The sequence below is a fragment of the Crocuta crocuta genome, unplaced genomic scaffold, assembly GCF_008692635.1.
Source record: "Crocuta crocuta isolate KB4526 unplaced genomic scaffold, BGI_CrCroc_1.0 scaffold1245, whole genome shotgun sequence".
In the NCBI taxonomy this organism is placed as follows: domain Eukaryota; kingdom Metazoa; phylum Chordata; class Mammalia; order Carnivora; family Hyaenidae; genus Crocuta; species Crocuta crocuta.
The window spans coordinates 143759-215847 of record NW_027530890.1 but is presented as its reverse complement, the minus strand read 5'-3'; positions in this window follow the sequence as shown (position 1 = coordinate 215847).

Genomic DNA, 72089 nt, shown 5'->3' with positions numbered 1-72089 from the left:
GTGTAAAAAAAAAAAAAGACTGAGAAACACATGTATTCATAAATCTATGCTCCTCACTCAATCAAATTAAATGTAAACTCAACAATCTACTGACAGCTTTCCCTAAATTCTTGAGGCCAGTTTTAACGTCACCCAACAGGAATGAAATTATGATGCAAGAAAATTCAGAATGGAAATTTTATAAAAACAAGTGACTACATGAACATGTTGTTAGGGCTGTTCACAGGGTCTTAGAAAGGAACCTTGAAAATTAGGAGGCTTGAAGAACAAACTTCATTAGATGAGCATCGTTAATTTATCCCTTGAGCATGTGAAGTATCTAACTAAAGTCTCTTTTTTAAAAAGTTGTTTTAATTGAATTTCTTTTTTTAAGTAGCCTTCATGCCCAGTGCAGAGCCCAACATGGGGCTTGAATTCACAACTCTGAAATCAAGACTTGAGCTGAGATCAAGAGTTGAATGAGCCACACAGGTACCCCTAACTAAAGCCTCTTTTAAATTTATTACATAGAATAAATTATTTATCACATAGAATATTTGTTCTTGTCTTTTACTACATTCTACATAGACTAAAAATGGAAGAAATAGGAATGTTAAGATAAAGATTGAATAACTAGAAAGTAAATATTAAAGCAAAAGGAATGTAATTTTAATGAATAATTACTTTATAACTCTAGAAATATTTAAAAATAATCATACAAGAGCAAAAATTATGAAATAACAGACAACATATTTGTGAAATAAATTGAACAATATTTGATAAATTAGTAGGATTGTGTTGGAGTGGAATTTAACAATAATGGAAACCAAACTCACTTCATACAGCAATGTCAACTATTAGTTCTCTTTCAAATTGACACATATTCTTCTTGAGCTCAGAACAACTTTCTGAACATAAGGATTATCAGTTGCTACAGTAGTTTGCTTTAAGAGAATGTGGAACAAACCCTTGATATTAACCTTTAAGGTGATATAAAACCAACTTCCTATGAAAGTTTAAATAAGTTCTGTCTGAGAGAGAAGTAAGGTGATTGACCCTGCAAGGCCTCCTCTAACCCCAGGAATTTATGTGATAAAGGAGGAAAACATCAGAGAATTGTGACTGCAAAATCAGGAGCTTCACTTCTGTATGATGTTATCATAGATCAAGTTGAAATTCAGAAACAAAATGTAGATGTTAAAGGTGACATCTAAAAAGAGACATCTTTTTAAAAGACATACAACATGTATAAAGCTGACATAGGTGTCTCCATGCATTTTTGCTGTCACTAGAAAATATGACATATCTGTCTGTAGTGGCTGCTTGGGATTGTCACCCTAATATATGCTAATCATTTTGTTGGTTATTATTTATAAATAATAATAATTCATTTTGAGATAGCTTCTGTTCTGAAATACCATAAAACACACTAGCTAAAGCAAATTAAATTTAACAACCTGTGTGGTTATTTGTTTATATAATCTAAAGCTTCTATTTCTATGAAGTAGTCTAATTCCACAAAATCTGAATAAGATCAAAGACCGAACGAGCTGAAGGAGACTGAAAGACCCATGCTATACTCAGTGTTTTTACTTTTTTCTTTATTTTATTGCCAGGGTAATATTTAAAACAATCTTTAATGTACTCAAAGCCACAGTGAAAAACAATTTGCCTAGGGACAAGGGATAAATAGAAGAGAGTGATATATTACTTCATCAAGCTCAGCAAATGCCATTTTGATGGATTAACAGACTCATTGAGTACATTAAATAATCAAAACACTAAAGTATTAAAACATAGGATTGTCAACATGTATAGATATTTGATAATCACAGAACACTAACCAAGCATTTTGAGTTCTACTCTGGTTAAGTTTAATTTATTTGGACATGCAGTTATTTTAGGCTCTTCCAGAATTAACTAAATGTCTTGGTCTAATTATAATGCGAAAGGTTAAGAAAATTTACAGTGGATTTTTCAATATAAAAGTAATGGTGATGGTAGATAAATTAATTGAGGGATATATAGAGATGCAGAGATGTATAGATAGCTCACATGCTGATATAGATGTAGATATATACATACTTACACACATACATAGAAGTTGTAAGTAGTTTCTGAATTAACTTAAATAGTTAATGCCAGTCCATTTTAATTTTATCTCTTCCATTCATATAGTTCAATTACACAAAGCAGTTATTCACGGTGGATACTTACAAATGGAAACAAACCCTATTCTCTTTTTCTAGGATAGAATCTCTTCAAATTTTATGCTGGCTTCATCAGAATAAATGTAGCTGGTGAGAAGTAAATAAATGACTCCTGCTGGCCTCAGAATCTATGAATCTACTCTTTATAGGCATTGTTTTCTCTTTCTCTTTTGATTATTACATGAGATGTGCAATAGGACCTTAAGTTGGGTCTCAAAACAGCACCTAAAAAAACATGGCAGCTGTGTACACTGCATTTCCATCAGCATTCTTAAGAGTGTCTCTCTCAGCTCCTACCCATTATACAAACACACATTCAAATGCACACACACACACACACACACACACACACCATCTCCATCCCCTCAAGCATTATTCCACTAAGTCATTTTATGAGATGCAGGGGATTGCTTTGTTTGTTTGTTTTGTTTGTTTTTTATTGTAGTTTATTGTCAAGTTGGTTTCCATATAATACCCAGTGCTCATCACAAGTGCCCTCCTCTCTGCCCATCACCCATTTTCTCCTCTCCTCCATCCCCCATCAACTCTCAGTTTGTTCTTAGTTTTTAAAAGTCTCTTATGGTTTGCCTCCCTCCTTCTCCTTAACTATTTTTTCCCCTTCTCTTCCCCTATGGTCCTCTGTTAAGTTTCTCCTGTGAACAGACATTTCTCCAAGGAGGATATCCAGATGGCCATCAGACACATGAAATAATGCTCAACATCACTCATAATCAGGGAAATACAAATCAAAACCACACTGAGATATTATCTCACGCCGGTCAGAGTGGCTAAAATGAACAAATCAGGAGATTTGTTCTGGAGAGATGCTGGCGAGGATGTGGAGAAAGGGGCACCCTCCTACACTGTTGGTGGGAATGTAAACTGGTGCAGCCCCTCTGGAAAACAGTGTGGAGGTTCCTCAGGAAACTAACAATAGAACTCCCCTATGACCCAGCAATAGCACTGCTAGGGATTTACCCAAGGGATATAAGGGTGCTAATGCATAGGGGCACATGTACCCCAATGTTCATAGCAGCACTTTCAACAATAGCCAAAGCAAGGAAACAGACTAAATGTCCATCAACTGACAAATGGATCAAGGAGATGTGGTTTATACATATAATGAGAGAGGGGATTGCTTCATTTTGATCATCTAAACTATCTTAACTTACCTGGGAAAGAAAATAAGCAATGCCAGAAAATACAGTACTTAAAATATGGAAAGATCATTCTGTCTAGTACAAGCTCATAACATTTTTTTTTGGTAATTTTACAACACTATATATTTACTTTCTGAACAGTGAACACTAGTATGCATATGCCTTCTATTTCAATGTAAGTGGAGAAAAGATGAAACAATATTCCACAAAGAAAATTTCCAGAACACAGGTTAAAACTACCTTTACCTTCAAGACCTGAACCATGGATATATAACCACAAGACACTTTTAACATACATCTTCTACAATAGTTAATCAGTTGTATCACTCTGGCAAAGAAGAGCTTGGGCAGGTAATGTATTGAGCAAAGCCGGGAACATCCTGCTAAAACTGAAAGAAATGTCCACAAAACAAAATAAATTGCTGTGAATGACTTCAAGTCAAACATACAAATGTTTCAATATTCAAGACTATTTAGAAAGTCTTTTAAGTATAAAAACTCTGAAATGCATATTTTGTTTTCATTGAAATATAGAAATGAAAGGAAGGAAGGAAGGAAGGAAGAGAGAGAGAGAGAGAGAGGAAGAAAGGCGAAGGGAGAAAGGGAGAGAGGGAGGAAGAGAGGGAGAGAAGAAGGAAGAAAAACAAGAAAGGAGCTTACTGGTATCTTAATATCTAAAGCAAAACATTTCATATGCCCAGTCTTTAAGTTTAAGGTAAATGCAGGGGCTCCTGTGTGGGCAACTTCAGCTCTGGTCATGATCCTACAGTCTGTGAATTCGAACCCTCCATCAAGGGGGGTTAGCACAGAGCCTGGTCCTTGCTTTGGATTCTGGGTCTCTTTCTCTGGCCCTCCCGTGCTCACACTTTGTCTCCTTCTCTTTCTCAAAAGTAAATAAACATTTAAAATATTATAAAAGATAAATGTTTATTTACATTAGATGGCAGATGGTAGCTGTTCTTTCTTAATATCTACTTAATATCTTTTCAATAGTCACTAAAATAATTAAGGCATAGCTATAGAGTAATAAATGGCTATGGTGACATATTATTGGTAGAATAACTGCATTTTCATGGAAGTGAAAGAGGTATACACAAGCCTACATGTGTGTATGAAGAATCTACAAAATTTAATAATAGTGTAAGTATAAATTAAATTATCATTTTATGCATAGATTTATATCTAGAAATAAATCTAATTGTGCATGGCCTTTAGAAAGGTAACTAGGACATAGCTAGCATTCAATACATGTTAGCTATGAATGATGTTATTGCTATTTCAGGTTTGAAATCTTGATTTTTCTCATTTTCAGTCTATTTTGAAAGAAAATTACTTTGTGGTATAAATCATTCTATGTATCTAAACCTATTACAATTTATTCATTTAAGCCAAAATATATAATTTACATGTCCTTTGTTTATTTGTTCATTCTTCCCTTTGCTGTTTTCATCTTTTATTCAAATTGTTACTGATTGCTTACTTTGTGAAAGGCACTTTTTTCTTAAGTTATGAGGATACAAAAATAAATATAAGTTTTCAGCTTTACATCAAGTAATTTAGAGTTAGAATGTGGAAATAATAGAAAGAGCAGCACAATGATATTGTTTTAGAATATGAGACAATTTATTAGCAATGCTTTATGTGATCATATTTTCCTCATAACAATAAATAACACATTCCTTCTTATAATAGGAAATGCTTCTTCAAATTCATCCTTCTCTGTTCTGCAAGCATACATGCATTTAACTGAAATAGATATGAAAAAAAGAAAAAAATTCTCAGTGGATAGCATTATATATTAGGTACTCTACATGACCATGTTAATAGTTTCTGTTTGGATAAATAATTACTGGGTTTTTGTTTCTCTTCCTTCTAGTGCTTTATCAAACTAATTTCAAAGCCAGCATCCTTTCAAATTAACTACACACAGTTAGATCAGCTTGACAACGTGTGGAAGCAAAATAGAAATAAGACTATAGTTGGAAACAATCATTCATTGAATCATGAACTTTCTATTATTACCCAGACAGCTTCTAATAATAGCTTGCTCTCAATTATTTGGTTATTCTCATTACTCAAATCCACATCATGTACTAGAAGAGTCTCTTAATTATGAAATACATGTATGACAGTAGTCTTTGTTTAATAACTGATAATTGAACTTCATGTATTAATCACTTCATATACAATTATATCACAGGATCAATAGAATTTAATGAAATCTATCCAGTCAGTAAAATAGCTATAAATTATTTATGTCTGAAAATGAACTGTAGTAAGTTAATCAAGTCATTAGGATCATTTTCTAAAATAAATTATGAGACAAAGACAACATATTTTTTTAAAAAATGAGTGATCTCTACAAAAAGATCTAGCATTAATATGTAATAAGGGCATTAGATCAAAAGGACATTTTCCAATGTATATTTTAAATGCTTTTGTAACTCTATCATACAAATATGTATTATTTTCTTACATATTTTATTAAAAGTATTGAACATTTTTATTCCAGGTCAATAATTCTTCAGAGTGATCTTGTAGAAGATAATCCATTTTATTTTTCACTTTATATCCTATATGCCTATTCAAAAGCATTAAGAAAATATTCAAGTTTGGTGAAATAATGATTTTTAGTTGGTGATTAAGTTAATTCATAATAAGATTGTCTTGTATTACCCAATTTTATATTTTCAATTTTTTCATCTTTATCTGCTGTAAATCCTCCAAATCTGTTTTTAGATCTATTTTCATTAGCTACATTTTAACTAATTATCTTTCAGTGGAGTACTATGTAGTTCTTCTAATTAGCTTGTCATTAAGTTTATTTTTATTGTTTAGAGGATATTTTTAAATACATTTTCTTAAATAGCCTTCAATTTACAGAAAAGTTGCAGTAGCAGCACAGTTTCTATCTATTTCCCTATCATTAATATTTTAAATTAGTGAGGTACATTTTTCACCAATGAATCAATTTTGATGAATTATTATTAACAGAAGACCATTGTTTTAGTCCTCTCTCCTTAGGTTTTATGTTACTCTAGTTTTCAGGGTGAGGACCCATTGGGGATACGATAGCGACGTAGTTAACTGTCATGTCTCCTAAAGCTGATTTGGTGTGGCAGTTTGTCCACGGAAGTTTTAATTTCAGTAAGTTTACCTTTCATTTATTATCGTATCAAATATTTCTCAAATATGTCTGTTCTATGTGTGCTTTATCAACACATGACCCATACGCTCCAATCCAGACCCCAAAACCAAAGACTTCAATAACTTCATAAGGTATGAAATATAGAGACTGATTAATTATGGTATAGTTTTAGCAGTAATGAACCATGCTAATTTACAACATACTGCCATTTAATCAATTACATTTTAAATTATAAAAATTAATTACATCACAATATATTTATATAAATATGGGAATTTCATAAATGGTTCTATGAAATATTCAGATTTGGAATTTGAGTATCTAAGCATACATTATTAGTTTATGAGTTTGCTAATGTATATTCAAGAAAACATGGTATTTCAAAATAGTTTAAACACTCATTGTATGTTGATATTTTTTGGAACATCAGTTATTTTAAGTACAGTCATTTTCAAAGATTTAATTCCATTATTTTTAAGAAACAATTTTGCATCAATAATTTTTTTAGTTATTTTTACAGAAAATACCAAATGATATTGTTAAATCAGCTTTTCTTCTTTACTGCAACAACAAAGATATTTTCTAAGCTCTGAAACATTTGCATTATTGCTTTTTATTATAATGAATTTCACTTCATACCTAATCTAAACTTCTTCATTACAAAATAAGTTTGAAAATATTTTTAGATCCAGTTTATTTCCCTTCAAAATAAAAGCACTATCATCAATGTTAGAAAAACTAAACTTTGTGATTACAGATAACTGTGAACAAGTTAATATGAATCTAATCAAGATAATCAAGATCATAATTATAATTTCAGAAGTAACTGTAAAACTATATGAAAAAGTAGTACTATTTTACCTCATTCCTGATTTTATATTATATAAAATTAAAGTAAATCTATTACTTCTTCCTGAAAAGATTACCAAAACCATCCACAAGATTAGATTAATCTGGATCTTTAGACTGACTGAAAGAGGGGGAATGTTCCCACAAAAGAAGGAAATAATTTTGAATTAACTGAAATTATTGAAAAAGCAACTAAAGTGTTTTGAAGACAAAACTAACAGGTAAGCCTTTTTTTGTTTTTTTTGCCTCTTTTCATGTCATGTCATTATTTTTTTGAAACTTTACCCAAAGGAAATTATTTTTGTTTCTCAAAATTTCTATTGGACATGTTTTAATTTTTGCTCTTGAGTTTCAAATTTTATATAGTTAACTATTTTATTCAGATTTCATTTATTTTAGTCTCATTTTTCAGATTAAACTTTTTATTTACATCATTTTTGCATAAGATTTTAATACCATTTTTATTTATGACTACTCATTAAATATTCTTTGTATGCTCTCAAATGTGTTTGTAGAAGTAAATCTGATTATACATTTACATAAATGAAATAATCTATCTCTTCGTGAATTTAAAATCAGATTGATTGCCATTTAAAATGAAGTTCATGTTTTGTTACTAATTTATTGGCTGGCACAATGCATAAACGTGTTAAATATTAGAAGTGTATACATTTCTTCTTTAACTGATAATCTATTTTAGTAATCAGAGTCTTCTCAACATTATCAAAGATCTCAGAACATTACATTTTATTAATAGTGATACACTGTGAAGTGAAGTGCTTTTCAGCATCTGATGGCCATATCAGCCAAGAACCGCAGAGGGGCTTCATCACCCACAGGTAATAGATCTCCTATGGCAATAAGCAACCTGAATCTCTCTCTTTTAAAATTCCAACAAAATATATGAAGCCAACATTCTAAAACACTTTGCAATCCAGATCTTTTTCTGCCATATAATTATTAGTTTTTAAAAACAATTTTCAAAAATTGTTTATTTTTGAATAAACACTTAAGATATTTATTGGGGCGCCTGGGTGGCTCAGTCCATTAAGCATCCGACTTCAGCTCAGGTCATGATCTCATGGTTCGTGGGTTCCAGCCCCGCATCTGACTCTGTGCTGACGTCTAGTTCAGAACCTGGAGCCTGCTTCAGATTCTGTAACTCTCTCTCTCTCTCTGACCCTCCCCTGCTCACGCTGTCTCTCTCTCTCAGAAATAAATAAAAACATTAAAAAAATGTTTAAGATATTTATGAAAACAACTCTCCCAGTAGTTCACTGCAGAAATAAATCAGGCTATGAAGAACAGAATTTTTAAACTATTTTTTTCGATAAAAAGAGTCTGTGTAGGCTTCACCAGGATTATGCGCTCAAGAGTTGGACTTTCTAGATTCAAATTCCGATCTAACACATATTAGCTGAATGAATTTGGATAAATGGCACAACTTGTGTCTCAGTTATTACAATTGGAATATTGACATATCGATCATAGGTATCCCACCAGATTCTGGTGAACATTGAAGTAAATAATGACGGTAAGGAGATGTGACTGGTGTTTGAGGTATGAAATATACTCAATAAATGTTAGTAATTACATTATGTTATTGTGATGAGTCACAAATACGTAAAACCACCACTGATTATTTAGTTATGGTGCGTTACCAAATATGTGTCTTTCTCCCATTCTAAAATAAACCTCAAAACTAAACACAGTTTCTTTGTCTCCCTCCCTCAAACAAGCTTTTTTTCTGTCTTGCCAGCATTATGTCAGTACATTTCAAACATCAGAGTCATATTTGTGTCTTCCTTTTTCCTTTACCACAAAGTCATATGAATTCTCTGATAAGCCCAGTGATCTTAAATAGTTCATGACACATTCGGATGATTAGGGAATGTTTACTGACCATACTGAGAAAAAATAAAGTTATCTTTTCCTCATTGTATCATAATGGCTGATTCCTTATATAAATCCTAAAAGGTAACACATTTAACAATATTAAGAATTTAACATTTAAAATAAATTGGTGACATAAAGAGCAAGTTGCCCGCATTTCCAAACAGAATGTAAAATACAAAGACATTTTCCAGACGTTCTGCTTTGGTAAGAGTTAAAACAAGAAGGGAGGAAAACAAAAGTGGTAACTTGCCTGCCCATCATTACCCCTGGAATTGCCTGGTTTACCATATGGATGACAAAGGAGTGGTCATCACACAGTACGTTGTGGTGATTACTTATGGACTATATGGACTATATGGACTAAAATGCCTAATACATGGACCAAGTCATGAGAATTCTGTAAAGAAGCTTTCTGGGTGGCTGGCAGTCAGGCAGAGATGTAAGCATTCACAGAAAATGAGTGTCATAAGGGAAGACCTGTCAGAATAGACAAGACATTTTTTTCTTCACCACTTACCCATAAAAAGTGGGTTTACCACTTTCTATCCAAAAGGTATACATCATGGATAATTATGTAATTAGCAAGTAAATGTAAGTGAACTTAAGGAAAATAGGGTTAATGAGATTGCCTTCTATAGAGGCAGTGCTTGATATGTATTTAGTTATAATGAGCTTTATTACCACAAAAATTATACTATTGATCGGCATAAGATCATAAGTGGTTCCAGGGGGATCAAAAACCATTGGAGGGTAGCAGAGACATTCTTCATCTCTAAGAATGTTTTTTTTCTGGGAGCGAGGAGTGGCTAAAAAAGAAATTACAACCAAAGAACTTTGTTGGGGTGCCTGCCTGGCTCAGTTAGTAGGGCATGCAACTCTTGACTTGGGGTCATAATTTCAAGCCCTCTTTGTGACATGGAGTTTACTTAAAATACAGTTAATCTCCCCCAAATTAAAAAAAGAAGCCTTTATTACAAGAAACTGAAGATTGAATACTACACACATAAACAGTAAGGTTTTTTTAAAGCTGATCCAGTTCTTTCACATATTTTAACAAAATCATACAATTTAACTAATCAAGTTAGTAGGTCTATAAATATCCTAGACTGAATATATTTGCAATTCCATGGTTACAGATATTTTCATTGAACTCACTGAAGAATTTAAAGAAGAATTAAGAAAAATATGATTTTTGAATTTTAAATACATTATAATAAAAACATTAAGGAGGAGCTTTTAATGTGCTGTACAATGTCTCATAGGTGACCTCAGGAAAGAACTTTATGGGAGTAGAAACCTATGCTCAAAGATGGCACTTTGTAGAAATTTCCGATATATTACAAAAGCAATGTAAAACTTTTAGTTGATTCTGAATTATATGATATGTAATACAAGGCACTGTGGTATATACAGCAATTTAAGGAAGAAAAATTATGTTGTATGTTTCCAAATTGCAAGAAATTAGACATGAGTATAAAATATAACTTGGTGACAAAAATGAAATGTTGTTTCAAAATGCTTATCAAGTATAATGTTTGATTTTAAAGGATTTGTTACTTTAACTGAAATAGGCAAGGAAATAGACTGACCACAGTCCTGACCACTTTTTAACTTTATTTCCAAAAAGGATTACATCCTTTAAAGGAAGCAAAGACCCAAACTAATATATTTTTCTTCAGATGCTTCAAATTTGCACCTCTTCACAACTTCAATAAATGCAAATTTTAAAATGAGTCCACACATTTAAATTCCTTCTAAAATGCACTGTGTAGGAGTTGATGTGCCCTAGTAAAGTAATCATCAATTTTATTCCTTTTTCTGCCTATGCACTATAGGCAATGTAGAGAAAATATAAAAATGGAGATGCATTTGTCATTGTTTAAAGCTGAAATCACCATTTTAGATTCTTACTCCAACTAAAAACTTAACACTTTTCCAAAGTAGAAAAGTTCAAAACATTCCTACGGAAGCTGGAAATTATTTAATTAAGGTCAAGCCAGAGTGAACAGACACAACAGTAACTTTAATAAGTAATTTAACTTGGCTCAGACATAGATTACCCTCCATACAACTAAGTAAAGGCAAAGTATATTCTCACAGCAGTTATATTTTTTACATATGTAATAGTGACAAAACTAAATTGTGACACAGATGCCAGTAAAACAGTAGATTCCTGAGAAAGTTTAACAAGAGAGTTGTAATTGATATATCATGCATTTTGCCATTTCATGTCAGTTTTTAGAACTCTCTTGTCTGAAACAGTTATTAAGGAGTAAAAATATTTTAATTTAATATCAGTATAAGTCTGGTGCTTCTAGCATACTTTGTAAATGATAATGATTGGAAGAATAATTAATAAGGCTTAACGGGGCACCTGGGTGGCTCAGTCAGTTAAGCATCCGACTTCAGCTCAGGTCATGATCTCATGGTTCGTGGGTTCCAGCCCCATGTCAGGCTCTGTGCTGACAGCTCGGAGCCTGGAGCCTGCTTCGGATTCTGTGTGTGTGTCTCTCTCTCTGCCCCTCCCCTACTCCAGCTCTGTCTCTCTCTGGTTCTCAAAAATAAATAAACATTAATTTTTTTTTAATTAATAAGGCTTACTTTCTATGAAAAGTACAATTTAATAATGAGAAGTTTGTTGACCATATGAGTATGTAATTTCCTAGTAGGAGGAAAAAGAAAGATAATTTAGTGACAATAATATATCATGAAATGGATACACCATCTTTTAGGGCTTTTTGTGGTTTTATTTTTTTAATGTTCATTTTTGAGAGAGAGAGATTGGCAGAGAGACAGAGAGACAGAGCTCAAGCAGGGGAGGGTCAGAGAAAGAGGTAGACACAGAAACCGAAGCTGGCTCCAGGCTCTGAGCTATCAGCAGAGAGCTTGATGCAGGACTCTAACTCATGAACCGTGAGATCATGACCTGAGCTGAAGTCAGACGCTTAACCGACTGAGCCACCCAGTCACCCATGTTATTGTTTTCTTGATGATGAGATTTTCTTTTCTTTGCATCAGAACATACACAATATGACCTAAAATAGTAGTTGGTATGCAAACTATTATAAGAAACGATTAACTATTTTTTTAAGGTTATTTGAAAGAGAGAACACATACATGCAAGTGGGGGAGAAGGGGAGAGAGAGAGAGAGGGAGAGAGAGAGAACCCCAAGCAGGATCCTTGCTCTCAGCATGTCATGAACCCTGAGATGACCTGAGCTGAAACCAAGAGTGGGACACTTAGCCAAGTGAGCGATCCAGGCACCCCATTAACTATTTTCAATACAGCTTTGATTAAAAGTAAATTCAGAAGAGGAGCTATAAGCTTCAGTAGCAAGAAACTTTAGAGTATAAAAGTGCATTTGAGAATGTAATACCGTAAATTAAAATCAAACTTATTTAGACATATAAAAAAGATTAGCAAATATTTCTATATTAATCATCATACATGAATCTAAATTTTCAGTTTCTTATCATCATAAAGTAAAATTTCTGTTTCTCTGTTTGCTGAGTCTATTCCTATAATATTGAAAGATCATTTTCAGTAATTCCAAAGTCTGTAAATGAGATAATAAACGTGGTTCTAATAAGAGTGTTTTATTAAACATGTGGTATGAACACGCTGTAATTTAACTATGTTTGCAAGCGATGGCTAAGTTAATCACTGACCTCACTGCAATTAACTGGTGTGCGTTCAACAGCATTCATAGATTAGAGCACCTTGTATGTGCCTAGCACCCTGTAAGCTCTGGTGAGAAAATAGATACAAATATGTAAGCACAGAGCTGACATTCTAGTAAGACAAAATCTGAATAAATGAATAACATACTAATGGTGAAATGTTATAAAGAAAAATAAAGCAGGGTAATTGGGAGAAAGAAAGAGAAAGAGAGAGTGAGAGGGTCTTATTGTATATGGGATAGTCAAAGAAGGCTTCTCAGAAGAGACAACAAAATGTTGGTAAACCTCCACTTCACGTTTTTAAAGTTCACCCATATGAATCAGTCAGTTAATTTATCCAACTCAGCCTTCTGTCCTTATATCTGGAAGTATATATTCAAATGCCTACTGGATATTTTATACGCTTGGCATTTAGTGACTCCACTTGTCTACTTTTTCCCTAGTATTTCATATCTCTGAAACTGGTGGTATCGTTCACCTAGTTGGTCAGACCCCAAACTTGGAAACCTCGTTGACTCATACCTTTCTCGCCTACTCAACATCTAATCCATTAGCATATAATCATTTCTGTTTCAATTCTGACTATTTTTCGCCATACCTACTGCATACTTCTATGAGACCTGGCCTGTATCAGGTTCCTTCGAGACTTCAGCAAAAGCTTCTCTACTGATGTCCTTTCTCTGATCTTCCTTACCCTCCTAGGCCCCTCACCTACCAATTTGTTTTTCAAATTTGAATATTTCATCCCATCCTGAAAAAAAGTATTTTCATGGCTTCTGTTCTCATTGGGAATATAATGGGAATTACCCGTCATGACCTCCCAGGCCCCATATGACCCTGCCTAAGCTTGCTCACTTGTCTGGCCTCAAACCCTACTACTGTCACTTTTTGTCTCAGCAACACCAGCCTCCTTTCCATTGCGGTAATGTGGCCAGCACACCCATGTCTTGGGCAGGAGCACCCCTCCAACAGATGTTACAGCACTTACAACTTCACTACATCCAGGCCTCTGCTCAAGTGTTATCCCTGGACGGCGGCCTCTCCTGATGGTCTCCCTAGAACACTCACGTGCCCCTTTAGGCAGATGAATTTTCCCCCTGGGATTTCGTCATTGTCTGCCGCATTGCTTTATGTGTCTATTTCTTCATTGTCACACCTGCCTCTGCTGCCCCTTCCCCTCCTAGCGACCCCCAGCTAAAATATAAGCTCCAGGAGGAAAGGGAAGTTATTTTGTCCCCTGCTGACTACTAAAATATGATATAAATAAAAAGTAGAAGAAAATAGTAAGCCTAATAAAATATAAGACATTCCAATTTGGAGTAAACTCATGCCTAAAACTGTCCAAAGGAAACTCATGAATCATTTTGTTTGTGTCCTTTAAAGGAAGTTGTATTTACTTTCAGAGATATTACACAGTGAGAGCACTACTTTCCTCCACACTGAAGAAGTCTATTTTTAACAGGTAAAACAGGAAACATTTTGCCTTCAAAAGAGTAAAAGAGGGGCACTGGGTGGCTCAGTAGGTTAAGCATCCGACTTCGGCTCAGGTTATGATCTCACAGTCCGTGGGTTCGAGCCCCGTGTTGGGCTCTGTGCTGACAGCTCAGAGCCTGGAGTCTGCTTCAGGTCCTGTGTCTCCCTCTCTCTCTGCCCCTCCCCTGCTAGCTCCCTGTCTCTGTCTCTCAAAATAAAATAAAGGCATAAAAATTTTTTTAAAAAAAAGAGTTAAAGATTAGATGTTGGTGTCTTTTGATAGTAGTGGGATGTTCTAAATTATAGGTTATATCTGAAATTCCTTGCAGTCAAAGGTGCTGAATGGAATAAATAAGGCCAATATGCTGTTTAAAGATCATGAATAATGGAAGATAATTGCTCTTTGGTTACTAATTTTATGTAACATAAAAACAGAAAAGTATTTTTTCAAGCATAAAAGAAACATGTAACCATTTTGGAAATTATAGAAAATAACAGTGTAGACACATAGAAAGGAATAGTATGCAATAGTGTACAAAGAATAGTATTATATATGATAATGAATATCACTTCCTTACTCACAGATGATCATTGATAGTAATTGGGTAAACATAATATTTAATAGTTTCATATCCATCTTATAAATGTATACAATTTCTTTAAATATATGCCCATGAGTTTATATTACAATTGTTTTAAATTTTCCATAATGTGAATAAAGGTTATTTTAATAACAGTAAATAGTTGTGTTAAAATGAAAATAGTTGTGTTATTATCAATTATTTTCCATCTCAGATGAATGTGTATAATTATTAAATAAAAAACATATCACAGTAGAAAATAAAGCTGAGTAAATAGCCAACTTCAAAAGTTAATATTTTTAAGTCATTATTTTGATGTAAAACAGAAATATATCACCTTACAGACTTTATTAAATGATTTCTTTTCAAGCGATAAGAAACAGAGAAAATCAGCTTTTAAAAGGCAGTACTATATCATTATAAACTCCTATTCCAGTATGTCAGCAAGCATAAATGAATACAAAATTAACAGATTTTAGATAGCACAAAAATACTAACGGTAGTATACATTTTGGTAAAACACAACAATTATGAGATCTCCTTTATTTTGAAATATATGAGGTTATGCATTTTGAATTAGGAACAATTCATATGTTTGCAGATAACAAAGGCCATCATTTAGAATCTTCTACCAATTCTGAAATATTACTTTTCATCATTTTTCTCATCTTTAATGGCTTGAGTTAAATGCTTATTGATTACTTCTTCAAAGTTAATTTAATGATTCTATTATGTTTTTTCTATGGCACATAAGCATAGTCAATACATTAAATATTCCTCAAAGCTTAATCTAATTCAAATTTTTATTAATGTCAAATTAAACATCTTAATGAAACGCTGAAGTAAATTCCCAGAGATCATTTCCTTGTAGGTGTATTTTCAATATGTATTTAAACAGCAGCATGTTTTTTTAGAGATAAAACTCTTTTTCAGTAAGTGTTTAAATTTGTATTTTCTGATTTATGTCTTGTTTATTTATTATAGACTTAGAGAGAAGCTCAAAATGAAACACACACAAACACACACATACACATATACCTATATCCAGAACAGAGTATTTTTCTATAATGTATTTTCATTTAATTTATTTCAAGTATGGGAAAAATTGCTTGAAGCTCTATTTTTGAAAATTTAATGGCTGTTAAAAGTCACAGAACTTTTTTCCTCATTTAATTTCAGTTCATATATTTTTAAATCTTATATCTGAATTTGTAGTAGCTATATTGAATGACCAATTGACTGGTCATTGATAGAATCAAAGTAAAGGTAAGATTGTTTTATATACCTAATCCAAATAATAGACCCCAACTAAAATTATGACTATATTTGTATTATTTAAATCATATACCTTGAGAGATTTTTTTCATATGTAGTTAAAATCGAGGTGTATTAAATGGTGATAGTATAGATTTTGGAATAATAACATTATGTTTTTACCTTTGCTTATTAACCTAATAATATTGGCTAAGTAAGTTAACATATTTTGGTAATTTGTATCTGCAAAATTATAAATTGAGGTTTACAACAAGAATAATATGCTAGTTGTTAGTAGTAATAGTTTTATTTATATTATCTATGTACTCCATATGATTTTTGTGTGATTTAAATGAAAGAACATAGAAAAATGCATTTTCTAAACTGCTTAGCCTTTTAGAATTATGTAGTTTAGCATTCATTATGGATTGATTTGTAGAATCAAAATGGTTCATATGACTTTGGTTACTAACCATCAGTCTTTAATGAAGCCTGGATATTCTAACCTTTTTCGTAGGCAAGGCAACATATTTAGGAGATGGCCTTTCCAATATTTAAATGCTTCAATAATATATACAGTAAACTCTTGTTTGCTGAGAAAATTTTCATTTTTGCAGTGTTTGGCATATGGCTTACATTTACAGGTTAGATTTGGAGTATTAAAACTTTTTCATAAGCAGTATCTTATATCATGCTCATAGAATATTTCCAAGATAAGTAGGGAAAAGCATTATGTGACAGTATAAGGAAGATTATAGCAAATTGCTTCCACAGAAGTTGAGCCATCTGTAGAACTAACCATTGTGAAAGACTCAAAGACACTAAGGAACTTGGAATTTCCAAAGAGTTCTCCCTTTCATATTGAATATGAGCAAAACTATTTCGATATAGTCAATTCAGTGAATTCCTAGCCATAGAAGAAAAATGCTAACAGAAGCCTGTAGCATGCTAGAAAAGCGAAACCATATCCCAAGTTTTTGAGAATGTTTTTCTATGACTTAAATAAGGGGAGAAAAAGACACTGAAGGAACCAATGTGGATATCCCATTCGCTAAACTGTTGACCCCATATGACAGTCATCCAAAAGCAATTTCAGAGTATCAATGAAATTATCTTTTAATTATATCTATAGGCTATCTATCTATCTATCTATCTATCATCTATCATCTATCTACCGAATCTATCTTTCTATCTACCTATTGTCTATCATCTATTTTCTATCATCTAGATTATCTATTATCTATTAATCTATTGATCTGTCTGCCTAAACTATTATCTATCTATCTATCTCTCTATCTATCTATCATCTATCATCATCATCATCATCTATCTATCATTTGCTCTAAATATGTTTGTTGAACAAGTTGCTGACTATCTTGCCTTTTAGATATCTTTAAATTATACACATTATTGTACAAGATGATTCCTTTAAATGTAGGTTCCCCAGGATATTTTCTAAGTTTGAAAAATATTGACAAAATTGAACGTGGGGACCTAAATCTCAGGGATAGTCTCCATTTACCTTTTTTTATATCCAGATTTTGCCAAGCTACATGTCACCAGCATTGACACCATGCACCTCTTCGATCGATCCATTTTATTTAAAATTGCAGAGCTAATATCCAAACCACAGGACCTATGCCTTTTCTTATCATACTCAGTCCCATAAATTTTACTGTATTTATTGATGTTTTTCATCACGTCCAAGTTTCTTATAACCTGTACTCATGGCACATAAACAACTACATATTGGAATGTTGCTTGCTGGACCAGAAATATATTGGACAGTGATACCTGGAATGCAAAAGGCTTTTAAATATGAATCTTTTTTATAAATGGTGATTCAAGTTTGCCATAAACCTTCAGTGCACTCCCTCTTTCCCTAATTCTAACTTAGTCTGTGTTTTAAAAGTGTTTTGCTTTCTCTTATTGTATTATTCAAACTGACAGGTCACGCACTTTTTTTATAGTTTTTTTTTTCCTCTTTTTTCAAGTTTTATCTTAACTCCAGTTGGTTAGTATACAGTGTAATATTAGTAACGGGTATAGAATTTAGTGATTCACCTCTTACATACAACACTCAGTGCTCATCACTGCTAGTGCCCTCCTTAACCCATCATCCACTTAACCCATCTTTCTGTCCACCTCCCCTCTGGTAACCCTTGGTTTGTTCTCTATAGTTAAGAGTATGTTTCTTGGTTTACCTCTCTCTCTTTTTTTCCATGTATTTATCTGTTTTTTTGTTTCTTAAATTCCACACATGAATGAAACCATATAGTATTTGTCTTTCTCTGACTGACTTATTTCCTTAGCATTATACTTTCTAGCTCCAACTGCATCTTTGCAAATGACAACATTTCATTCTTTTTGATGGCTGAGTAGTATTCCATTATATATATATACCACATCTCCTTTATTCATTCATCAGTTGATGGACATTTACCTCCTTTTCATAATCTGGCTATTGTTGATAATGTCGCTGTAAATATCAGGGTGCATGTATCTTTTCAAATCAGTGTTTTTGTATTTTTTAGGTAAATTTACCTAGTAGTGCAATTGCTGGATCATAGGGTAGTTCTATTTTTAACTTTTTGAGGAACTTCCATACTGTTTTTCAGAGTAGTTGTACCTGTTTGCATTCTCAACAACAATGCAAGAGGGTTCCCTTTTCTCCACATCCTCTCAAACATTTTTTGTTACCTGTGTTGTTAATAAATGACTCTCTATAGATATTCAACCTTATATGCTTATAGTAGTTACACCATTTTAAATATTGCTTTGAAGTAGATTTCTTTGAATGGAGTTTTTCAATCCAAATTGTATTGTTTTTCAAAATTAAATACTTCATATTTTAAATAATAAGAATACTGACAAGTAAAGGAGAGAATATTGCTAATTCAAATGAAAATAAAGCAGAAAAGGGGTGCGGGGTTGGCTCAATTGTTTGAGCATCCGACTCTTGATTTTGGCTCAGGTCATGACCTCACGGTTCATGGGATTAGGCCGCATGTGGAGATTCAAGCTGACAATGTAGAGCCTACTTGGTTTTTCTCTCTCTCCCTTTCCTCTACCCCAGTCCCCTCCCTCCCGGCTCATTCTCTGTCTTTCTCTCTCAAAAAGAAAATTAAAAATTAAAAAACTAAAAACAAAAATGAAAAAAAACAGAAGACATTAAAGTGTTACAGCTCCAACAAGATTGAGCATGTCATTCTACTTACGTTTCACAGAACACATAGACATACGTGTTTCATAGACTCACACATGAGTAATATAATTATATTTACTTATATGCAACTATTATTTATATTTGTAATATAAATTAATTTTATTCCATAAAAGAAGACAAATAGTGTTTTTTGCTTGTTTGTTTGTGCGTGTGCTTATTTTTTCCTTTTCCTAATCTGCAGTGCCTGGAACTAAATTAATTGCACCAATCCTATAGTAGGTGCTTGATAAAATTTGTTTACTGAATGAGTACTAGTTATTGAGTTAGAACTTTGTTTTATCTGATATTACATCTTGAAGATCCTCAAATACAGTTGACCCTTAATATGGGAGTTTAAAGCATCACCCCTTACACAGTTAAAATCCCATGTATAACTTTTGATTTGATTTTCTCAAAACTTAACTACTGACTGCCAATTGTTGACTGGAAGCCTTACTGATAACATAAACAGTTGATTAACACATATTTTATATTATATATATATTACATATTGTGTTCTTACGATAAAGCTAGAGAAAAAGGAAGTGTTATTAAAAATTACAAGGAAGAGAAAATACATTTACAGAACTGTACTTACAGGAAAAAAAATTACTTATAAGTGGACATTACATTTTCAACAGTTATTTTTGAGATTCCATACCATTATTCTGACACTGGAGACAAAGGTGCAAATACAGATTCCTTCTGTTTTATCACAACACTAACATTCCAAGGGGCAAAACAGATATTACACAGGTAAAGAAATGGGGCACCAGGGTGGTTCAGTCAGTTAAATGTCTGACTTCAGCTCCAGTCATGCTCTCACTGTTCATGGATTTGAGCCGTTTCAGGCTCTGTGCTGACAGCTCGGAGCCTTGAGCCTCCTTCAGATTCTGTGTCTCCTCTCTCTCTGCTCCTCCCCTGCTCACACTCTTTCTATCTCTCTGTCTCTCAAAAATAAATAAACATTAAAAATTAAAGAAGTAAAGAAATGGAAAGAATAATTTAAGAGTGGATAGTGTTAAGAAATAAGCAGATATTTCTGATACAGAGTAATGGGGCAAAATAACTAGCTCAGGATAGACGATTAGGGAAGGCCTTTACAGGATATGAATATATGAGTTTAGACATGTAAAATGATAGAAAATCAACAACGGAATTAGGGAAAGGAAGAAACAGCACAAAAAGTACAAAATGCCTGAGTTAGACGAAACTTTTTTCCCAGAATAAAAATGATTAAGGTGATGGTAGTAAGAGAAGTACTAGAAAGGTAGACAGGAACCCACACTTGCAGAACCTTGTAAACAGTGTTATAAGACTTAAGTTTATGCTAAATGCATGGAAAATTCAAAATCACTAGTGCAGAAATTATCTGATTTATTTTTAAATCATTCCATTCTTGTATGTAGTACATATTGTGTGTCATATGAATTGTAGGAGGAACAAAATGGAAGGAAGAAAGTTTCTTACAATAATGTCCATTTAAAAATCTCCATATCATTTCTTTCTTTCTTTGTTTCTCTTTCTTTCTTTCTTTCTTTCTTTCTTTCTTTCTTTCTTTCTTTCTTTCTTTCTTTCTTTTCCTTTCTCCCTTCCTTCCTTCCATCCTTCCTTCCTTCCGTCCTCCGACCCTCCCTCCCTCTCTCTCTCTTTCTTTTTTTTTTAATTTTAAATTTAATCAGTTAATTGATGGTGCACTGGATATTTATGCACTTATTTTTTGTGCAAATTATATATTTTTTTCAGGACAGATTCATAGATTCTTGAGTTTACCTGTCTTTTGAACTTAAAAATTTTTTGCCATTTTTCCTTTATTATTATTATTGTTATATACTATATACTAATAATAAAATAATTTAAAAATCCTTTCTAATTTTTTTAGTTTAATTTTACACATTTGATTGATTTGGCAAATTTGTTAAATATCCTATAGAATAAAGTCTGCTATAAATATAAAACAAAATCATTTTTAGAAAGTAAATTTTAAAGTTCAAACGTTTACAATCCTTCTTCTTCATAATTTTAAAAATAATATCTGTCCTGGCTTATCCATTGGGTAATTAAGAAAATAAAGCTAACAAGTTGGATTAAATAGTAAGTCATGAAAATATTCACAAAGCAGGACATTGAGGCAACAGGGTGTTTCTGAAGCAAATAATCAGATGATTCTTTTGATATATGTGAAGTATAATCAAAAGAACAATACTTGTCTTTAATCTTCTGTATGAAATTAGCACATGGGAACTCAGATTAACATTACCTTCAAACAACTATAAACGTTTAACAGACTGATGATTTTATTCTAATCACCTTTTCAATGAGCAATATTATTAGTAAAACATGTCCATTAATATTTCACCTTGAAAATCACAGCAGAAATTGCATTCATATAATAGTTTCCCATAAGTGTTTGTATTTACACAGCACCTATTTTTTTTCCAAATAGGCAGATTTATTGCCATCAGCATGCTATAGTTGTAAATAAATTTCAATATGGTATATAAAAATGGAAAATCATATTCCTGGAACTTGGCCATTGTTTGATTTGGTCTCTTGCTAGAAGTAACATTAATTTGAAGGAATAGATTGATTGCTGACTTGTGGGAAATACTATAGAAGGAAAAGTAGGCAGTAATGCAGCTTCAAACTCTCCTGAATATTTACCAGAAACGAAAATGTACATGCAAACGTGTAAAAGTAATTATAGCAATTTTGTTCAAATCTTACACTGTTTCCAAACTATCGAAAGTTAATTATAGATACTGTAAAGTGAACATTTTAGTAATTCTGTTTTAGTAAATAATTTGAACATTATACATAAGATTAAATTCCTCCTAAACTCCCTCTTGTAATGTACAATATTGTAACGGCATAGGTACTACATTTTATATATGCCAGTAAATAAAATGTTCTGAGAAAGGAATCTGAGACCATGGAGGGGGGTTATAAAAATAAGAATTTAATTGTATTCTAATCCCTTAAATTGGAATGTTTGTAAAATAATAATTTAACAACAACTGATTCCTTATAAAAGTAATCTTCAGCCTATTACTTTGATTAAAATATATTATGTTAGGCAAAATAATGCGGCACAGGAAGTGGTCACATCTTGATGTCTGTAACCTGTGAAATTGTTACATTACATAGTAAGAGAAACTAAAATAACAGATGAAATTAAGTTGCTAATCAGCTAACTTGAAAATAGGGAAATTATCCTGGATTATCCATGGGGGTCTACTACAATCACAAGGTTCTTTACATAAGGAAGAGGGAACAGACAAGGTGTCAGAATGACGCACTGTTATGTGAGGAAGATTCCACCAGCCTTTGGAAAGACTCCCTTTGCCTGTACTGTTTTCTAAAAATGGAAGGTGGCTAGAAATAAAAGAATGCCAACAGCTAGAAGAAGCAAGAAAATGGATTCCAGAAGAGAATGCCATCAGCAAACCTTCTGATTTTAGCCCCGTGAAACTCTTTCCAGGCTTCTGACCTTCAGAATTAGAAGATAATAAGTTTGTACTTTAAGTTTAAATTTGGAGTAATTTGTAATAGCAGCAATGGGAACCTAATACATACATCAAAATATTTAGTAAGTAACTTTAAGGGGATGTATTTCGTATTTCTTTTATCATTGGTAAGATATTTCTCTTACCACTGGTAAGATATGAAAACATAAGTAGTGTAGCAACTCTTACTGTACATATGCTAAAGGGAAAGTATAGATTATTGGGGAGAAAATGAAAAACCATAAAAGGTCATGAATTCAACCCTAGTTTAACACATGCTACCTAAACTCGTAAGGTTCTGCAATTCCTAGCTTCTTATTTGTAAATGCTTCTCAAAGTCCAGAGACAAACTTCTTAGATGATTACATTAAAGAAAATAATCTTAATTTTAGAATAAAAACAAATCATTTCAAATGATTCAAATTCATTCCAGATCTCTTATAGGGGAAAAAGCAGCCACTTTTTAACATTTGTGACATAGATTTTCTTATAAATAAATAATGTTTTGTCTGTGAGAAGCTTTTCTCTGTGTTTAAAACCTAATCCTGGTTCCTGAGTTGGGAAGCTGACCCTTTGTTCTATATGTAGAAAATGGTATGAAAATATTTTAAAGACAGTCTATATTTTTATATTAGAATCAGATAGGTAAAATAAAAATATACCCTTTTTCTTATTTCTATTTAGCAGTTAAAGGGCTTTGGATTATTTTTACAATAAATGTTTTTACACAAAATCTTTTCCTCACAGAAGACCTTAATATCACAAACTCAATAATGTCTGCCAGAATAAAAAATTTGACTCTTTTATTTGACAGTTTTTTAAACATCTTCCAAAAAATAGACAGATTGGGTAAATCAACTACAGGCCTATAGAACTGTTCCAAATACAGATTTGTAACAAAGAATTTTGAGTTTGAGTAACAACAGTGATTTAACACTGAAGGTGTTTCACAGCTGCTTTTAAATCCCAATCAAGGCAGTTTGTTATTGGTCTATATTACCCACACGATCACCCATGATCATCTGAGAAATAGATCACATTTATACAAGAATTGGAAAGTATTCAGTTTTGGCAGGAACATTACCTATGGTATAATGTAATAGACAAAATGTTTTTAAATAAACAAATCAAATATAAACCCCATAAAGTTACAAATCTTTAAAATTGTGGAAAATTACAGGGATTCATATGTGATTGTACTTGAATTTACATTATATACACATGATATTGGTAGCTGGGAAAAATAGCTATTAATACTAGTAAATTCATTTCTTTATTTATAGTGTTAAAGATAGAATAAAAGCATACTTTATACATAATTTTTCTTACATGTAAAATAATAATTTCCAAAATCCTTTCAACATTTATAATTCAATGAGGTACAGAGGAAAAAAGTGAGGGTATGATAGGAGAAAATAAAAAATTCATGTTTGACATTTTTTTAACAGCTTCCTTTCAGCAGTTATCTTATACTGTAATTGTTCTGGGCAGTGTACAGCATTTAAGAAAGTAATAGGCATTTCCTACTGATAGAGAGGTAAAATTGTTTTACATTTATCTAAAAAGAGATCATGTATTTTTGGCAAGAAAAAAAAAACTTTTGGCAGGTCAGATAAATAATAAAAATACAGATGCACTGTGAGACCAATGTAAAGTCTTCCCTTTACATGAATAAAGAAGTGTCCTGAAACACACTAGAACTTTGGATAGTCTCCATCTCCAGCAGTAACTAGACTTGTGTTAGGCATGGGAAGATTCACTGCCATGTTTCTCATGCTGGCATTAATCAAACTAAAGAGAAAACTTTTTTTTTTTAATTACGTACCAAGCAAAGACATCACATCCATATGTTTTTGGAAAACAACAAGAATAAACACCACAATTATAACACCATTTGAGACTAGGAAAGCGAATCAATTATATAATTTCTCTATTAACTACCATGAGGTAGCTTCTTACTGTTTTATTTTGGTTCTCACAGAAAAAATAATTTAACATATCAAGAGCTTCCTTAATCTCTTGAGCAATCAAGAAAAAAAAAACAAGTCAAATTTCTAAATAGATGACTAGCTTTGGATGGGCTCAGAGGAACCAAGTCAAACCTTGTTGGACACATGGATGTATGGCCAAAGAATCATGTATTCTTTAATGTTGTGATTATTATTCCTTTAGTCTATCTATATGTGCCTATCTATTTTTCTTGCCTCTCCACATCTCCTCTCTTACCACTTTCAGTTATTTATTCCACAAATCTTTATTCAGTGGTCCTCGAGTGCCAGATATACTTTCAGGCATTGGGACTACAGAAGTAAACAGATTGGCCAAAAATCATTGCTTATATCTAAAAGTAGTTTACCTTTTCATAGAGATAAACAAGAACCAAGAAAAAAAAAAACATGTAAAATGTATGACATGTTACTTAGTGTTTGAAATGTTAGCAAGGTAAGGAGAATAAGGAGGGTAGGGAGGCAGACAAGCTGCAATTTTACATGTTAACCAGTAAAGACTTCAGATAGAAGAGTTTGAACATCACCACAAAACTTTCCTTAAAACAGCAATCATTTTATTGTGTCTCATAGTTTCTGTAAGTATGGAACTTGGGAAGGGGTCAGCTAGGCACTTCTGACTTGAAATCTTTCATGCAGTTGCAATCAGACAATGAATATGTGATTGGCATATCCCTCTATGTATCCATTAAGACACCACACCAAATAAAATCACAAAGAATTTCTGTCCAGAATGATGGTATATTGGTGCTTCATGTCAATTACAGAAGACAATCATTTGTCTTGTGATATCAGTTTTCCTTTTCTTTCTTCCATTATGGTAAAGTTTTAGCTCTACATATGTTAGAGTTATACTTCCTGATTAGACTAATTTCCCAGCAATAACTGCAGAGTGATGCAACTAATTACCAGTTCCAGCTGATGAGATTTGAGAGCAAATCGTCCTGAAAACAATTTGATGTCATTTTCTTGGTGTTTTCCTTCTTTCTACTGGTGGAGAGATGAGATGGGGAGAAGAGCTCTCTTGGGCCCACAAACCAAAGCCACTTGCTGAAAATGGAAGAGATACTTGTCAGTAATGGAGTGCTGAAATCTGTATTGTTACATCAGAAATAAACTTATACCTTTGTTAGAGCACTAAAGGCATTCAGTTAATACAGGTGAACACAGGGTAGAAAGTTTCCTGTATTCCTCTAACTTCTTTAAATCTAAGCCTCCCACAGTGGAATGTCTGCTGGTGAATACAGCAACATAAACAACAAAATAAATAAGGATGTTATTGGGTTCTAATCCATAGAGTAAAGTAAGTGTCCACAAGTCCATCTTACATAGATAAATGAGTACATAAAAACAGAAGATGTTGAGGGAAGAGGAAAAACTTCCTTATAGAATTTAATTTATAGATGGAAGAGGAATAATGGGAAATGAAAATAACCATTATTTTCAATTGTAACAACTTCAAATAGTAATAATTATGACAGGCAAGAACCATAAATGGTTGCCAAAATTAGTGGGCAAACCTGATGAAAAAAAGATATTTCCATAGTCTCAAAGTATATGTCCTCAGACATACTAATTTGTTATAAAAGGAAAAACTAATTACAGTGAAGAAACCTGGCAGACAGCACCTCTGTGAGGTGGATGATCAAAGTGTCAACACCAATAATAAGAGATATTGAAATCATGTACACCTGGTATGATGCACATAGAAGGGAACAACATGATTTCAGTGACAACTGTGGGCAAATTGCACAAACTTAATATACTCATCTGAAAACACTAGATAAATCCAAAACTGAGAGACAGTTTGCCAAAAACAAAACAAAACAAAACAAAAAGAAACAAACAAAAAACACCACAAACACCTGTTTCAAGTCTGAAGGTCATCGAAGATGCACAGAGACTGACAAGTTGTCACAGAATGAAGAAGGCTAAGGAGATATGACAGCTCAGTAGAATCCTGGACCAAAAAAGAAGATGTTAGTGAGACAACTGGTGAAATTCAAATGTGTAACCTAGTTACAAGTATTGCATTAATAGTAGTAAGAAGAGTTGGGTGGGGGGGAAAGGCTCTGGGAACTCTCTACACTTGTCATGCAAATTTTGCAGGGGGAATCTAAAATTATTTCAAAATAAAAAGTTAAAATGGGAAAGAGAGACTGCAACAGTTATTGCAATATTAACCAAGACTATCTTAACATTTCCCACAGCCTGAACTTTAAACAGGCTTCTTCCAGACTCTAAGCCTCTGACTTCCCTTTTTCTTAGAGCATTTACTTCTGCAAATTTTCTATTGTAAAGTCTCAGTCTGTCTCTTTGAGATGTAAATTTTCTCCGCCTTTTTCCAGTTTTATAACCCAGGAATATGTCTTTCTTAAAAGACCTGGGAGCTGTCCCTTTGAAATACAACCACCAAGGACATCTCTCCTATGGCCCAGTCACAGTGGGTGGGTAGGAACCTAACTTCTATAGGGGACAATTAAGCACAGAATGCTTAATCACACTGACCAGCCTGCTACTAAAGTCTTCCTATACTTTTCCAGTAGCTCACTCTATGCATTAAAACTCTCCCATCTTTGGTTTCCTGGGAGTTGAATTCAATCTCTCTCCTCTACTCTTGAGTAAAAGCTTCCAGGCCTGTTTCACTTATCAGGTACAATTATCCTTTGATGGCTTCCAAAATTACCATTCCGTCTCATTTTATAGAACCATGATTGTATGTAATTTTGAGATTTTTAAGAGACAATTGATATTTAATTAACTGGTAAATAAAAAATGACTTAATTTAATATTAAAACCGGGACAGATGGAGCATGTGTATTTAGTCCACTCTGTTTTTATTTTTGAATTCTTGTATTGAAAATGATGGGAAAGCAGGATCCTGGGTGCTTCAGTAGGTTTCGCTATTTACAACCAGCACCTACATATATTTGGAATTTAGAGTTGACCATTTCAGATAGTTTCCTATATGTTGCCATCTGGTAGAGCAAAAGGAATATGGATATTGAAGTCACACGTCCTCCTCCTCATCAACTGAGGAGTGTCATTTAATATCTTTAACTCATTTTCTCCATTTATAAAAGGTAATCCATAATGGCTATGCTGTGATATTATTGGAGAAGTCAATTACATGAGTAAAGTTAAAACAGCACAGGGGCAATTATGTATTAAGTATTTCAGTGTGATGTTACTCTTTTAAAAACTATTAGAGAAAATTCGAGAAACTTAGTAAATGCCCTTTGACAATTGCTATCCCCAATGAAATAATTATTGGTCTCTGTTTTCACTAGAGGTAATATTAGATTGGAATTTATTTAAGTAGAAAACTAGAGGGGAGAATCAGTAAATACAGTAAATTATAGCATTGCTACGGAAAGAATTCTGTTAAATACCTTTCATTGGTCAACATTAAACAAAATGATACATTTAATAATAAACTTATGGGGAAAATAAGACAGTAGTAAAACAAACAAATTTAATGGCTGTTTAAGGTATAAACATTTGTTTCCATGATTAGCTATTCTTAAATGAGTGCTTCTATATAAACTTCCATAATTATGAGTATTTCTATAGACCTGTTAAACTCTGTTCAAGGTGATCCTAAGTATTAGCAACTTCTGAGGTAAATTTGTGATTGGTTTTATTTTGAAGTAAATGATGATTCAAAGAATAATATGACTTTAAGAGAGAAAGTACATTATGTAGAGCACATTGATTTCTTAAGATGTTAATGGTTTTTAGAAATGGGAAAGATACTATTAATTCCAATTAATATGAGCAAATAATAGAAGTGGCTTGTGTGGGGATAAAAGAAATTGGTTTATATTTCCATGAGATCATCACAGATATCCTGCTTCAATTTACATATTTAATTCTTTTCTTGTAGAATTTCTGTCTAATCAGATAATAGTTGCATACCAAAAAAAGTCACAAAAATTAAATCATCTAATTTCTAAGTGTATTTTATAAAAATGAATTTCTTTTTAAAATAAGGCACACAAGATCTGTATGTTTTAATACTAAAAGGAGTATTTGTGTGTGGGCACAGCAGCTTCTATGGGTGTAAGGACAGGATATTTTCACTTCGACTTTGGTAAACTTCAGCACTGGAAGTCTTGCTCAAATATGAACAAAGTCCAGACATTTAGGCCCTTGGTACTACTGCCCCAGACTCAAGTTTCAAAAATCTTTTCAACAAACTGGAATGAGTGTAGAATACCAAGAATATAAGGAATCTGACTTACAAAAAGACAGATTCTGATTGAGTCAATGAAAAAAAAAAAACAAACTTCCAAGGCTTTCTGGACCATTCTACATGAAATACCAAGAAAACAAACAAACTATATCACCTATATCTATATATCTATATCTATATCTTATCTATATCTATGTCTATATATCTAGCTCTGTGATGATCCTTCACTTCCCAGTTTTCATCCTAGCTCCTGGTAGTGAATATAAACTTTATTCCAGAATGTCCTTTATCAATTGATCTGTTCACTGTTTAAGTGATGTGAAAATATCTTATCCCATTTGATTTTTATAAAGCCTGACCTTTGTAACATGAATGGCATAGAAATATACTAAAACAATAAAAGCTTGCAATATTCCTAGAACAAGATTTATATACCTAGAGCATATAACAGAAATTCCCTTCCATTGTTTCTATCAATTAACTAGTAGTAACTGTATTTTATCTTATATTTATGGATTTCATGAAATATCATGCTTGAGTGTTATCCATTAAAATAAAATATGCATTATTTCTAGTCCTTTATGGGCTGATTAATATTTTCCCAGAAAAATGATGAACACTATTTAATACATTGTCAGATTAAAGATCTACCAGTGGTATCCAATAAAATTATCGGCAATAATGGAAATGTTTCATATCCGTGGAGCCACTACTCACATGCAGCTACTAAGCACTTGAGATTTGGATGCTGTTAACTAAGGAAGTACATTTTTAAATTTAAATTTAATTCATTTAAATTAAATAGCCACATATGGCTAGATGTTATAGTACTGTCCACATAGACAAGATCATTTTATGGGCTTCTCTGATAATTCCCAATCTTTGAAACCCTGTCACAGCTTTACATTTATTTCTCTACTGAGGGAAAATATATTCTAAATTCTAACTGTAGAACAAAATAACTTATCTATACAACTTTGACTTTGGTATGAACAAATAAGCAAGTAACTATAAGTGAACAGTCAGACCATTTATTTAAAATTTATATGAGGATACAAAATAAATTTACACCCTGGGTTATTGAATTTATTAAAAGAATAATTACTGACCTGTTCATTTTTTTGCATGTTGGAGATGGATATGTTCTACATGATTCTACTATAGCCAAAACTTTTTACATGATAGTTGAAAATGTAAGTATTGAATCTTAATCATTGCTAATTTGAATTGCTCCAATTTCATTCTCTTGAGAATGAACTTAAAGTCTGTGGCTGAACAGTTTTTTTTTAAGTTTTAATTATTTATTTTCAGAGAGGGAGAGAGAGAGAAAGTGAGCACACATGAGTGGGGGACCCTGACAGTATGGAGCCTGACTTGGGGCTCAAACTCATAAAGTGTGAGATCATGACCTGAGCTGAAATCAAGAGTCCCATGCCTAACCCACTAAGCCTCCCAGGTTCCCCAAAACAGTTCCTTTAATTAAGATCAATAATTTGGGGTGCCTGGGTGCTTCAGTTGGTTAAGCATCCAATCTTGATTTCGGTTCAGGTCATGATCTCACAGGTTTGTGAGATTGAGCCCTGAGTAGGGATTTTTTCTCCCTCTTTCTCTGCCCCTCCTCCTACTTGTGTGTGTGCTCTCTCTCTCTCAAAATAAAGAAATAAACTTAAAAAACTCGAGTCAAAAGACTGACAAATATCCAAATTATGCATATACATTCTATTATTTTACTAGTTATTGAAAAAGAAAAATATTAAATGAATAAAAGTAAGTGTCTATAAAATAACATGTGTCCTTTATAGTTGGTATTCTGCTTATACTCAAATACTGACAGAAGAATGAAAGAAATATAGGGATTGCTTTTATTTATTTAATTTTTAATGTTTGATTTCTATCTGAGAGAGAGAAAGACAGCGTGAGCAGGGGAGGGTCAGAGAGAGAGGGAGACACAGAATCCGAAGCAGGCTGCAGGCTCTGAGCTAGCTGTCAGCATGGAGGCCGATGCCGACTAGAACCCACAAACTGTGAGATCATGACCTGAGCCGAATTTGGATGCTCAACCAAATGAACCACCCAGGCTTTCCTAGGGATTGATTTTAAATCTATGTTAATTAAATAAAATTTCTACTTCACTATTCCTAAAATTTTCAGGTCAAGTTCTAAACAGAAAAGTAGAATTATATCAGTTGTTATCAACCAGAAACACCGTAAAAAATATATTTTTTCCAGGACATAAAGTAAAATGATTCATTCCCCACAACTTTCCCTTAGATGTTTACATTTATACAGCATGAAGCAAAAGTAGAAGGCAAATGTCTTCTCTTTCTGGTCCAGCCTACTCGGTTAATAGTTTGTGTTATACCTTTAGGTTTTCTTCTTTGTGTAATTAATCATATATTTATAAATCTCAGTCCATGAATCATAACTTGTATTATCCATAATCAAATAATGTCTATTGCAAACCCTACTTCTACTGGACAAGTAAGGCTTTGCCTCTTCTGATTCCAGTCCAGGTTCCTGGGATAACACTGTGGCCAAATTCCAGAAAGACACACCCACTGCACCTTCCTGTTCTCATTCCCAGTTGCTGGGCTGTTTCTTTTCCTTCGATCTGATGAGACCACTGGATGCATGGGAGCCATTGTGTCTCCGTACACCACGCTGAGCCACAGGTATACACTGAGATAGAACACTATCCTGTTCAGGACGGAAGTCATTCACCGGTGGGGCTGTGGGGCACTTGAAATGTACCCAGTTGGATTTTAGCTGTGCTGCAAGTGTAAAATACATACCAGATTTTGAAGACTTTAAACGAAAAGAAAGAAAAAGTGGTAAAAGATAGTATTAATAATTTTTAGACCCACTACTTGGTGCAATGATATATTTGGTTCTATTGGGTTCAATAAAATATGTTGTTAAAAATAATGTGCCTCATTTCTTTTTACCTTTATAAGTGTGGCCACTAAACTTTAAACTTTTCAAATGTGACTTGCATTGTATTTCCACTGCACAGCACTGCATTAGTCACTATCTGTCTAAATACAACACACAGCTACCCCTCTAGGATCTTGCTGCTTTCATGAAAGCTGATTTTAGGTCTTCTCTGCTGTCAGATTTCAACATCTTTCTGAGCATTTATCCCAGGCTTTTGAAATTAAACAAATAAATAAACATACAACTTTTTCCATCTATATTTTGCTTTAATTGTGCTCAGCTTGAGAATGATCATAATGAATGAAAAAAGGTGTAATGATAATCTCACAATAAAATAAAAGTTATTGTTTAGGGGCAGGTGGGTGGTTCCGACAGTTGAGTATCCAACGTTGGCTCAGGTCATAATCTCACAGTGTCAGTTCAACCCCCACATTGGGCTGGCTGCTGACAGCACAGGCCCTACTTTGGATCCTCTGTCTGCCTCTCTCCCTCCCCTGCTCATGCTCTCTGTCTCAAAAATAAAACCTTTTTTTAAAAGTTATTTTTTAAAAAATCATCAAGCACATGAATGTAAACAAAAACAGGTATACAGTGAAGGAAAAAATAAGGATGTTTATAATAAAACATCAACATAATTCCACAGTAACAAAAAAAGGAAAAACTATGAAACACTGTAAATATTTCTACACATATTTTTCTTTTTCCTCCAAATATCATTTCAAATATCTTGGTATGAAATTAGCTCTTTTTCATTAATCATAAACTGTTGACATCTTCTTAAAGTCACTATTTATTTTTAGCTATTTTATTTTATGATATATAAATAACACCTTATAAGTTAGCGTTACTGGGGGGGATACGCATTGTTTCCATTTAATTACAATCAATACAATAAATATTGCACATGTCCTTGAGTAGACCAGAAACATTGTAGTAGGCTACACTGAACAATGTGACTTTGGATATAATGGAGTTGGAAAATGGGTCCCAGCTCTTTTTCATTCTTGAACTGGGCTCCACTCCCAGTAATCCCTTGTCCAAATACTTTGTCAGGAATGGATTGACAAAATATGTGTTAGTTACTAGGGATATACCTATCCATACTGCCCTGTTTGGAAATATTAGCCAACTACAAATCTCAGAAATTTCTTCATCAATATGTAAGCAAGAATTAACAATTTCTACCAAGTGGCCCATGCCAAATCACAGCTCTGACTCAGATGGGTTTGGATTAGGTAGTTCCATCACTGGAACTTTTGGGCAGCTTGTGGGGGCACGTTCATCCTAGTCATTTCATTAACCACACAATTAAGCCACTCCTTCTCATTGATATTTCTGGAAACTATTCATTGGGTTAAGATAGAATGTCATTACGTTTCTAGAAGACATATTTGTAGAAATGAAATTGTAATGTAAAATATTGTACACAATTAAATTTTGATAGATGATCAACTCCCAACTCTTCTCTAAATATGTATATACATACTGTATTTTTTCACTAAAATTTCTCCCTCCTTTTCTTCTGCACGTAAGTATACTTATCAGCTTTCTTTACACCAACCAAGCCATGCCACTGAGTTCTGGCTAAGGGAATGTGCATAAAAAGAGTATGCACGGGGCGCCTGGGTGGCTCAGTCGGTTGAGCGTACGACTTCGGCTCGGGTCGTGATCCCGCGGTTCGTGGGTTCGAGCCCGCATCGGGCTCTGTGCTGACAGCTAGCTCAGAGCCTGGAGCCTGTTTCAGATTCTGTGCCTCCCTCTCTCTCTGATCCTCCCCTACTCATGCTGTCTCTATCTCTCTCTCTCAAAAAAAAACTAAAATATTTTAAAAAAAGAGTATGGGATGATCTTCCTATACTTTTAATTCAAAAAGATTTCAAGTCACGAGTAGTGTAGCTACAAGGTGAAGGGAGCTTGGGATGGGAATAACCATGGAAAAGGTTATACACTGATTGGATTTTGTATAAATTAAAAGATTGTCTTTATTAAGCTACAGACATTTTGGAGGTGCTATAGAAATTAGCCTTTGGAAACAATAGAACGCATTTTCCATGGCATTTCATTCGCCTTCCCTATATCATGGGACAGTAATTAAGCTGAAAACTTAGCTAGGAAAACACGTATCTGGTCATCTTAGCTTCTTTAGGGGCGATTGTACAGTCTGCCTCCAACAAGACTTTTGGATTTAGACTATTTATCTGGAGAGGGAGAAAGAGAAAAAGAGAGAGGAAACTTAACTTTTAAATATTTTTAACATGCTCAGTAATATCGAGTAAAGCAAAGACTTTACAAAGATCTAAAGAAAGAATATTTTGGAAAGAGTAAACAATAAGCCCAAGAGCTGTAAGGTAAGACAATCTTACATGTTTAGGAATTAGGAGGCCAGAGTAATTAGAGACTCATAAATAAAGGAGAGACTAGCAGGAGTTGCCATCAGAAAAGTAAAGACAAATCATGTAGGGATATATAAGCTAAGAGAAAGAATTTTGGACTCTATTCCCTCTTTCCTTTCCTATATTCCATATTTTATTTGCTCATAAGTAAATTCTGTAAGCTTTTTTCCTACCTTAAGTCAGATAACCTCATAAGAATATTTTATGAGTTTCATGAAATTTAATTTGATGATTTGCGTTAAGTAGGTCCCAATTTCTCTATGACTGTTAACTTCCAAATGTTTTATATTTACTATAAATATAGTATGGTACTTGTAAATAGATATAAATACTTGGCAATATTTGACTCTCAAAAAATTTTTTTCCTACCATACCTTTCATTCACACACCTAAACTCACACATAAAAAACACATTATAGATGTGTGCATAAATATATTCTATATGCAAACTCATTGAAAACAAGTGCAACATCGAAATAAATAATAGGAATGCCAACAGATTTTATTACCCAGCCATCTTCCACTAAATGAACATTATTAGTACTATCTGGGATAAAGCCTGCTTGAAAAGCTGAACTATACCATTTTGGTGAAACAGACTTTAGATATCAGGCCTGTGGATGTGAATGACGAAGTGTGTTATAAAAAGGATTTAGTAAGTTCCTGGGCAAAAGGATGACTGGCTATACAAGGCACCAATATCACCTATCAACTGTTCCACGGAGTACTATCTGAATGTACTGGGAGAAACATATCACCCGCAATACTGACAGGTGCTATAAGGCTAAGCTGCCCTTTACCAGTGAATAAAAATAAGCCAAAGTGAAAACTAGAAAGTGAATTTAAAGAAGTAAAGTGTTTTTACAGAGAGTCTATGAAATTTATATTTATTTAACCAGTAAAATTACAAAGACTTCAATTTATCTTAAGTCCATAGGCTGAAAGACTTCAAGTGGAACAAATATTTAAAATAATGCTGTTGTATTTACTGATGGTATGCATTTTTAATTTTTTCTGAGAAACATTCAAAATAAATCTATATAGCACAAAACTTTCTTTCTATTTTGGATAAATATGAGCCACATAGCAGTTAGTCTTCCTATATTAAAGTCCATGTCAATGGGATTATACTCATTTTTAAAAGCCAGTAAAAATGTTTTAACGATTTACAGTTCTTACAAAGAGTGAGAAGAATAAAACGTCAAAATCTGTATCCTAGAATCAGTAGTCTTGATCTGTTTGAGCCCCAGAGTCTTGAGGTTTAGCCAAGAGGCAGTTGGATCAAAGCTCATTTTCCTGAACAATGTCAAAGAAAAAAATGGTTAATCGTGTTTACTATAAATTTGGAAGTAAGACACCAAGAGCATATCTCAAACTGATGAGTATGAAATCTTTACAAGAACATGGTGAGAAAGGATATCTTTTCATGTAGTATTTCTTTTCTTTCTAAATTTGCATATAGCATTTCTAATGAAAGTAAGTAAACAAAATTCAATGCTCTTTGGAAACCAAAGGTAAGTATGAGCTGAGTTTTGTAAGTATGATTATGTGTTTATTTGAATTGACCAAAGTACAAAATAGTTTTATGTATGCAGATAATATGAATGTTGTCCAACTTAAAGGGAGTTCTTTATCATCAAAACCCAATAAGAATATATGTTTCTGATACAATTTCAATTGAATCATTGTAAGGGATATGTACAGTTATAAATAAAATGATTAAAATAATATAAAATTTCTTTCTTATTCAATTGGGAATAAAAATTACACGATGCATAATATTTAAATTAAATAGTTCTTATTCAAAACCCTAGTGATGTCTAGGGAATATGTTTCATGGAAGCAAGTAAAGCAATTAATTGTTTTTATTTATTAATCCACTTCAGATGTAATGAAAACTTAACAGCAAATAAGAATAAAGTGTCAAAATCTGTAAATATATAAAATAAAATATATTTATTCTTTAATCTATGATTAATGCTGATATTACTATTGTATTCAAATTAGTCTTATATTGTAACAAATGAATAAAAATATATAATAATGATTTAGATAAAAGTCTAAATTAAATCACTAGAGACTTAAAGAGAAGTAGTAAATTATTTTTCTTCATTGATTCAAAAATTATTTATTGATCTCATACTGTGCTTCAGACCTTGGAATAAGTTTAGAATATAGTGTTTGTCTTAACACTTTGAAAATTTTATTGTGGCAATTTAAAAATAATCCCTGAACTAGGGACACCTGGGTGGCTCAGTCTGTCAAGTGTCTGGACTCTTGATTTTGGCTCAGGTCATGATCTCAAGGTTCTTAAGAATCCCCACAGTGTTCATGGGATCAAGTCCCATGTTGGGTTCTGCATTGACAGCACAGAGCCTACTTGGGATACTCACTTTCCCTCTCTCTTTGTCCCTCCACTGCTCACATGTGCTCTCTCTCTCTCTCTCTTTTGGAATAAATACAGTACTTTAAAACACTTAAAATATATTTTCAACTTGATCTGAATGTAACATTACAGCTTTGTTTTGTTTATTTCAACATTTTCAATGCCACATTTGGGAAATCTTCAGTATTGTTATTTCTCTTCTTTTCTCCATTTGCTTGTTTCAGACACTGTTTTTATTTATGCTCATATTAACTGCCTTACTCTAAAATAATTTGGTTGTGGCAAAATTTATATTCCACAAATTTCACTTATTTTAACATTCCGTTTCCGTGATCTATAATGCATGTATACAGTTGTGCCACCATCACCACAATCCACTTTTAGATCATTTCCTTCACTCCAGAGAGACCCCTCATCATCTCCAACTCAAGGGAATTAGAACTGCCAAGCTGAACATCCTTACTCTTTTCCCAGTCTAACAAGAAAGCCTTCCCACTTTCACCATTAAGTATGAAATTGGCTCTGTCTTTTACATAGGTGTTCCCTACTAGGTTAATAAAAGTCGCTTCTATTCCTAGGTTGTGAATATATTTTTAAAATCAGGAATGGATGTTAAATATTATCAAATGCTTTTAGTACCTCTATTGAGAAATTCTTATGGGCTTTGCGTTTTGTCTTTTGCTCTTTCTCTATGGTATCCTATGGGGTTTTGAATATCAAAACAATTTTGCATTTCTGGGATAAACACCATTTGTTCAAGATAATTTTTATTTTGGCTAAAATTCTAATATTTGATTAAAGATATTTTTCATTCACGTTCAGAGATATGCTGGATGGACTTTCTTTCTCTTGTTATGTCTTTATTTGGTCAGGTAACAGGGTAACATAAGCCTTGTGAGATGTGTATGGATGTATTTCTTCCTCCTCCATTTTCTATGTTTTTATAGAGTTCTTAGGCCTGGACATTTCTTGATGGGAATTTTTTTCTACACTAAATCAATTTATTTTCAAGTGTGTTTAAGAAGACTTCCATTTATCTGGTAAATGTATGTGGATAATTTGTATGTTTCTAGGAATTTGTCCACTTCATTATATTTTCTGGTATAAAGTTATTTATAATAGTGCCATTTAATCTTTTAAAAGGCCTAGAATCTATATTGGTGAACTCTTTTTCATTCTTGATTTTGGCAAGTTGTGCTTGTCTCTCTTTCTCTCTCTCTCTCACTCTCTTACTTTCCATCTCTCTCCTCTCTATATATCTTTCTTTTCCTGTCTGTCTAATTGTTTATCAGTTTTGTTTATTTTTTCAAATAACTAATACTGTTTTTTTTATGTTTTTCTATTTTCTATTTAACTCACTAATGTTTACTCTGACATTCCCCCCACTCGTTTCTATTTGTGTGGATTTGATTTTCTCTTTATTTTTTAGATTCATAAGAAACAATCTTAGATTAGTAATTGGGGATCTTCCGTTTTAATGTAATTGCCTAAAGTTGCAAATCTTCCTCAAAGTACTATTTTGCCCGTATTCTGTATACATCAATGCATTGTTATTTTTCATTTTCATTCGATTCAAAATCTTTTCTGATTTCCTTTGTGACTTCCACTGGGTTATTTAGGATTGCATTATTTAATTTCCAGATACTTGGAAATTTTCCAGATTTCTTTCTGCTGCTGACTTCTGATTTAAACCTATTGAGATGGAAAAATATACTTTGCATAATTTTAATAATTTGAAATGCAATGAGATATGTTTAATAATTTACATATGGTTTATCCTGGTGAATGTACCATATGCACTTAATAAGAAAAGTGCATTCTGATGCAATTGGTTAGAGTTCTTCGTTGAGAATTGTTGGTTGATAGATTTTTTTTTCCTTTCAGCATTTCAAATATGTTATTCCACTGCCTTTTTTTTCCTCTGAGAAGCCAGCTGTTTTTAATCACATTGTTATTCTCTGTACATTAGGATTTATAGTCTTTTGCTGATTTCTCTTTGTTTTTGGCTTTCAGCTGTTTGACTATTATATGTCTTGGTGTGATACTTTTCATGATTTCTGAGCTCATTGCATCAGTAGATTAATGTGTTACATCAAATTTCAGAAGTTTTAAGATATTATTTCATTAAGTAATTTTTCTGCCATTTTAATATTTCTTCTTTTTCTGGTACTCACATTAAATTTGCATTGGAGTGCTTGACTGATTGATTCCATAGGTCTGCCAAGCTCTTTTCATCATTCTTTAAACTTTTTTTTTCTCTCTTCTTTGGATTGGACACTTTCCACTAATTTCAGGCTCATTGATCCTTTCTTTTGTCATTTCAGATCTGTGGTTAATCTGATGAATTTTCATTTAAATTACTATATTTTTATCTACAGAACTAAATTTCATTCTTTTTTATAGTTTGTATTTTCTGCCGAGTCTCCCTATGTGTTAACTCATTGTTGACATAGTTTATTTACTCTATGATCATATTTGTAATAACTAATTTGAAGACTTTGTTTGCTAAACCAAACACCAAAAACCCATCAAGATCAGTTTCTTTTGATATTTTTGAAGTGAAACATAGCTCACATTTTCCTATTTCTTTCCATGTTTAGTAACTTTCAGTGAAAAACTGAATATTTTAGATAACATATTCAAGCAATTCTGGATTTTTGAAAATATTTTTATGAAGGTTGTTTTTTTTTAAAGTAACTTGCCTGAACTGAAATTAGAATCTGTCTCTCCCATTGTGTTCACATAATTACCATATACTACTTAGATTTTTAAAAACTGTTGTGATTATTTTATACCCTATCTGTCTAAAGGTTGCTACTGTATCTTCAGAGCTAATTAGCTAGCCAATGTTTTAAACAGGGGTTGCAATTAAACATCATAAGCACAGAAGTCTTCTACTGTCACTGATCAGTTTGTGAGTTAGCAAAACACTCCAAGGCACACCGAGCTCTCCATGTTTCCTTGGCTTTATTTTTCATCTTACCGAGGGTCTTATCTACTCATAGACAGATTCCTTGTCTTTCAGAAATGTGCAGAGAATTTTGTTCAGTCTTTATGTAGCTCTCTCTTCTTTAGGATCTTCCTTTAAAGGTTCTGCCTATGCCATTGATGGCCATAAACTAAGACTGTAAACTTTAATTAGCAAGTCCCTAGATTTACATCATCCCTTTCAAAATGATTTTACCACTTTTAGCTGCAAAGCTGTGGGCTTCCCGTACTCCGTCCAAATGTGGATTGTTTCTAGCTGAAAGGAAAGCTGCTTATTTTCATGACCATCCTCATGCTGGAAAGAAAGCATTGTTAGAAAAAAGTTAGAAAAAGAGGGAGAGGAATGGTACCAGACGTCCAATCATTCTTCTCCAAAACTTAGCATTATTTTTATGAATAAAATGTTTCTCAATTTGCCATTTGCCTTGAGATTGGTCAATGTGTAATGCCCCAAAATGGTTGGTTTTTTTTAACCTTTGTCCAGTTTTAGGCAATTTTCCCAGATGAAAGTCACCAAACTTTCATACCATCAGTAATGAAAGTTGTCAGAACTGTCTGCTTTTGTCAGTGTTTTAAGTTGACAATTACAGAGTAAAAAAGCCATAAGGCTGAAACCAAATACAAGTATTTTGTTTTACCTTGAAACCTTTGATAAAAGTCTCTGTGGAGACTTTGTAAAACTATTGAATTGGTTAATCAATTATCTATAGGTTCTTTCTTTTTGACTTCACAAACTGAAAAAAAAATTGCTACCAAAGTAGCAGTTCATAATTATATCTAAATAGCTCTTAGTACTGATAACATATGAAATAAATGGTGTGTTATCTATGAATTGAATATTTACATAATAGCACACTTCTACTAATCAAAATTACCTTAACTCTAGGTATCTGAATATGGCACCAATATATGCTACAGTTCTAAACAAATAATTGTTATGAAATATGTATAAACCAAAGAAATTACTTCTTTTTGAAAGTGAAAAATAGTTACAGAATAAACTATAAATTTATGTAGCTATATATTGTATATTAAGCATAATTATCTGTTTGGGTAATGAAAAATAATCTTAAATCTTCCATAGGGGAAATATGTATAGTAGTGATCAATTTTACTCACAATGTGTTAAATCCCAAGGAGAGGATAGGATATTCAAAGAGGAGAATCAGACTAAACATGAGCTGCCAAGTTGCCATTAAGTGATAAAAAAAAAAAAAGTCCCTAAATCAAAGATTCTTTTTTAACTTACCATATTTGGGATAATTATGACAAAGGAGATTGCATTTAATTGGAAGATGCTGAACAGAGGCAACTCAGAGGCTATGGCTTTGCTCAAGTGAAGGAAGAACAGCTTGTTTAAATAGTTTTAATGAAAAGAAGAATATAACTATGATTCCTGATGGGCTAGAGTTCAAGCAAGCTGTACTATACAGCAGGACAAAGAGAAGGAATAATATACATGTAAGGCAGAGAAATGCTCACACAATGTCAAACCAGAAGAACGATCTTATATGTCACCAACAGATCCTTAAGGGAAACCAATGCATGAAGAATTCGGTCGCTCTTTTTTTTACTGTTTTTATTTAAAATTCCAGTTAGTTAATAAACCCCACAATGTTAGTTTCTAGTGTATAATATAGTGATTCAACACTTCCATACAATTCCCAGTGAAGTCACTGACTCTTAATTTAGATAGATACATATTCATATGTGTTTTCTTTTTAAAAATCACATTCTAGATTGCTATGTATTGATGAAGGTTACCCATGAGTGTTTTGTTTTATTTTTTATTATTTTTTATTTTTTTACAAATAGTTTATTGTCAAATAGGTTTCCATATAACACCCAGTGCTCATCCCCACAAGTGGCCTCCCCCATGGCCCTNCTGTTTCCAAGAAGACTCTTTGACTGTCCAGGGCCTATCCTTTCAGAGAGTGTTTTTTTTTTTATGTTTTATTTGTTTGTTAGAAGCCTTTCTCAGTGGATTCTGCATCCTTTTTCTCCCAATCTCTCAGGTATCTTAAGGTTTCCAGTGGTTTCAGATCTTTTCCTTGTGAGGTATGGGCACGAGTGCAAGTACGGAGCTCCTTACTTCTCCGCCATCTTGCCCCCTCTATCCATGAGTGTTTTAAAAGTTACCTTTTTCTCTATAGAAATGGGCTTTCAAGAATTTTCCAAAATAACATTCAAAAATATTTTTTTAGTAGTATATTAGCAGAGTTGTAACATTGCAAAGACAGCAACTCAAGAACAAGGATCTAGAACCTCATTAGAAATAAAATAAAAACATATTTTTAAAATTATCTTAAACAATATAATGTCGGGTTGTGCCCAATTGGTTAAAAAAACTGTTAAATGGGTCCAAGTATCCAACTAGATCACCTATTTTTAGGCCCCTTCTGGGAGAAAATAAAAAACAATATAAAATGGTAAAATTTTTAAGCAGTCACTTACAATTACGAGGAAACTGTCAGAAGTGTTAAAAATAGTAATTAAGACAGTGGAATTTCAAAGCAGAGGGGGATAGTCTTAGACACAGAATAGACGACACAGAAAAAGACATATGTATGTGACAACACTTGAGAGTGGAGACAGACAAGTCTCTAGGGATGGGACAGATTTCTAAAATAAATGGTTCTGGGACCATTAGATAGTCCTATAAACAAATTATTGTAGGTAACTTCCTCATAAAAAGTATACATTAATCGCAGATAATGGAATACTCAAATATGAAAGGCAACATTATAGAACTTGTTAAAATATCTATAGAAGGCAGTCTTTGGACCTTGAAATAGGCAAAGACTTCTCAAAAACATCTAGAAAACTACAGCCTAGAAAAAACAGACTTATAAATGAAGCTACAGTAAAAATACAAATTTTTTCTAATACAAGAATACCATAAATAATAAAACAGTCAAGTAACAAAATTTACACAGGTATCTGCAACATATACAAGTGACAAAAAATTGATCCTTTGGATTATACCTGCTAAAAACCATTAAGAAAAAGACAAAGAGATTAATAGAAAAATTGACAAAGGATATCAACAGGTATTTTACAGAAGGAGAAGCAGGAGACTGGCTGGCTCAGTCAGTAGAGCATGCTACACTTGGTTTCAGGGTGGTGAGTTCAAGCCCCATGTTGGGCATAGAGCTTACTTAAAAATAAATAAATTACTTAATTTAATTTGAAAAAATCCATTATGAAAAGAATAAGCAAGATAAAAACACAATTAACCACAAAAGTCATCATGGAAATATCATCAGTCATTCACCTGCAAATGTGTGTGTGTGTGTATAAGAGCATATATCTACACACACATAGATAGATAGATAGATAGATAGATGATAGGTAGATAGATATACGCCACATAAATTATATATTATATACATTTACCCCATATTCTGACAATACCAAATAGGTCTATACCATATAGAAAATTCTGTATATGTGCAGCACATACAAGAAAATCCATGGCCACTGATATAATATCAAAATGCTGAAATAATCCATGTGTATATCAATAACAGAGTTGATAAATGTTCAATATTCAGAAAATGGAATGTTATAAAACATAAATGCACTATATGAATGCATATATGGGCATGAATACATCCCACAGTCACAATTCCTGAAGTAGAGGTCACAAGCAGTAAATAAAATGTATAAGATAATGAAAATAATTAAAATTGAAATTATGATTGCTAGAAAAGTTATGCATACTATATAGTATATAAAATATATAGTTATATAATAATATGTAATATATAATTATATATATGTATATATCACAATGGAAAGAATAGTGAAATTATAAAGCCAAAATCCAAAACTGATGGTAGTTATATCTTAGGAAAAGAGAAGGAAACGATGAAGGAGGCATATATCAGTGACTTGGAATTTATTAATGTATTGATATTATTCTAACTCTTTTTCTTCTTACAACAAAATTTTAACATTTATTTATTTTTGAGCGAGAGAGACAGAATGTTGGTGGGGTAGGAGAATAGAGAGAGGAAGACACAGAATGTAAAGCAGGCTCCAGGCTCCAAGCTGTCAGCACAGAGCCTAATGTGGGGCTTGAACCCACGAACCTTGAGACCATGACCTGAGCTGAAGTCCCACACTTAACCAACTGAGCCACCCAGGTGCCTTGATTTTATCCTAACTCTTTAGATGATGAGTATGTGATTGTGTTTATTTTTGAACTATAATTGTCTTCCACCTATTATTTTATTGACCATATTTATGATAACATACACGAATAGGAAGGATAAAAATGAGGAACTAAAGAAATGATTTGATGGATTTAATTTTAACAACAATAAATCTAAAATACCTTGGGGTAGGGACACCTCGGGGGCTCTGTTGGTTAAGCACTCAATTGATACTGTCAGCATAGAGCTTGCTTGGCATTTTCTCTCTCCCCCTCTCTCTGACCCTTCCTGAGTTGTGCATGCTCTCTCTCAAACTAAGTAAATAAACTTAAAAAAATATATTTAAAATAAATAATTAATTAATTAATTTAAAAATCTTGGGGTATACAATTGTCCTATACAAAACCACGTGACTACTTCACTCTGAGAAACCTGGCCGATGTTTTTTCTTTTCCAGCCCTTAGCATCTTTCATCTCCCAGACAAGATAGGGCTCTATTCTACCTTCAGGCTGGCGCCGTAACTCCTTTAACCACATCCTGGGGTTACCTGTACCGTTCAGTACTCTTATCACCACTGCAGCCAGCAAAGCCTTGAGTTGAATGCCACTGTACACCTTGATTCTTTGCTTATTTGTAGATCATCTAATATTGATCTTTTGCGACAGTTAGACTTCTCACTTTCTAGAACATTTCATTGCCAGATGCTACATAATTTCCGGAGATACTATTTTATTTTGCTGAGGGGACACCCTGACTTTGCATGATGCCTCTTGGGACTGTGAAAAGGGGTACCTTGCCTGGCACAGAAATTTATAATTCTTTACCTTCTTATATTTTTTCATTAGTGCTTTATTTATTTTTCTCCCAGTTACATAAACCATAATTAAATGTTTTATTGTCTCTGCCAATTTCATCCTTACTTAATTGCCTCTCTTTTGTTCCTCATTTTCTATGTAGTGACAAATCACTGGTGTGTTTTAATTGTTAAGATAATTTCCAAAGAAATTATCTGTAAATAAACCACTTCATCGAGACTAGCTTAAAATACTTTTGGATTGTTAACTATATAATCAGTGCTTTGTATTGCCCCAGCAATTTCTTTAAAAAGCAAAATGTGTACTGTGTCCCTTTCTAACTCATGCGGTTATAGGACACAACACTGCGTTTAATTTATGTTGACTCAAACTATTTTCACATTGTTTAAAGTATATTAGTTTTGTGTTTCCAAATGGGCCATAAGTCCCTTGGGAACAGAGAAAACATCCAATTTTTGTAACAACTTCTAACAACCACCTACCACCTCAATATCTAACACTGACCTAGATGTCATTGATAAAAAAATGTTAATTATGTCTTTAGTGAATTCCTATAGCAAGAGTACATTGATACATAACAGATTCCTCATAATTTATCAAATTGTAATTTCATGGGCTTTTATCTTTTTCCCTCGATAAAAAAGTTTGAGCTTTGGAACCAGTCTGATGAGTTTCAGAAACCAATATTTATGGTTTCGAAACATCTATTCTCTTTTTCAGAGTGATAGGGTTACACTAACTTTATATCAAGGAAACACTATCAATTAACTGGAACTTTCTAAGAGGCCAAGAGACTTAGTAAATTGTAGTTTTTTTGAAGCCTGAAACCTATAAATATCTACCCACAATTGCCATCTAATACCATTGTTCCTGTTTATTCCTCACCAAAGAAAGATCCTGTTTTTCAAGATCCTCTCCAATAAATAGCGTTTAGATAGTGATGTTTTACTGCTGCAGCTCACCTCTGGGTTGTCTCTACATGCAAAAGGTGAAAGGAAGTACAAACTAAGGTTACACTCTTTAATTATAATGAGACACAAGCAGAACAGCAATAATCATTTTGCTTCCAATTCCTAATAGACTCTAAAGTAAAGGTCATCTAAATTTTAGTAATCAATCTCTAACAAATTTACATAGTATGGCTTCTACTGTATTTAGACAGATAATGTGCCTTGTTAAGCCCAATTATTAAGGAACGATCCTTACCTATATTACCCGTTTCTGAAGATAAGTTTCTATATGTAATCAACAATCTATATTTCACTACTTTTGGGTTCTCAGAACCTGAAACCGAGAACTTGGCAATATGTAAAGAAGACAATAAAATTCCCTAAAAATTATTAACTCCGCTATACGAAAAAAACACATTTTTTTCCTCATTTTTACTCTCAACAATAAAATTCAGCATAACATGGAATACTATTACTATCAGACACACGAACAGCTGTTAATTGTTGCAAAGGACAGTGTTACTGATCCACACAGATCCTCTCCAATCCCCTTTACATTTTGGGGCACTTCTCCCTCTGCTTTTGTGTGCTTTTGCTTCCAATGGCTAACAACTGCACATTTTCAGAGCCCTGTTCTTGGCTTACAAAGTGCCTAGGAATTTTAACTAACCTGAGGCAGTCTTATAAATGACTCCCTTACAGTTTAGAATTCCTCTGCAGAACAAGGAGACTTGGCCGGAAATCAATCACCTGTGGGGCTTTCTCTTCTTCCTTGCCCAGCTTTCCCTACAACCTCACCAGTCTTTCCGGGGAGCACTCCTTTGTAAATCACATGCAGAGTCATCTGCTTCTCTGAGTTTGTTTTTTGATAAATATGAAGAAACAGACATTGATAAATAATCATTTATAATTTATAAATACTGGATGCTGCCTAAACTTCAATTCAACCTCGCCTAAAGTCTGTGGATCACCCAAAATCAGGGACATCAAAGGCATGGTATAGAGTTTTCATCTAAATTTCACCTTTTCTTGTAAACTAAACTTTGCTTGTATTCACATGCTGGGTGTCTGCTTCTCACTTCAGATACCTTCATAACTTAATTATAAAGAGTCTTGGATCTCTGCTTATCTCCTTGCTCCAAGTACTGTCTTTGAGTAGAGTCTGTTTCATGCAAGTCTTTGTTTCTCCCACGGTAGTACATCAAGTGTTTTCTGCCTGCTTATAGGTTGCAAGATGACTACTGCATTACATTTCTTGAACTCTCTAACTAGAACATCCCAAGTCTCTGCTTTTTTCCCCCATTTTAGATACCTCTTTACTCCTCTTAGTTTGCCTTCTGCTTATCAGTGTAGAGCAGTTGTAAATCTCTTTTTGAATAAAATTATTTTCTGTATTTAGTCATGACAGAAAAGAGTTTTCTTTCCTGTTTGAAGCTGTATCATTTCCCCTTAAATATCTTCCTGGCACCCTCCTCCCATGAACATTTATTGCCGCAGGCCATCATGTTTCATATTTGAGAAACAAAGATTTTATGCTCACACATTTTCATAGAATTCTTGAAAAAAATCTGTTCTCATACAATGATGATCTTTGTAAAAAGAAGATCACCAAAATTAGTTTTTATTCAGGTGCAACTCTAAATCATTTTTAGAACAAAATCTGTATCGTCTGTATAAGAAAGGGATTATAGTGATGTGTTTGCCTTACAAATTTGAATGCAGCTTGGCTCATTTCTATCTCATATCCTTAAGATCACTGTAAGAAATTCTACTTCCTCATATTAGGTTATCGACTCTCTGATGTTGTTGTTGAAGTTCTGAATTAACTAGTGTTTCCACAAGACCTTTTTAATCTGAATTCTAATTTAACTCTTTTCTGTCTTCTTATTCCCTCATTCAGCATTTCATTACCATGAACTCTTCTCTGTTAAATCCATAGCATATGGCAAAAATTATAAACAAGTATTAGGAAAATAAAGATTTAGGTTCGTATATATTTCCAAGTCTAAGATGATCAGAAATCAAAATATGTCTTCATTTTTACTATGGGTAGTCCAGTCAGGAACACACTGAAATTAAGGTGTTTGTGACTTTACCACAGCTGTATAGAATTGATTCAAATATATAATTTAAAAGAGGATAGGCCCTGGAGATAAGATGCTGAAAGAAAAAAAAAATCCGGAATAAAACATTTATAAGACAAAGTTTAAAAATAAGACATATATATTTAAAGATTTCTTTAGTTCCTTTTGCTTGAAGAGAAACATAAATCTCAATGAGTTTTCAGTAACTTATTTACATGTAAACTTATGTTTTTTTACATCAAATAATGCAAAATGTACTTGAGGTAGCTTACAAAATTTTTAAAAACTAGAACCACTGAAATAATTTTAAAATAATGTGTTCATGTAATAATGACATGGATAGATGTATCAGAGAATAAGATAAATTAATGTTTCCAACTCCACAGTGTTATAATTTTTTACTTAAAAATCTATTTAGAATTCAGGTCTCTTTAATTAAAACATTTTAGAAATATTAAGTTTTTCTTTTTCTGATGGTCAAGTTAGATCACATCTGAAGATTGCTTTTATATGACACAAATAGTATTTTTACATAAACTACAGCAAAGTTCTCCAAAGAAATGAAATATTAGACTACAGGAGAAAAATACAGTAGATTTCAAAGTTCCCCAGTGCCCCTTTCTTCTACCCACCACACACACTTCCATACACATTCCCACACCCACACCCCCCACACACATCAAGGTTGAAATATATTTCCTATTTTCCATGTCTAAGTATTAAGAACTTTAAAATCAGACTACAGTTTAGAAAATCATATTTTAAAAATTAAAGTATATGGGAACTTGGGTGGCTTGGTCAGTTAAGCATCCAACTTCAGCTCAGGTCATGATCTCCCGGTTCTTGAGTTCCAGCCACATGACAGGTTCTGTGCTGACAGCTTGGAGACTGGAGCCTGAATATTAGCATAGAAATGATTATGTAGACTTATAATATATATGGAGATCATGGAAAAGTAAAAAAAATACTAATTATGCAAAAGTCTGTAAGATTGAGTGATGAGACATGTAGAAGTAAATAGATTTTAATCAGAGAGTACTCGGAGTTTGAGGTTTGCTAAGATAGATGAGTGAAAGATATAGTCATTCTCGTCCACGTCTGAAATAAAAGGAAGAGTCAAGCAAATTGGAGAAAGTACAATAATGATAACACTTGATTTATCACTACAGATGTACTACAATTTTTTTACATTTATTATTTTTTATTTTTTTAAATGTTTTATTTATTTCTGAGAGAGAGAGACAGCGTGAGCAGGGGAGGGTCAGAGAGAGAGGGAGACACAGAATCTGAAACAGGCTCCAGGCTCTGAGCTGGCAGTCAGCACAGAGCCCGACACAGGTCTGGAACCCACGAACTGTGAGATCATGACCTGAGTCGAAGTCAGACACTCAGCCGACTGAGCCACCCAGGCACTCCCAGTTGTACTATATAAAGGATATATAGAATAAAAGAATGAAATTGTGTTAAAATCATTGAGGAAATTCATATAGAGTACCAGAGCACAGTTGATATAAACATCGCATACAGAAGAAGCTGTCACATACAGGAAAAGCTGTGGGTGAACAAAATCCTTCACAGAAGTACTTTGTAGAAATCTAATTTAAACGTATATTTAATATTTTAAAATAAATAGACCATGAATAGTATAAATTCTGTGTTCACCTCCATTGTTATACTGTCACATTTGAATCAATATTATTAGAGAATTATTATAGTAAAGACAGTTTGGGGAACAATTACCAGAAATAGTGATAAATTGGTGTTTTAAAATTCTAGAAAATGTCTACCTATTATTTTTCTTTGAAATGCTAAGATGATTAGGCATTTTAATATATACTTATTACATTAGTAATATCCTAACTTTCAAAATGAACACAAATCTTTCACTGAAATTTCTCCAATGTCTGGAAGTAAATTTAATTTTTACTGTTAATGTAATCATCTGTAGTCATTCTTCAGGTGGTTATGACATTATTTTAGACTGATAACTCATAACATTTTTTAAACTTTTTATAAAAAGAATGTTAAGATATTGTTCTATATAGGTCATCTTCTTCAAGTAAAACAATATTTGAATTCTTATGTATAATGTCAATATAAAAATAAAAAACTAAAAAATGTTCAGAATAAATTTAACATAAATTAAATTGAAAAAACAAACAAAAAATTAAAGGTAAATAATGCAAAATCTGATTAGTTTTGAAAAGAACCACAAAAGAGACAAAACTCTTAGTATATTAAAAACAGAGGAATCAAAAGGGATAAGAATGGGAATGAAAAATAAGATATAAATTGAAAAGAGACAAATGAGTCTGAGAATATACTATTTACCAATTGATGGGATCAAATGTGTGATGAGGAAATGAATGGCTTCTTAGTAAAAATGTGTATTGACCAGAAAGGATACGAAACTTTGAGACCAGTGCAGAGAGAGAGACTTAAGATGGAAACTATCTATTTTAAAAGATTCTGGGGGGGCCTGGGTGGCTTAGTCGGTTAAGCGTCCGACTTTCGCTTAGGTCATGATCTTGCCATTCGTGGGTTCGGGCCCCACGTCGGGCTCTGTGCTGACTGCCAGCTCAGAGCCTGGAGCCTGTTTCAGAGTCTGTGACTCCCTCTCTCTCTCTGACCCTCCCCTGCTCTCTCTCTCTCTCTCTCTCTCCTAGAAATAAATAAAACATTTAAAAACATTTTTTAAAGATTCTGAATAGCGAAGCTCCTGGGTGGCCCACTGGGTTAAGCCTCAGACTCTTGATTTCAGGTCAGGTCATGATCTCACAGTCGTGGGATTGAGCCTCAGGCTGGGCTCCACGCTGAGTGTGGGGCCTGTTTGGGATTCTCCCTCTCTCTCTCTCTGCCTCTGCCCTGCTCATGTGCTCTCTCTCTCTCTCTCTCTCTCTTTCTCTCTCAAAATAAATAAACTTTAAAAAACGCTTTGAAAGATTCTGAATAGAAGGATGCCTGGGTGGCTCAGTCAATTAAGCAGACGACTTCAGCTCAGGTCATGATCTCATAGCTGGTGAGTTCAAGCCCCACATCCAGCTCTGATGACAACCCAGAGTTTGGAGCCTGCTACAGATTCTGTCTCCCTCTCTTTCTGCCCCTCCCACACTCACGCTCTGTCTCTGTCCTTTCAAAAATAAATAAAAACATTAAAAAATATTCTGGGTAGTGTGCATATAGGGAAGTTGAATCACTAATTGTACATATGAAACTGATGTGACATTATATATCAACTATACTCAGATTAAGTTTTTTTAAATAGACTCTGAATGTAACTTTTTCTCACTATGTAGTAGCTATTCTTAAAAGACTAAACTGTACCACTTGGAGGATCAGGCTCTTCTCCTTTACCACCAGTTTATAGCTGGGCCAACTAGTTGTCTACCTAAAGTTTTTGGCTCATCTGCCACTGAATAGGTGCAGGCAGCACCACACTGTAGGACATGAGAGTTTATGATCCCAGTTCCCACTGATGAGGCTGGATAGGACAACCAGAGAAGACTGTGGAATAAATGGAATAAATCATTTGTGGAGTGAACGATATTCCCCTTGTTTTGAGTTGCACCAAGAAAGAGTTTCTCTGGGATGCTCTTTGCAAGAAGTCCTTAAGTGTCCAGTAAAATCTTCTGGATTATTCTGTTCAGTTTTTCTTAGGCTTGTTTCAAACCAGTAGCTAACATGGTGGGTGATGCATCACTTCCCATTGCACCTCACCTTTCCTTACTCCTTCCTATTCTTTCTCCCCACTGTTACTGCCTTATATTTGCACCTTCTAAAGAAAATAATCCATTCTTTCTTTTTTTTTCATGTTCTATTTTATAGAGGACTCAGGTGAAGTCACCAGCGGTTAAAAAAAGGAATAAGGAAAAAAAGGAAGAAAATGATAAAGATGATTTAGTGCACTTAAACTCATAATCCCAAACTTTTCATTTAACAATATAGACAATTTAATAGCCAAGAATGGTCAATAAATGAATGAAAAGAGACTGGTACCATCTCTACAAGCCACTGTAATCAAATCATTATATTGTTTTAGTGCAGATATAAAAATATTATTAACAATCTAAGAATATATATCAGTATATGTAAATGTGTGAGAAAGGCAGAATTTATGTAAGTGAAATAAAAAGATCTTTTGGTTGAGAAATGCAATGGCATTGCTGAGTGCTAATGAAGAGGAAAATAGAGGCAAATATCTATTTCACAATTCAATTTTAAGGAAATACCAAATGATCTAGGTTATTAATTTTAAGTTTACTAGATCGGAGATTACATGTACATTATGGGGGTAAAAAAGACCTTTGTATCTTATAATCAACAACAACAGCAAAATAGGCATATTTTGCCATATTACAAATTAAAAGCATTGGGGACAAAAAACAAGAAAATTCTAATTCATACAAAGAGCTAATATTTACACAACAAAAGTTTTAAAACTAAAATAAAGACATTTTGAAAATTTGACAAAGGATATTAAAAATTATATATAAAAAACTTATTGACCATACATGTATGAAAGCAATCTCCAGATTCTTAGTAGCCAAAGAAATATAAAGTTTTCCAAAATATCTACACTCATTAATTGGTTGATGTTAAAAGAATTATGGTTGAAAATAATAAACAAATCAACAAAAATTATCTACCAGTTTTCGGTAAGTGCTAACATGAGGAAGAAGCCACAGTAAGTGTACAAGAGTAGGGGAAAGAGAGATCTTTTATTTTTAGACAAGGTTGTCCAACAGAGCCCTCTTCAAGCAGTAAGGAAATGAAGTTGGGGCTGAAATCCTGAGACGCTGGACTCTGGCCACTCATAACAACCCACTGAGAAGAAAAGAGATTAACTTAGAGGACACCACCGACTTTATCAAAACTGAGGTTACCTAATGAAATGTTTCTTCACTCATAACCTGCATATTTACTGTGCTTAAACAGCTCTCCTTCAGTAAAAGTTCAAATTACTCTCACTTTTGCCAAGAAAGTAGTATGGCTCTTTGTTTTTCTTTTAACATTTTATTTATTTCTGAGAGAGAGAGAGACAGCATGAGCAGGCGAGGGTCAGAGAGAGAGGGAGACAGAATCTGAAACAGGCTCCAGGCTCTGAGCTGGTTGTCAGCACAGAGCCTGACACGGGGCTCGAGCCCACAAACCATGAGATCATGACCTGAGCCGAAGTCGGACGCTTAACCAACTGAGCCACCCAGGCGCCCCGGCACTTTGTTTTTCTACAGGCCAAATGCATCACCATCATAATTTAGGTTGAAAAAAAAAAAAAAGTCAGCTACACCTGAGGGTGAATCCTTCATACAGAAAGCTGTCAATATAAAAATCGAAGACCCAGGGGGCACCTGGGTGGCTCAGTCGGTTAGGTGTCCGACTTCAGCTTAGGTCATGATCTCACGGTTCGTGGGTTCAAGCCCCGCGTCGGGCTCTGTGCTGACGAATAGCTCAGAGCCTGGAGCCTGCTTCAGATTCTGTGTCTCCCTCTCTCTCTGACCCTCCCCTGCTCATGCTGTCTCTCTCTCAAAAATAAAATAAAAATTAAAAAAAAAAATCGAAGACCCAGAAGTGTCAGCAAACCCATTGATTTCCAAGGAGACCAATGTGATGGGAGAAGACCCTGCAGCTGAGGCAGATGTGAGAACTGATGTAAGAGGACACAAGTGGACCTTGAAGGACATGGAGGAACTTTAAATGCAACCCCTCGGAGGATTTTGAGGAAAGGAATGGCAAGGTATGGGTTACATTTAGTAAGTGAAGAAAGCAAGTGACAAAGCAAAGTATAAAACACGTTATCATTTCTATATAAAAATGCACAAGAAAATAAATGAAATCTCTCCAGGTATGCACGTGTATAGAAGCCACGAGAAAAATGTAGAAAGACCCCTAGCAACCAGGCTGCCAAAATTGCTGCCCCAGGTCAATGGGGATGGTAGAAAACTTCGCTGGTGTTGTCACTTGGTACAGCGAGATTATACTACTTTTCTAACTTGAAAACAACCCAAAAAAGGATGAGTTTGAAGAAAATCTAAATGCAATCAACCATAATCATAGTTGAACGAGAAATGTAGTAAACCACAAACTACTAAAAAAGATTATTAATTTAGAATCTTGGCTGTAATTTGAAAGAGTAACAGTGAAACGACTCTTACAGCTAAAAGATAAACAATTAGATTTGTACTTTAAAATATTTGCATAATGCTAATTACGGCGTACCACTTTCTAGGATTTGTATACTTAATCCCTAAAACTCAACTTTCTAAACTTTCTCATGTTTAGAAATTCACATTTGCAAATAGTTGAGAAGTCTAAGAGATCATCCTAACATTTTGTACTCTGTGACTTGGCATTTGCACATAGTATTATTTGCTCTACCCATCAGTAAAATGAGAATGATATTCATCTGTCTCATGGGATTGATATAGGGATTAATTAGATAATGTTTATAAAGTGTTTTGAAGATTAAAAGTGCTAAGTATTATTATGCTTATTACTGCAGTACTGACTCATCTGTGTTCCTAAAGGACTTAATCTATTAGTTGGCTGGCAATCAACATTTCAAATCAAGCCACTGAAAATAGCTTCCAATCCTTAGCAGAAGAAGCCTAAAATAGTTCCCTTTGAAATTATCTTACTAAATAACAAGAAGTTCTTTTAGTATATTTCACCCTATTTAATACCATCTCCCTAGAATATTATTTAATCAGATCTCAAGTACCCTAAATTATTTCTCCAGTGATTAATTCATTTTATCCAACAAATATTGCTTTAGCATAATGCCTATAGAAGCATAATCAGAATAGTTCAAAGGATTTATAAGGAAGTCTGTGAATCTTAGAGCTATTATTTAATAAAACAACTTGTTTATTATCTTGCTATAGAGATATTTTAAGTAAGATCTTCAAACTTTAATATAAACAGGAATTCTGTCTTCATAAACAATGATAATAATGTTCCCCACCCCCCCAAAGCTCTGTCATTCATTCCTATGTTCATTCAAATATATATACTATCTTAATTCAATCTCAGGCATTGTTTCTTAGGTGTTGGCTTTAGACAATTCCAGAGTCCACTTTAGTGACAAAACACTGCACAAATTTTGGAAAGAATAGAACACAAACTATAAAAATAATGATATAGAAAATATTCAGTAGTCTCCCATCTTCCACAAGAACATAGGTTTAAACCTATAATACAGTTATATCAGCTTAAAGTAAACTTGTTATGTCAAAAATAAATCCAGATTGAAGATACTTTGAAATATTTTCTTAAAATGACAAAGATTTAATATAATTATGTCTGTTAAAGCCACATTTCTGCTATTGTTCTTAATATAGCATCCATTTTCAGAGCATCCATATTTATTTTGACTGAATATACAATTTACAATCTATTTTATAACTTCTATTTGAGTTTCCAAGGTTTACAATTAAAAATTTTGTTGACAAAAAGACATAAGTAAGTCAGTCAGAGATAAACAAATATATGATTTTACCCATATATGGAATTTAAGAAACATAACAAAGGAGCAAAGGGAAAAAAAGAGAGGGAGAGGGACACACAAACCAAGAAAAAGATTCTTAACTGTAGAGAGCAAACTGGGGTTACTGGAGAGAAAGTGGTAGAGGTGTGGGTTAAGTAGGTGATGGAGATTAAGGAGGGCACTTGTAAGGAGAAGAGTGATGTATGGAGGTGTTGAATCACTAAACTGTACACCTGAAACTAATACTACATTGTATGTTAACTAACTGAAAATTAAAAACTTAAAAAATAAGACAGATATTGATGCTTTCTTCAATAATACCATGTTTTTATCAACTCATAACAACATTTTCATACACTGAATTTAAAAACACACACAGAAACAACCCACAGATACATAAAATTACACTAAAGTTGTGAGTACGTAGTAACATGTATATCTGTTAAAGGAATATTGTCTCATCAGCAAATACTATTTCTTCTCTCATGTACTGTTATGCTATAAGATTTGTTCAGTAAAGTTTATAAAACTACTGTTAACATATTTAGGATACTATATACTTTACTTTGATAGTACACAGTATATAAATATGCAACCTATTATTTATAAAGAAGTATCTGTTTATAATAAAGCCTAGGCCTGTAATGGCATATAAAGTAGGATGCAAGAATTCAGATCCATTTTTATGTTAATTGAAAGTTTTATGTATATTGATTGTTAAATTTCTATAATGGAAAGTGAAAGTGACTAGGATATAAGATTATAAAATATTTGGCTATCACTACTAGTATGTTCATTACAAACACTTATAAACTAAATAGGACATGTTATTTAGGGGATTGTTGTAATAGGCTTTTAAAGATTTTAAAAAGCTATACAGCTATATTTTATTTTCTTTCTCGAAATGAGGTTACAGCATTACAAAACCTTGGGAAGATTCTATTTAAAGCAGACTGTTTAGGAAGTGGTGTTAGGCTATAAAAAATCTATTAGACTTTCACTTAGAATTTGCTCAGGATAAAGGAGTCTGGAAAACATCAACATTTAAGGAAAAAGAACAGTAGAAAAAACGATAAAGGAGAATGAGAAATAATGGCCATGAAAATCTTGTAAAATTAGGTGCCACAAATATGCAAGAAAGGAAAGTAATTTGAGAAAATGGGTAGTGATTAACACTGTCTAATGATCCAGAAAAGGACAGTCACATAATCTATAAACAGATTTTTAAACAAAACATAATTGGCAATTTTGGCAGTGAACATTCAGTTTTGAAGTGAGGAAGGAAAGGGAAAATAGGTTGCTTATGGCAAAGGAAAGGGAAAAAAAGGATGGAATAAAGAATGAATTATAGGTGAGGAAGTGAAGACAGTAAGTACAAACCCCTTTTCAAAAGTATGTCAGTAAAGAGGAGACTTCAGATAGTGTGATCAGGGATGTGAATGACTGAATGTGATAGTTAATTTTATGTGTCAACTTGACTGGGCCATGGGATGACCAGACTTCTGGTTAAACATTATTTTGGGGTGTGTATATGTGGGAGTTTCTGGAAGAAATTAACAATGGAATTGGTGAACTGAGTTAATCAAATGGCCTTCCCAATGTGCATGAGCATCATCTAATCCACTGAGGGCCTGAGTAGAACAAAAAGAAAAAGGAAGATTGAATTCTCTCACTTGGTTACATGAACTAGAAAATTGGTCTCCTGACAGAACCACTCATGGCCCTCAGGACTTCAGATTCTGACTGGAATCTGTGTTGTCTTCCCTTTGGCTCTCAGGCCTTTAAACGACACCATTGGCGTTCCTGGGGGTCTGGCTTGCAAATGGCAGACCATGGGACTTAGCCTTCATAACTCCATGAGCCCACACATTATAATAAATCCCATATACATATGTATATGTATTATTAGTTCTGTTATCTGGAAAGTTGGTCAAGAGGGGCTCCTGGGTGGCTCAGTCAGTTAAGTGTCCCACTTCAGCTCAGGTCATGATCTCACAGTCTGTGGGTTTGAGCCTCCCATCGGGCTCTGTGATGACAGCTCAGAGCCTGGAGCTTGCTTCAGATTCTGTGTCTCACTCTTTCTCTGCCCCTCCCCTGCTCACTCTCTGTCTCTGTCTCTCAAAATAAAATAAAGACATAAAAATTTTTTTTTTAAAAAAAGTTGGTCAAGAGGAACAAAATTTTAGAAATGAGTTTTCCACATTAGTTCTGAGTTTTCTGGAATTGACTCTCCAATTTGACCAGATGTAAAGACAAATAACTTTATTTTTTAAAATTTTTTTGAAGTTTATTTACCTATTTTGAGAGACAGAGAGAGTTAGTGGGGGAGGGGCAGAGATAGAAAGAGACAGAGAGAGAGAGAGAGAGAGAGAGAGAGAGAACTCTAGGCAGGCTCTACACTGTCAGCGTGGAGTCCAATACAGGGTTCAAACTTACAAACCATGAAATCCTGACCTGAGCCAAAACCAACAGTCAGATGCTTAACCGACTGAGCCACCCAGGTGCCCCAGACAAGATTACTTTATTTACAGTAGCAAAAAGAGCACTGAAGGTCCATAATGTCTGTGATGTGAGCTGGCAATAGAGATATGCAAATCTCGGCATTATTACTTCTAATCAACTACTTGTAAGATACAAGGAATTAGGTGATAGTGTATATGATACTTTGGAACATTTCTGGAAAACTAACAAATATAATAGGATTGGCTGCTTGCACCTAATGTCGCTGGACAAAGTAATGAATGAAAAGCAAAAACTCAGGGACTTAGGGGCACCTGGGTGGCTCAGTTGGTTAAGTGTCCAACTTCGGCTCAGGTCATGATCTCTTGGTTCACAGGTTCTAGGCCTACATTGGGCTCTGTGCTGACAGCTCAGAGCCTGTAGCCTGCTTTGTGGATTCTCTCTCTCTCTCTGCTCCTCCCCTGCTCACACTCTGTCTCTCTTAAAAATAAATAAAACATTTATTTTTTTTAGGTTTTTTTTTTAATGTTTATTTAATTTTGAGAGAGAGAGACAGAGGTAAGCAGGGAAGAGGCAGAGAGAGGGAGACACAGAATCTGAAACAGGCTCCAGGCTATGACTTGTCAGCACAGAACCTGACGTGGGGCTCAAACTCACAATTGGTAAGATCATGACCTGAGCCAAAGTCGGTCGCCTAACCAACTGAGCCACCCAGGCATCCCTAAGTAAAACATACAAAAAAATTTTTAAAAAAGAACACAGGGATTTAAATTCCCAGATCAAGCTCTGTGTAAGTTACCTGAAGGCTTATATTTGTCCCTGAAGTAGACCCTTATCTTTTGTAGATACAAAGATGATATTGCCGAAAACCAACACAGAATCCCCTCCTCTGTGACTGGCTGAACTACAAAGCAGGTGGAACTACCAGCCTCACAAAATATTTGCCGTTAAAATGAGGACTTTGATTGGGAAACAATGGGACCCTATAATTTGAAGTGGGAATGTGTGGAGAGCTTCTAATGAAGCTAAGGACATTGAGCTCCTAAATTGTGATGAGTCGTTTTTTATTTTTTTTTTAAATTTATTTCTAAGAGAGAGAGAGACAGCATGAGCAGGGGAGGGTCAGAGAGAGAGGGAGACACAGACTCTTAAATAGGCTCCAGGCTCTGAGCTGGCAGTCAGCACAGAGCCCGACGCGGGGCTCGAACCCAGGAACCGCGAGATCATGACCTAAGCGAAAGTCAGACGCTTAACCGACTAAGCCACCCAGGAGCCCCATGATGAGTCGTTTTTTGTTTTTGTTTTTGTTTTTGTTTTTGCTAGTAGACGAGGTCTCCACACATCTGTAGAAGTAGCTTCTACAACCCCAGTGGTATCAGGCCTTACCATCCAAAGTAGCATAAACCTTTTCACCTCCATATAACAAGATTAACCATATATTCTGCTTTTTTGGAGAGGACCGTAAGTGCTTTCACTGAGGCAGTTGCTTTGAGACATAATGCTGACTCTCCTTAGCACCACCCACGTCTGACTCTGGTTCTGACCTATACCTAGATTCTAGTTCCATTGATGAGGGAGGATAAGGAAGCTGAGGGCAAGGCACAAGCTAACAACACCCTCCTCCCCACCTCCCAGGTGGGATATGTGTAATATTCCTCAGGCACTGGCTGCCCAACGACAAAGGAGAGGGAAATAAAACTGATAGTTAACTGATAGAGGTCACAGTCGTGCAGGACTTGAGTCTCCATCAGCGTACAAATATCTTAGTCAATTACAAGAAAACACAATCTTATCAATAACCTAATCTCCAGAAACTCCCTATTTTCTTAATGATAATGTTTTGCTAGAGAGAAAAACAGCCCTGGTTTGACAATAGCTAAACTTCCAGTAATCTGTGAGTCTCCTTTAGCATATAGATAACCCTTTAAGAAACTTCCTCTTGATTGTATCTCCCTCACCTCCATATTGTATAACAAGTCATCCTCAAAGCCTCAGTGCAGCTCTTTCTGCCCTTGGGTTCTGTGCCCAAGCTTTAATAAAATCACCTTTTTGCACCAAAGACGTTTTCAAGAATTCTTTCTTGGCAGTCATCTCTAAACCCCCACCAACACCCCAAAACCCCACCAACTCCAAAACCTCATCACCAGCAGCCCCCTAAAAGTGAGATGTAACATATGACCCATAGGAGGTGTGTTTCATCCCAAAAGAACTATTTTGAGTATTATAATTATACCAATAAAAATCTAAGGGACATGTGTAGAAATGGATACTAAAGAGGAGGGAAAATGGTAAAACAAACATAATATAGTTGACCCTCAAACAATGCAGGGGTTAAGGATGCTGGCTCCCCTCACAGTCAAAAATAGCATATAATTTTTTACTCTCCCAAAACTTAACTGCCAATAATCTACTGATGACCAGAAGACTTGACAATAACATAAACTGTTGATTAACATATATTTTGTATGTTATATGTATCATGTATTGTGTTTTCACAATAAGGTAAGCTGGAGAAATAAAATGTTAAGAAAATCATAAGGGAGAGAAAATACGTTTACAGTACGGGGTTCATAAAAAAAAATCCCACCTATAAGTGTAAACCTGAGTAATTCAAGAGTCAACTGTGCAACAGTAAGGCTGATAAATAGATGATATAGGTAGATAGATGATAGAGGGATAGATAGATTTATTTTGTTACTTGTTCCTTTACCATGTAAAATAAGATAGGTTGGTTTTCTATCATACTATTTAAGTACTGTTAATTTTATTAAATAGTATTTAACTCATGGGCTAACAAAGAAAAAACACTTAAGTGAGACAGAAAACATGAAGGGATCACATAAAAAAGCTATTTTTTTCTTTGTTCCTTTTCAGATTTCTATTCTTGCAAGAACCTGCACCCTCTCCCCACTCTACCTATGTCTACATATAGCATAGTACTCCTTGTAAGGGACAAAGAGATAATATCTTTGAAGTCTTCCAGCACAATAGATAACATCCAAGGAGTGACAGGGCAGATCTTCATAAATATGCTCCAAGACCACTGACTCCAACCACTTTGACACCAAGACCCCTTAACTTCAGAGAATGATGACTTAAGAAGGACATCTGGGCCCTGTCCTTGTTTAGACCAGTTCCTGGAAGCCTAAGAGGACAGGTGCACCAGACCACCATCCTCAATAAAAACCGCAGACCCCAAGTAAAGACAAGACTTATGCTTTTTCCCTTTTGGAATCTCCCAGATGCTCTATTTGTATTTCTCTCTATACCTTTCTGTATGGGTCTTCAATAAACTCTGCTGGCTGCTGGCTCTTCTGATTTTCATCTTTCTTCAAGCCAAGGACTCTCTTGGCTTGTTCTGAGGGACTGTCTCTAGGTCCTTAGACCGGGCCTAGTGACACCATAAGGACTTTAAGGACTTTATCTCCTTTTTCTGGAGAAGGAATCAGTGTATTTTCTGTTGGACACAGGATAGTTATCATGTTATGATCTTGTTAGTTTGTCTACTTTGAGATTAAGTATAATTTAAGGAGGTACTTATGAGTGCCAAATTGACAAAGGGTGAAATTATGATGCTTAATTTTATGTTTCAAATTGACTGGGCCAAAGAATGCCCAGATATCTCATTAAACATTTCTGTTTTTGTCTAGGAAGGTGTTTCCTGAAGAGATATGCATTTGAATTGGTGAACTGAATAAAGTAGATGGCCCTTCTGATGGTGGGTGGCATAATCCCATCCACTGATGGCCTGAATAGAACAAAAAAGTAAAGGGAGAGACAATTCCCTCTTTCTACCTAACTGAATAAGCTTGAGCATTGATCTTCTGTGGTTAGAACTCCTGGCCGTCAGGCCATCAAACTATACCACTGGTTTCCTTGGGTCTCCAGTTTACAGAGGACATATCACGGGACTTCTTAGCTTCCATAATCATGGGATTATAAGGTGTTGATTTGTTTCTCTAGGGAATCCTGACTCATGATATTTAGGTATTGAGAGTGGTTTTAGAAGATGGGAATTTTAAGAACAAGTTTTGAAGATTAGTTCTGAGGCTTCTGGAATTGGCTTTCTAATATACTCCCTATTATCTGTTTCTTTGGAGAACCTGACAATTACACTGAGGAGAGTGGTGAGATCACTGACTTTGGGAAGAACTGGAAACTGAGCCCAGGGTTCTGAGTGGGTCATTTCTGTGATTATGAAGTCTCCCTCCAGGATTGATAGCTGGTCATTTATTAGAGGGAAAGATAGAGTCAAATAGCAGTGTCTTTAAAGGATGACCCAGGGAAGCAGTCACTGCAATGTCAAAGGAGGTAGACAAGTTTCAGTTCTGGTTATATGAGACTCAAAAAATGTGTGTACCCCTAAAGGAGAATATGCATAATAAGAATATGTATCATATCTCTTAACCCTAGAGTTTATAAAGTTGTTAGGAAAAAAAATCAGTTAATATTTAAAAAGACCAGAAAGCAGTATCCTCAAAAGAATGCCATACTTTGTTAAAACAAAGAGATTAAGGAAACATTTGACATCTAAGTTGAAAAGCCAATGATTTTTTTCCTTTGGTTTGTTGCTTAAATGGTTGGAGGTTACTTGACCTCCAGTCTTGTTTCTTAATGGAAAAAAAAGATCCAGTGTGTGCAACAGAAAGGCTGATAAGCATGGATTACCTTAAGAAAGTATGGTTGAGAGATGCCTGGGTGTCTCAGGTGGTTAAGTGTCCGACTTGGGCTCAGGTCATGATCTCATGGTTCATGGGTTCAAGCCCCCGTGTCTGGCTCTGGGCTGACAGCTCAGAGCCTGGAGCCTGCTTTGGATTCTGTCTCCCTCTGCCCCTCCCCCACTCATGCTCTGTCTCTCTGTCTCAAAAATAAATGAACATTTAAAAAATTTATATTGTCATGTCTGTAATGAAGTTGTTATTCCTAGACCTCAATACACACCTTTTGATCTTTTTGAACCATCACAGCTCATAAACAGGAATTTGGAAAGGATGGAGACAGCAATAAAACCCACAGATATGTTTGGCCATTCCTGTGGAAACAGATTGGTGCTCACAGGTTCTCATGTCTGATAGTCAGCAATTTTCTGGTGCTCTTTGTGACACAGTGACATCAGGGCAACAGAGCTGAGAGCTATAAGGGAGGCTTTATCAGTTAACTATTCTTACATAACAAACCACCCCAAAACTCAGTGACTTAAGACCATGAGCATTGTGTCATTGCTCACAAGGCTACAGGTTGGCCAGGGATTTCTTCTGGTCTTGCCCACGTTTACTTTTGCAGCTGCAGGCAGCCGTGATATGAGTATCGGGCTCCACTGATATGACTGGACTCCCTGTCAGGTTTTGAAATCGGCAGCAGTCAGTCTAATCTAGGCTGCCACTTGGCTAGGATGGAGGGGCCGTGCGATGCCTTGTCCTCCAGCAGACTCATCTGGGATCCGTCATCTTTATCAGGATCTAAAAAAAAAAAACATGGTAAGCACATAAAACTTCCTGAAGCCTCGGCCAGAACCAATACATCATTGCTTCTACCACATCCTACTTATCACAGCAAGTCACAAAGCCAGACAAGATCTGGGGGTTACAGAAATATCTTCCATGTCTTGATGGGAAGGAATAGCCGCTGTGACAAACAAAATGAGACGAAATCACAGAAATACTTGGAATAAGTCTTATAAGGGGATGTTAGGGTGTCAAAATATAAAATGAGGCATATATTTAAGAGTTTATTGGAGCAAATATCAACTGGAATCAGTCAGTGCCAAGGTAGGAGTGATTAGGAATGCTCTGGCCCCAGAAACAAGGGGAAAGACTTACATAGAGAAGGTGTAAAAGTAAAGACAAGACATTATCAATTGGCTATAGCTTAAAGCCTAGTTGGCTGTTTAAGATTGGTTGTCCTTAGCATTATGATTTTGTAAACTTGAGGTGTTTACAAGCTTAGATTTTTGTTTGCTTACATAGACACTCACAGCATTAGAGCCACCTGATTTGAATGGATTCCTTGTTGAATTAAATTAACAAGGGGCAGAGTAAGTATCCACCAACAACTTTTGGTCAACGAAAAATGCAAGAGAACAGTCTACTCCATACTGTCTAACATATAAAGTTATATAAAGTTAGCAGATTAGAGCCGATAGACCTGTAGCAATATTTGCAGCTGGGACAGATGTCCACAGGACAAAAGATGCAGTGAGAACTATCCAGCTGGGTTTGAAGGAAGCAAAGCTACATCATAGAATATTTCAGTGAAGGCAGGAAAATGCCCAGGGATCAGATGAAACTGATAACATCTCAAAGGCTATTAATATTACATCAAGAAAAGCCAATACCTAGTCTTCTATAGTCTCCTCCCTCCAAAGTGGCGGTGCTTCCATAAGCCAATAGATGGTTAGCATGAAATTCAGAAGGGATAAAAGTATAAAATGAAAATAGTATCAGATACAATTGGAGTTATAATTTGATATGACTGAGAAATCACTGAAAATTATACAACCTTAGAAATAATCAAGTCTTTGTGTCACTGTGCATTAGATAGACCGAATCAGATGTATAAGGTGTAAAGTAAATTCATTTATTTAAAAAAATAAAGTTAGATTTTTTCCAAGAATATTTTATTCACTAAAGAAGTTGTACTAGCAGCTAAATCAATTTATTTAATACATGTTTAAACATATATAAGTAAAATATGTCATTCAAAATAAATTTTTTTCAGGCTTTTGAGTTTTGAATTGCAAAACCTTTGTTTTACAATTCCAGCAAAATTCTTGGGGCACCTGGGTGACTCAGTCAGCTGAACATAGGCCTCTTGGTTTTGACTTAGGTAATGATCTCACAATTTCATGGGTTTGGGCCCCAAGTCCCGCTCTGCGCCAGCAGCACAGAACCTGCTTGAGATTTATTCTCACTCTCTCTCCCCCTCCTCCACTCACACTGTCTCTGTAGCTCTCAAAATATAGAGACTTAAATTTTTTTTTCTAACAATTTCACTAAAATTCTTAACAAGAGAAACATTTACAAAATTGGTAAGGGATTTGGAGGAAGGGTCAATTAGAACTAGATATGGCAGGGGCGCCTGGGTGGCTTAGTTGGTTAAGCGTCCAACTTTCACTTAGGTCATGATCTCGCGGTTCATGGGTTCGAGCCCCACGTTGGGCTCCGTGCTGACTGCCAGCTCAGAGCCTGGAGCCTGTTTCAGTCTGTGACTCCCTCTAGCTCTGACCCTCCCCTGCTCACGCTGTCTCTCTCTCTCTCTCCTAGAAATAAATAAAAAATATTAAAAAAAAAAAAAAAAGAACTAGATATGGCAAAGTAGCCCTGTTTCAGAACTAAGAAAGAAAGAAAGAAAGAAAGAAAGAAAGAAAGAAAGAAAGAAAGAAAGAAAGAAAGAAAGAAAGAAAGAAAGAAAGAAAGAAAATCACCTGGAAGGGTAGGATTCATGTTTGGAAGTGCTTAGCAGATTTCCTTAGGTTCCTTACTTTTGTGTATCTTGTTCTGCTCTGTGTTATAGAGTTCACAGCCATCATCATTTCCCATCTCTCTGTTGTATAAAATATAATCTGATGGTTATAGTTTATTCTAATAAAGATATACTTATATTAATCTACAGTCACTTGTACTTCCTATGATCTCCCTAGTTGTGTGCTATTATCAAATATGTATTACCGGAAAGCTTGAGCCCCTACCAGGCACAGAAATACTGCTATGACATTTGCAATAATCCATTTATTTTGTCTCCAATTTCTTAAGTATCAAAATAACCCTAAGATTTATGAGTAACGGAAATAAAATTGGGTTATTTTCCCTTATTTTTCCAAGAGGAATAAAAAAAAACTAACCACTTAGAAACAGCATGTGAACTAGCTTATCATATAGCTCACATGTTGTGTTTTTTTTTTTAAACACTGTTTCAAACGCTCATTATTTCTGAAGCTTTCAAACTATGAGTGGCCAAAATTGCTAGGTCAGTTTTTTTTGAATGATCCTTAGCCAGTCAATCATGTAGATTATCAAAGAAGAATGGAAAAGAGAAAAGCCACTAAATTTATACAGGCCAGTCCATAATTTTAGAGTTTATGTTTGAACTTGTAATCTGAACCAAGTGTCTATACCTGTTAATTGGTTCCAACATTCACCATATTACAGACAGCAGAGGAAACAGAGGTTGTTTTTATATTTTGTATCTCTCTTCTTTTATTCATTTTTTGAAGTTTTTTTTGTTGTTGTTTTTGCTTTTTTGTGTGTGTGTGTTTTTTTTGTTTTGTTTTGTTTTGTTTTGTTTTGTTTTGTTTTGGAAGCAAGGATTCTTACAGTTCTGTATTTAAAGGCTTGGAGAAAGTGCTGAGAAACAATGAAGTTCTCTTGTTTCCAGAACTTGTTTACAAGTTCTCTTGTAAATTTCCAGAAACCCACATCAGCTGACACATTGACATATTATCATCACATTAAGCATCTTGAGGGTGTTTGTTCCTCTAAACAGTGGCAGGAATCTGTAATAGCTAGAAGCATAAATGCCAAAGTCTAGAAGGCAATAGCTCTCTTCCAACGGTGCAAAGTCAAGAGTGTTTGGGATGGAATCTATGAATTCTAAGAGTTCATCCTTTCTGTCACATGTCAAGAATCAGACATAAAATCAGTCGAAATATGTTTTCACGACCAGCCCAGATATTAGTGCTGCAACCGGGCCCAGCACAGTGACTGCAGTCTAAATTTTCATAGCGATTAATGACATGATAGTTACACTGCAATCTGAAAAATGTTGCTTAGAATATATTTGTTGAAATTGAGCTACAAATACTGTATTTTATACCAAAATATGTGCATGTGTTTTAGTTATAAATATGTTTATGTGGTATTTGACTCTGAATTTATTTATCCTTTTTGGAGGATAGCGGTAGTATTTGGGGCCCATTTAGGTCCCAAACACCAATGTAAAAACTTTAATTTCTTCCTTTAGTGACAGGAAGCTGTCCCTTTAAAATATAAGATAAACTAAACTTTATGTCCTATCACAGTGATCCAAGGGAGCCATCCTGAAAATCAGATGGGAAAAGAAGGAAACAGAAAGATTAGGAACTCACAAACTCTAATCAGTTCTGTTCAAAACAAGCACTGTATGCAATTGAGAATAGATTGAATTTAGACTTGTAATTTGAAAACTCGAAATGGGTAGCAATTATGAAGTTCATATCTGAATGATCTGCAACCTGTGGAGAATTTCCCATGGCCTCAAAGGCTAGTTTTTTCTTTGAGGCTTTTCTTCTTTCAATCTTCTGACCTCTCAAATGGAGTGAGGACACGGCGCATCCTAGGTTACCCACCATTAACACAATGGTTTATGCACTCCACATTCACCGGCCAAGGCTTCACACTAAAGCTCTCTCAACACACGTCTTACCTCCTTCAATCCACACTAGGCTTCTCTTGGTTGGTTCTTGGTCCTGTTGAAGAAGTGACCAAACTCTTCCACGCTACTATATTTTCTCAAAGTGCTACATGTATCCATTCTTGTAGGAAAACTTACAGTATATTAGGAAAATTGTTAGCTAGTGTTTTTAAAAGAAATCCAAAGGTTGCCTGAGTGGCTCAGTCAGTTAAGGGTCTGACTCCTGATTTCAGCTGCAGTCACGATCTCACAGTTTGTGAGTTCCAGCCCTGCCTGGGGCTTTGTGCTGACAGTGCAGAGCCTGTGTGGGATTCTGTCTTCCTCTTCCCCTGCCCCTCTCTGGCATGCTCTCTGTCTTTCTCTCCAAAATAAACAAAAATAAACTTAAAAAATATATCTTCAAATAAATTTGAGTTACTTCTACACACCATTGAAAACTGCATACAAATTCTAGGGTCCACATTTTTTGTAAAATTTTCAAGGCCTCACATATATATACAGGGAGGGATGCTATTAGCAGTTGCTTCAGTATCATATGTGTGATAGACATATTCTACATTAGAATGTATCTAAAACACAGGAGGCAAACAAAATCAGGACTGGGACTGAATGGATGTAATAAGGTACTATGTTGTGAAGGGAAAAGGAGATCAAAAATATCACTGTGAGAGTGTTTCAGGACTCTATATAAAACTCTATAGGTAAAATGATTGATTAAAGGAATTCAAGCAGAGAGATGTCATGATTGTGTTGTTATATAAGTGGCTCAAAAAAACAAACAAACCAAAAACAACTCCAAGTGTCTGTCTGAACCTGGCTTGGAAATGTACAGGAAAACAGAGAATAAGGAGCCACAGTCATAACCAAAAGTATGTCACAATATTGGTAGGCCTGGAAATCAGCGCGTGGTGGAAATAATTTTAATTTTTCTGAGCTTTGTTAATGATGGCACATATTCTCTATCACACACATTTACATTTTTATACATATATTTTAATATAAACAAATGATCTGATTATCTCACAAGCATACAATATGAACACATACCATTATGGTCTCATGGTATTCTTTTAAAAGAATTGATAGTACTGCTTCTCAGCAATTAATTGAAATATGTATAAATTAGTTGAATTGGATAATCTATATATCTAAATTATTCTGCTTGTATCAAAGTATTTCTACTGTCACTTTGAAGACAAGGAAATGCCGCATTTTCTTTACACTCAGACCACACTTCCAGTCAGATAATATTATGTACGTGCACATTTCAGCTCAAGAAATTATTACAGTAAACATGAAGAGCAGCTGGCTGCCTATGAAGGTCCATGCCTACTAAGTAGGCTAAAATTTCTAGTCTTCACCAACAGTAATATCACTTTTCAAGTAGACATATAATATGATTTCATCAAAATTTGTAAATATATTTTACACGAATTATTTCAATACCTATCTTTTCACCCTGTTCAATTCTCACAGTAAATCCCAGACTCCATGGGAGAAGTGACCTTTAGGTCGCTTGAGGACAAGCTCTCTACATGTGATTTGTTACCCAATCTCTTCCTATACTAGGACTATCCTTTGTGGCTTCACCTCTTGCTACACACTGGGTTCTTCACATCACTTCACTGTATGAAAGTGTTTACCTCACTAACTACAATGGCTAATCTCACTGGCTCTAGAATTACACTGCCTCCACTTAAACCAGTTCTCCCCAACTAACACCTGAGTCACTTTGGTTAGGCTAATTAAGAGTTCCAATTCCTCAGTTTCCTCCTCTGTAAACCTGGGAAACAATCTACCGCCACCAGACTTTGTATGGATTAAATGAATGAAAAATAGATAAAACATATTTTGAAAATGCATGATACAGGGGCCTGGGTGGTTCAGTCAGTTAAGCGTCCGACATCGGCTCAGGTCAGATCTCATGGTTCGTGGGTTCAAGCCCCAAGTAGGGCTCTGTGCTGACAGCTCAGAGACTAAAGCCTGTTTCTTGTATACTGTGTCTCCACCTCTCTCTGCCCCTCCCCTACTCATGCTCTGTCTCTCTCTGTCTCAAAAATAAATAAACTATAAAACAAAACTTTAAAAAAAGAAAATGCATGATAGTGACTATTCAAAAATGATGGAGTGTTACTATTTTAAAATGGTTATTTCCATTTTTGTTTAACTATCATTTAACTTAACTTCTGCAATTATTCTTTTTTTTCCCTCTCCCTTTCTTAAAACATGTTTTTAAAAAAACTATTAGTTTATTTATTTACCATATCTACTTATTATCTGATATTTGGTCTTTCTTCTTTAAAATTGTTTAATGTTTACTTATTTTTGAGAGGAAGAGAGAGAGAGAGCAGGGGAGGGGCAGAGAGAGAAGGAGACACAGATTCCGAAGCAGACTCCAGGTTCTGAGCTGTCAGCACAAAGCCTGACGTGGGCTTGAACTCACAAACTCATGAGAACATGACCTGGGCTGAAGTCAGATGCTTAACCTCCTGAGTCACTCAGGCGCCCCAATGTTTGGTCTTTCTTAATGTTAATCGTGGAATAATTCCAAACTTCAAGAAGAGTGGCAAGAATTTTGCTAAGAACATTCATGAATCCATCATTCAGATTTATCTGTTGTTAATATTCTACCACATTTACTTTACCACGTGTTCTCACTCTTTTCTAACACAGATGCAGACCCCCCCCACATACACCCCTGAACATGCTTAACCAACTTTTTCATGATCACACCGTCTATATTTATAATTGGCATGAATGGGACAAAATTGACCTTTTTATTCTTGGCTTTCCCAGTGAAAGAGGCTTGGAACAGTTATTCCCGGTAATAATGAGCACATCCAGTCTTTTATAAAATCATAAAATCAGGAATTTCCCATTCCTTACCCTATTTGGTATTTTTATCTTCCTTCTTTCACATACCATATACACATATTAACAATATAAGTAAGCTGCACTTGAACTATGTATAGATAATATGTTTATATACACTGAAATCATGAGTTTATAGTGACATTTCTTTTTAATTGTTTCTTTTTTAACCTTTATTTTACAGAGAGAAAGAGAGAACATGAATGGGGGACGAGAGAGAGAGAGAGAGAGAGAGAGAGAGAGAATCCCAAGCAGGCTCCACATTCAGCATAGAGACCAATGCAGGGCTCTATCCCATGATGCTGGGATTATGAACTGAGCCAAAATTAAGAGTTGGACCTTCAGTTGAGCCACCCAGGTGCCCCTAGACTGCCATTTCTAATTTTAATCTAGCACCACAGAATCCATCTTTGTCTTTTTTCATTCCATATTCTGTATTCTCTTCTTGTATAGCAGAGGGTTCTGGCTCCCAACAACATCAATCTTAGATTACCTCAATCTTACAATACTACCTGAATAGTTACAGGATTTCTACATTTCAAATACTATGAAAAACAAACTACTAAATAGAATTCAAAGTTGTGTATTTTTTCTCTTTCTACTGAGACATAGAATCAAAGTGTTGGGTTCAAATTTGCACTGGATATTCTTTTTTTTATATACTTTTTATTTTGAAATTCTTATAGACTCATAAGAAGCTGCAAAAATAGTACACATATTCTTGTATGCTCTTCACACAGCTTCTTGTAAAATGCATTATCCTACATACCAAAATTCACATTGGTACAACATTATTAGCAGGACTATAGGTCTTACTCAATTTCATCAGATTTTACATGCATTCATTTTAAACATTCACTTTTAACACAGTAGCAGTATGACATCTAGCCTAACATGCAATTAATTCCTCTAGAGAAGGTTATCACTACCTTCTCTGGACAGGGACAGGTGCACTGGACAGAGAATTTTCAATCCATATTTATCTGCTGTTCATGGGATCTTCAATAATCTTGACACCTTCCTCCTTGTGATCCTGCTTTTTTTTTTTTTTTTTCCTTTCTGAGATACTGTTGGCCCAAAAAATTGGTATCTCCTCCTTGTTCTTTTCTAAGATTCTCTTCTTTATTTACTCCAGAATGTCAGGGTTTTTGCAGTTTACATCTGTATTCTTTTTTTTCCTTTCTTTACACTACTGCCACAAAATAAAAATTCAGTACATGATTACTCAATAAATAGATAGAAAAAGCTCCTTTTGCAAAACACTGTTTTGGCACAGCCCTATTATTTTTAGTGTATGATTTTTGCACTAATTGTTTCCTCATTTTATATTTTGAAAATTCCATTTTTTAAACATTTACTTATCTATTACCCTTACTGTTGATATAATTTATCAATTATAATTATAAAATTGCAGTTTAAATTTTTTAATAGATGTTTCAAAGACCAACAATTAACAATCTTAATATTAAATCCAATCCTCAAAATTAGAGATGAAGAAAGGTTGAAAAGATTTTTCCCTACAATTCTTCCTTTAATTCTGAGCTTTGTTCATAGAAACTTGATTATATAGCAGTCTGAAATGGTCTGAATTCTCTCAACATCACTGTATTATTAAGGTTCCTATTATTCTGATTAAATAAAACCATTGGTTTCCAAGCATCATCCATCTGAATTTTGTCTTATTTCATTTACAGTACAATGGAAAGGAAACTAGATAACAGAAGGGGTGAAATATAAAAGCAAATGAAGAGCTCAGAATTAATAAAAAAGAGAGACCAGAAGGCATCTTTGTGATTTAGTTCAGAGTTGAGTTCATTTCATAATCTAAAAACTAACATTCTGCTCTTGCAAATAGTGCTAAACTATGTGATTATGTAACTTTAGAGCAGGTACTATGCATCTATTATCTACTTCATCTAACAATATCATTGCATCTTAAATATTGGAATGTCAGTTACAGAATTGAAAAAAAGAAAAAACCTGTTACTGATTTGAAATAAATTGTGCATGATGATTTGCTAAGATATTTTAATTAGC